This window comes from Pipistrellus kuhlii, unplaced genomic scaffold (genome assembly GCF_014108245.1).
Source record: "Pipistrellus kuhlii isolate mPipKuh1 unplaced genomic scaffold, mPipKuh1.p scaffold_m20_p_62, whole genome shotgun sequence".
Classification (NCBI taxonomy): Eukaryota; Metazoa; Chordata; class Mammalia; order Chiroptera; family Vespertilionidae; genus Pipistrellus; species Pipistrellus kuhlii.
In genome coordinates, this window is record NW_023425565.1 from 453,377 (window position 1) to 522,429 (window position 69,053).

The following is a 69,053-nucleotide window of genomic DNA, read 5'->3' on the forward strand; positions in this document are numbered from 1 at the left end:
ACACCTCCTTCCCATCACCCTCCACCCCCGCCCCCAGGTAGCCAGCGAGAGGTGGCAGGCCCCACCCCCACCCAGGTGCCTCGTAGCTGACACCTGCTGTGTTCCACGCTGCCCCTGGTGGCCAGTGCTCATCATAGCAAGCGGTTGAACTCCCGATCTCCTGGTCAAACTCCTGATTGAACAACCACCCAAGGGAATAATTTGTATATTAGGCTTTTATTACATAGGATGAATAAACAAATTGATCAATTTGACTTCATTAAAATTAAAAACTTTTGCTCTGTGGAAAAAATGAAGAGAATGAAAAGACAAATCACACTCAGAGAAAATACTTGCAGAAGATATATCTAATAAAGAAATTTTATCCAAAATATACAAAAAACTCTTAAAATCCAGAAATAAGATGTTGAACCCAATACAAAATGGGGTGAAAGAATTGAACAGAAATACACCTCACAAAAGAAGATGAAAAGAAGCCCAGCATCAGGTGTTATCATAGAATCGCAAATTACAGGATACCAGTACACACCTAGAATGGCCAAAATCCAAAACACTGGCAACACAATGTCGGTGAGGATGTGGAGCAGGAGATCCCTCTTTCATTGCTGGTGAGAATGCAAAATGATATATCTGCTTTTGGAAGACCACATGACAGCTTTTGATAAAGCAAAATCCAATCTCTGCTATGCAGTATGTATGAATGTTGCTCATTTTACTATTTCTGCTATTCAGAGTGTTTGAATTTCTTTTTAATAAACAGTAAAAGACATGGTGTAGGGTGAGATGGAAGGAGATTGGGGATTTTATTAAAAATATTTTTTATTGTTTTTTTACAGAGAGGAAGGGAGAGAGATAGTTAGAATCATCAATCAGCTGCCTCCTGCATATCTCCTACTGGGGATGTTCCCAACAACCAAAGTATGTGCCCCTGACCTGAATCAAACCTGGGACCTTTCAGTTCGCAGGCCAACTCTCTATCCACTGAGCCAAACCGGTTAGGGCTTAATGAGTCTTAATCTTTTAACATATTTGCTTTCTCTTTTTTGTTTAATTTTTAAAAAGTAAATTATGCCGAGACCGGTTTAGCTCAATGGATAGAGCGTCAGCTTGGGGACTGAAGGGTCCCGGGTTCGATTCCGGTCAAGGGCATGTACCTTGGTTGCGGGCACATCCCCAGTAGAGGGTGTGCAAGAGGCAGCTGATCGATGACTCTCTCTCATCGATGTTTCTAGCTTTCTATCTCTCTCCCTTCCTCTCTGTACAAAATCAATAAAATATATTAAAAAAAAAGTAAATTATAAATATATGATAGGTACATAACTATATCAGTATGTACCTTTAAAGTAAGGCATTTTCCTGCATAGTCCAAATACAAGGGTGGGCAAAAATAAGTTTACAGTGAAGAGTACACAAAAGTTTATTCCTATATTATTAATTATTGTTTATTTATTATTAATAATTTACTTTTGTCCACCCTTGTATTATCACACTAACCAAGGTAATGGTAATTTCCCTTAATATTTCTAATATCTGGTTCATATTCGTTCTGGCACAAATGTTGTCTCTTGTGGCTCTTTGTCTTTCTAACCCGGATCCCATCAAGTATCACACTTGGCAACGTGTTATCAGGCCCTAAAGTCTAACCCCAAATTGCTGTGGATTCAAGGAAGTCTCCAGAGTCAGGCACCTGGGGCTACTGAAGCGGAAATGCTTCAAAAATTACTTCCTTTGGGCTCAAGGTTTCATGGGAAATGTAGTCTTGAATGTGTGGACCTACGGAGCAGGCCTCCCGGAAAGGGCCTTCAGCAGTCACTCTGCGCAGGTGCTCGCCGGCCCCGCCCCCTCCCCGCCGCCTTCCGGTGCGTGCGGAAGCCGCGCCTGTGCACCTGGGAGGGCGCACGGAGCCCCTGCGGGAGCGGCAGCCCGGGTTCTGCAGGTGGGCCCCCCCTCCCGCTGGCCCGGGTGCTGCGGGGCTCGCCACCGGCTCCGCGGCGCGGGCGGGACTGAGTCCTCCTGGGGGAGGACGCCCCGTGCGGCGGGCGTGGGGACTGCAGGCGGCGCGAGGGCAGCGCACCCTCCTGAGGTTCACAGCGAACTCCTAGTTGGTGCAGTTACTCTGAGAACCGAGTAAGGTGTCATCTGCAAAACATGTTGCCAAATGCCGTGTGGTCACTGTGTAAATGGCTCCCCAGACACTTTGTTCCCTTTTCGTTTCAGTGAGCGCTGACAGCAAGCCCACAGCTCCGCGTGGACGTGCCGTGTTAAGAAGGAACAGGACTCTCCTGGGGGCGGGATGATGCACGAGCTGGCCGCGGAGAGAGGTAGGGTGCAAATATAGATTTTACCCCCTGTTTCTTGCTCTTGTAAAAATCCTCCCGACCCGAACCCAGAGTTTGGAGCACTTAGAAGGGTAGCCTGTCCCCAGCTTCCCAGAGACATGGCTGTGAAGTGAGCGGGGACAGGACCTCACCGCTGGGTAAATATCCTGGGGTTCCTGGGTTTTCTCCAGAGCCCGGGCCCGCTGGGGCTCTGTGGCTTCCTGCACTGTCCAGGCTGCCTCCGTCCCCGAAGGCCCAGTCTGGCGGTGGCGGCCAATAGAAAGATAATGCAAATATAATATACAGACGTCATTAAAAAGTTCCCGCAGCCAGTGAAAAGAAAAGGAGGTGAAGTTACTGTTACTGATCTAATTCAGTACAGTCAAAATAGGACTTTGTCCTGTGGCAGCAGCCACATTTCCGATGTAGTAGTTGCGAGCAGCTAATGGCTGCCGTACTGGTTAGTACATTTTCAGTGAATTCCAAAAGGGTCAGGTTTAGAATGTTGGAGGACGGTTTCAGATAAAGTGCATTTGTTTCGCGGGCTCAGGTCACCTTCCTCTGGAGCAAAGTAACTCTTTGAAGTCAGGAAAGAGGGAGTCCCAGAAACACAGCCATCCTGACAGACCCTTCCCCAGAACTTCAGAGCTGAGGCAGACATTTCTAGAAAGGAGCGGATGCTGGTTTGCTCCACTCGAAGCAGGTCTTGGTGCCTGTGCAGCATGAGTCAAACTGGGTGACGTTGCCACAGCCAAAAGCCGTCACAGACTGTGTGACGGGGGGAACTGGGAGCGGGGAGGCTTGTGTTGAGAGGGATGGGTGGTGTCCAGCTGCACAGGAAAAGGCCCTTCAGTGGATGGCTGGTGACGGATGTGCAGGGAAGGTGTGACCTGCCAGAGCTGATGAAATCCTGAGCGCCAGGTTTCCTTTATTCTGCCCTCACTCCAGATTCTGAGCGGCTCTATTCCCCATCCATCACCACACGTTGCATCTAGAATTATGCAGATGCTCCCTCTTTCCTGAACATAGAGATCTCAGAGCGAGCGTAGAAGGATTTTCTATATTGGCCACTTTTGAAAATCCAAAGTGATTGGTCCCCAAATGAATGATTTTTGTCACCCAGAGCAGAATCCAATAGCAGCAACACAGCACTATTTCCTCACACAGCTAAGTGCTATAACCATCTTCTCAAAAGGTCTTTTTAGAAACTGTAACCAATTTAGAGCAAAAAGTTTAAGAATAGATTTCTTACATAAAATGTCCCATCATATTTTAGAGTTTTCTGAGGAGAAGAAGCTGTAAAGACAAGAAGTTGATTAATAATCCAGCCAGAGTAGTTTTTTGACATTAGTTTTAATGAAAGTAGAGGGCTTCGCCTCTGGTGCACCTGAATTTCCTTAACAAGTCTTCTGCTTTATTTACTTTTTAAATGTTTTTTTTGTTTTGTTTTGTTTTAATTAGGAGGGAGCATAAATTGTTCATTCATTAACAAAAAGCAGTTTACTTAATGAAAAGGCAAAATTAAGCCCATGTGACCATCCCAGAGATGCAGTTTTTCATGTGCTGCTACCTCTGTGTGGTTTTTGCTGTTCCTTCTCAAGACTGTCAAAGGGACCCAGCTGGTGTAGCTCAGTGGTTGAGCATGGACCTATGAACTAGGAAGTCACGGTTCGATTCCTGGTTGGGGGGGCATATGCCCAGGTTGTGGGCTTGATCTCTGGTGGGGGAATGCAAGAGGTAGCCAGTCAATAATTCTCTCTCATCATTGATGTTTCAGTCTCTCCCTCTTCCTTCCTCTTTGAAATCAATAATAGAAAAAGAATGTCAAAGGGACATTCTCCATCGGGAGCCTTTTTCCGGCGTTATGAGCTTTTTTAGGCAGATGAATGTAGGAATTGTAAGGCAGACCAGGTTACTCATGACCCATTTCTCTTCCCTTTTCCCTAGCTAAACCTTCACAGTTTTTTACCTTCCTGCAGGAGCAGCAGAAAATGTACAAAGCTCAGGTGAGTTCAATTTTTAATAACCTATTTATTTTACAGTGGATTTTATAACGGCTTAAGTGTTTCTATGGTAGCATGGAAAAATAGAAATAGAAATGGACCAGGTGCATTCAGAGAAGATATAGAAATACAGAGGAATAGCAGAACAAAGTTGGCATGTGGATATATGCAGAAATTTATTCCTGAGGGTTCTGATATCTGTCAGAATGTCAGACAATACTTCCTTAAAGGCTGACATTGGTGAGGAGATAAAGCAGACTGATTCCCCATATTGTAAAGAAAATTGAAGATAAAAAATATCTTTGTTGTTTTCAAGTAGGCATCTTTTTTAGTTAACAACTTTCCAGTAATATAATCCTGAAATAACATAGAATATTGTCTCTAATTGTTCTTCAGTGAAAGTGGAAGACTTAATGCTATATGTAAACTCAATCAGTACTAGTTTTCAGAAACTCAGACACAGGGGTTGAATTAAGACATTTTTCTGATGGATCAATTGAATATCCTCAAAATTACTCAGCATAAATATGAATTACTTTGCGTAAATACGAACTGCATGTAAGTGGCCTTCCAGATTCTCAGGAATATGGTATACAGGGGCTTTACAGAATCTTTTTTTAATATAGTTTATTAATTTTTTACAGAGAGGAAAGAGGAGGGATACAGAGTTAGAAATATCGATGAGAGAGAAACATCATTCAGCTGCCTCCTGCACACTCCCTACTGGATATGTGCCCACAACCAATGTGCATGTTCTTGACCAGAATCGAACCCGGGACCCTTGAGTCCGCAGGCCAATGCTCTATCCACTGAGCCAAACTGGTTAGGGCTATGGAATCTTTATTGACATTTTATTCCCTAGCATTTCCTTTTAAGCTTCTTGATTGGTCATTGTTTGCCCCTGCTATTATTCACCACTTCTGGTAGCCACTAAGTTAAACAGATGCCTTTCAGTGTTTGTTTTTTGCCTTTCAATGTTTTGACAGATGCTCTGAAGATAGTCTGTTCCCACTATGTAAGCTCCAAGTTAGCTCAAATAAAGACTTCCTTGTAAGCAGGGTCTTTCAGGCAACCACCAAATACACCAGATGATGACAGTTTTCTGGGAATGAGGTGTTTTTGTTTTTAAATTTTTTCTTTAATGATTAAGATATTACATATGTGTCCTTACAGTCCCATTGCCTCCCCCTTTACACCCTCACTCATGCCCTCACCCCCGTGGTATACAAGTCCATTGGTTAGGCTTACATGCATGCATACAAGTCCTTTGGTTGATCTCTTCCCCTTATCTCCACCCTCCCCTACCTTCCTTCTGAGGTTTGATGGTCTGATCGATGCTTCTCTGTCTCTGGATCTGTTTTTGTTCATCAGTTTGTGTTGTTCATTATATTCCATATATGAGTGAGATCTTGTGATATTATCTTTTTCTGACTGGCTTATTTTGCTTAGCATAATGCTCTCCAGGTCCATCCATGGTGTTGCAAATGGTAAGAATTCCTTCTTTTTTACCACAGCATAGTATTCCATGGTGTAGATGTACCACAGTTCTATAATCCACTCATCTGCTGATGGGCACTTAGGCTGTTTCCAAATGTTAGCTATGGTAAATTGTGCTGTTATGAACATATATAGGGGTCATATATCCTTTCTGATTGGTGTTTCTAGTTTCTTGGGATATATTCCTAGAAGTGGGATCACTGGATCAATTGGGAGTTCCATTTTTAGTTTTTTGAGGAAACTCCATACTGTTCTCCACAGTGGTTGTACCAGTCTGCATTCCCACCAGCAGTGAGCAAGGGTTCCTGGCCAGCACTTGTCTTCTGTTGACTAGTTGATGATAGCCATTCTGATGCCACATTGTTGTTTTGATTTGCATCTCTAGGATTATTAGTGACTTTGAGCATGTTTTCATATGTCTCTTAGCCTTCCTTCTGCCTTCATTTGAAAAGTATCTTTTAGGTCTGTTGCCCATTTTTTGATTGGGTTGTTATCTTCCTTTTGTTAAGTTGTATGAGTTCCCTGTAAAAGTTGGAGATTAAACCATTATTGGAGATAACATTGGCAAATTCATTCTTCCAGGCAGTGGGTTTTCTTGTTTTGTTGATGGTTTCTTTGGTTGTATAAAGCTTTTTATTTTGATGTAGTCCCATTTGTCTATTTTCTCTTTTGTTTCCATTGCCCTTGGAGCTGTATCCGTGAAGAAATTTCTTGGGCATATTTTGAGATTTTGCTGCCTATGGATTCCTCTAGTATTTTTATGGTTTCCCATCTTATGTTTAAAACCTTTATCCATTTTGAGTTTATTTTTGTGTATGGTGTAAGTTGGTGGTCTAGCTCATTTTTTTTTGCAAGTATCTGTCTAATTTTCGTAGCACCATTTATTGAAGAGACTGTTTTGACTCCATTGTATATTCTTGCCTCCTTTGTCAAATATTGAGCATAGTGGTTTGGGTTGATTTCTGGGTTCTCTATTCTGTTCCATTGGTCTATATGTCTGTTTTTGTGCCAGTACCAGGTTGTTTTGAGAATAATGGCTTTGTAATAAAGCTTGATGTCTGGTATAGAGATCCCACCTACTTTGTTCTTCTTTCTCATGATTGCTGCAGCTATTCAGGGTCTTTTTTTATTCCAGATGAATTTTTGGAGAGTTCTTTCTAGGTCTGTGAAATATGCCATTGGTATTTTAATGGGGAGTGCATTGGATCTATAGATTGCTTTGGATAGTATAGACATTTTAATGATATTGATTCTACCAATCCATGAACATGGTATGTTCTTCCATCTGTTTATGTTTTCCTCTATCTCTTTTTTCAGTGTTCTGTAGTTTTCCGAGTATCACTTTTACCTCCTTAGTTAAGTTTATACCTAGGTATCTTAATATTTTTGGTGCGATGGTAAATGGTGGTTGTTTTTTTTCATTTCTCTTTCTGTGAGTTCATTATTGGTGTGTAAAAAGGCCATAGATTTCTGGGTGTTAATTTTGTATCCTGCTACATTGCCAAATTTATTGATTAGGTCTTGTAGTTTTTTTATGGAGTCTTTGGGGTATTCTATATACAGTATTATGTCATCTGTGAATAAGGACAATTTTACTTCTTCTTTTCCAATTTGATGCCCTTTATTTCTTCTTGTCTGATCAGTGTTCATGCCTCCTTTGGCAAATATTGAGCATAGTGGTTTGGGTCCACTTCAATAAATGGTGCTGGAACCTATGACTAGCATTTTCAGTACTATATCGAACAGGAGTGGTGAAAGTGGGCATCCCTGTCTTGTTCCTGTTCTGAGGGGGAATCAGTTTAGTTTTTGCCCATTGAGTATGATGTTGGCTGTAGGTTTGTCATATAAGGCATTTATTATGTTGAGATATAATCCCTCTATTCCCACTATGCTGAGCTTTTATCAAGAAAGGATGTTGGATTTTGTCAGATACTTTTTCTGCATGAATGGATATGATTATATGATTTTTTTGTCTCTCATTTTGTTTATATGATGTATCACATTTATTGATTTGCAGATATTGTACCATCCATGCATTCCTGGAATAAATCCCACTTGGTCATGGTTTATGATCTTTCTGATGTAATGCTGGATCCGATTTACTAGAATTTTGTTGAGGATTTTGGCATCTATGTTTATGAGGGATATTGACCTTTAATTCTCTTTCATTGTGTTGTCTTTTTCTGGTTTTGGGATTAGGATAATGCTGGCTTCATAGAATGAACTTGGAAATGTTCTGTCCTCTTGAATTTTTTGGAATAGTCTGAGGAGGATAGGTTTTGGGAATGAGGTTTTGATTTGATGGAAACCCAACCCCCTTATAGTTGCCAGGCTGCTGGTTGCTGGTTGGTTTTCAAACTACTGGAGAGTTGGAGAGCGAGGGCTAAATTAAAAGGACACAATATTGTTCTTACTGTGAGTTAGCCATTTTCTTTGTATATTTCCACAGATTGCCTTTGCCAACTTCTATAATTTTTGCCAGTTTTTTCATTGCTTTAAATGGAGAAGATAATTTTCTGTGATCCCTCTTCAACATTTTAACCTAAATCACTTGTTAGCTTAATTAAAAAAAAGTTCACCTGAATTATATTAAGCCAAATATTAAAGCTTAGTAAAATGAAAAAAAATTTCATTTTTATTACTAATTTTTTAGTTTTGGAAAATATAGTTAAGTTTTCTTTCTTTCTTTCTTTTTTTAACTGTTATACATTGTTTTATTAATTTATTAATTTATTTTATTATTAAATTATCTGTGTACATATTTTAACATTGCTCCCCCCGTCCCATACATACCCTCCCTCCCCAGAGTTCTGTGTCTATTGGTTGTACTTATATGCATGTATACAAGTCCTTCGGTTGATCTCTTATCTCCCCCAGATCTCCCTATCCTCCCCGCTGTAATTTGACAGTCTGCTTGTTGCTTTACTATCTTTATATCTGTCTTTTGGTTCATCAGTTTATAATGTTCTTTAATATTTTCTTTAATTAATTAATTAATTAATTAATTTTTAAAAATATATTTTATTAATTTTTTACAGAGAGGAGGAGAGAGGGATAGAGAGCTAGAAACGTCGATGAGAGAGAAACGTCGACCAGCTGCCTCTTGCACACCCCCCACTGGGGGTGTGCCCGCAACCAATGTACATGCCCTTGACCGGTATCGAACCTGGGACCTTTCAGTCCGCAGACTGACGCTCTACCACTAAGCCAAACCGGTTTCGGCTCTTTAATTTTTTTAGATTAAAATAAATTTAATGAGAAGTGTTCCTGTTCTTGTATGCATTTGTTTTACCTAGTTCCCAGCTACTAGTTCTGAGCTTCACACAGAGGAGGTATTCACTCAGTGATGAAGACATGAATGAACATGTAATTGGATTGTGTCTGTCCTCTTATCTCTTAATCTCCTTTCCCTTTTTTTCTATTTTTTAATTGTGATAAGATCCACTCTCAGCACATTTCTGTGTGTACAATTCAGTGTTAACTAGAGGCACACTGTTGTGCAGAGTTCTCTAGAGCGTAATGTTTTCAGAAGTGAAACTTATGCTCCTTGAATAGCAACTCTCTGCTTCTCACCACCTGCCCCTTTGAAGACTTGTGGAAACTTTCCATTTTTCATTTTTCAAGACTCTGCTCTCTCATGCATCTATCATTACTTTTTAAAAAGTTCTCTGGCTTTGTGGCCTATATTTTTTCTGCCAGTGCTTTTTGTTTATTGCTAGAGGCCCGGTGCATGAAATTTGTTCACTGGGGCAGGGCTGGCCTATGCCTTCTCGCATGCAGTCTGGGGCCCCTCAGGGGATGTCTGCCTGCTGCTTAGGCCTGCTCCCCGTGGGGACTGGGCCTAAGTCGGCAGTTGGACATACCTTCTTGTAGTCCGGGACTCCTTGCTCCTTCCGCCTGCCTGCTCGCTGCTCCTTGCCACTGGGTTTGCTGTTCTTTAGAGCTGCAGTGGAGGCTGGAGAGGCTCCCGCCACTGCTGCTGCACTCACCAGCCATGAGCCAGGCTTCTGTCTGACTGGTGTTCCCCCTGTGGGATCCCACTGACCACTAGGGAGCAGCTCCTGCATTGAGCGTCTGGCCCCTCGTCATGCACATTGTAGCGACGGGTTCTTCTGCTCGTTCTGCCGTAATGTTTGCTTAGACTTTTATTATATGAACTAGAGGCCCGGTGCACAAAATTCGTGCATGGGGGTTGGGGTGTTGTCCCTCAGCCCAGCCTGCACCCTCTCCAATCTGGGACTCCTTGAGGGATGTCCAACTGCAGTGAGATCTGGCCTAAATTGGCAGCCAGACATCCCTCTCACAATCCAGGACTGCTGGCTCCCAACTGCTCACCTGCCTGCCTTCCTGATTGCCCCTAACTGCTTCTACCTGCCAGTCTGATTGCCCCTAACTGCCCTCCCTGCAGGCCTAGTCCCTCCCAACTGCCCTCCCCTGCAGGCCTGGGTCCCCACAACTGCCCTCCTCTGCAGGCTTGTTCGCCCCCAACTGCACTCCCCTGCAGGCCTTGTCCCTCCCAACTGCCCTCCCCTGCTGATCTGATCATGCACAACTGCTCTCCCTTGCACACCTGATCCCTCCCAATTGCTCTCTCTTGCTAGCCATCTTGTGGTGGCCATCTTCTGTCCACACGGGGGCAGCCATCTTTGACCACATGGAGGCAGTCATCTTGTGTGTTGGGGTGATAGTCAGTTTGCATATTACTCTTTAATTAGATAGGATTATTTTTATTTGTTAATCCTCACCCGATATTTTTTCCATTAATTTTTAGAGAGAGAGTTGAAGGGAGGGAGAGGGGAAAGGAAAGGTAGGGAGGGAGAGACAGAGAGAGAGAGAGAGAGAAAATCATCAATGTGAGACACATTGATTGGTTGGTTGCCTTCCACATGAGCCCCAACCAGACCCCTGATTGGACCTGGCGATTGAACCTACAACCAAGGTACTTGCTCTTGACCAGGAATTAAATTCAAGGCCCTTCAGTGCACAGGCCTAACCATTGAGCAACACTGCAGGGCTCTGCCAGCCTCTTTTAATATTCCTCAAATGTTGTTTTTGGTACTTTTCTTTGCTCATTTCCTTCATGCTCAAGTTGCTGTTTGACTCCCGATAACTTCAGTTACTGCCTAAACTGCTATTACCTCCCAGTGTTGGTCTCCATCCTCCGCCTCCTTCCTGTGTTCTGGCACTGTGTGCGTCCTAGAGTGAGGGACGGTCCCAGCTCTGTGTTCCCAGACTCTTCAGCTGCAGCGTGAACAGATCCGTCACAGGAGAGCCTGTGGCACAGGGTTTGCTTTGTTCCCACATCAGTGTTTGGCACCAGTGTTCCCGGAGCAGCTCGTTGCTGGACTGGGCGGCTACGTCAGTGGTTACCACGTTGGTGGTTGCTTCTGCGCCGTGACTGCTTCCCTTTCCTTACAGCGGGTGCTGCTACTTCAGGCCAGATTGTGCTCTCTCACACTGGTCTCCCTGATTCCGCCTCCCTGGCAGGTTGTTCTTTGCTCTTCATGAGCTCTAGATTTATATATCTTTATACATTTATGTATTCATAAGCTCAATCATGTAGGATATCTCCACAGCTTACATGTATCTTTCTTGACTCCCACTATTTATGGTAATGATGTCCAAGGAGGGATTGAACATCCTAGAATTCTCTAGGATACCCAGGATAGTCACTTGGGATTTAGGAGAGTTGTAAGAAGTCTCTTTACACTGGATTTTTTTTTTTTTTTTTGTCTTAAAAATCTGTAATTCGGCCTGGCTTGTTTGGCCTAGTGGTTAGAGTGTTGGCCTGCGCACTGAAGGGTCATGGGTCGATTCCCGGTCAAGGGCACCTACTTGAGTTGTAGGTTCCATCCCTGGCCTTAGTCAGGGTGCATGTCAGAGGCAGCCAATCGATGTGTTTTTCTCACATTGATATTTCTCTTTCTCCCTCTCCTCCTCTCCCCCTTCTTCCCTCCCTTCCACTCTAAAAAAATCAATGGAAAAATATCCTTGGGTAAAGGTTAACAAAAATAAAACTATAATTCATAAATATAAATGAATTATGGTACATTAGAAGCTAATTGAGTAACTCCACATTAAAGACAAATGAAGTTAAAATTAGACATCCTTGGTACCTGTTTTTGAGCCTTTAGAGTAAATAGGAAAATAGTTCTCAAAGGTATTTTCTTTGCCACATAATAAAATAGTTCTCAAAGGTATTTTCTTTGCCACATAATTCAGAACTTTTTAACAAGATGCATTGCAGGGATCGGTGTCGTTCGAAGACGTGTCCGTGGAGCTCAGCAGGGAGGAGTGGCAGCGCCTGGGAGCCGGGCAGAGGGCCCTGTACAGAGAGGTGATGCTGGAGAACTACAGCCACCTCGTCTCCCTGGGTGAGCAGCCCTTCCCGGCAACTCCCCTTAGGCACATTTCCTCGCCTTTTAAATGATCAAAGCACATGGATCCTTTATAGAGATCAATGTTTTTGATTAAGAGGCCCAAGTAACTGAAACCTTTAGAGAAATAGAAGCGATGTTTGTGACATTACTTTCCCATTAAAAACTGCAAACAGGTACCTTTATGTTTCTCCTGCTGCTGTATCTTTCTCCACCTTCAGAAACTAAAAAGCCCATGGATCTGCTCTAAATATCCCTTCAATTGTTGTATGCACAGGGTATTGCGTTACCAAACCCGAGGTGATCTTAATGTTGGAGCGAGGTGGAGAGCCCTGGCCCGTAGAGGAAGAATCCCTAAGCCAGAGGTACCCAGGTGAGCACGGACAAAGGAAACTCTTTGGGTGGTTAAGCCTTTAAGGGAAAGGCTTTAGTAAATTGTTTTTGCTTTTAAACAGCTTTATTGAGATATAATTTGCATGTCATATAATTCACCCTTTAAAAGTGTACAATTAATTCAGTGGCTTTTATTATATTCATAGACAGATACATTCACCACAGTCAGTTTTCTTCCCCTCTGAGAGAAACCTCATGCCACTCAGCTATGTTACCTCCCTGCCCTCTGGCCTATCCAGTCCTAGCACACTACTCTGCTTCTGTTTCTATGAATTTGGCTATTCTGGACATTTCAAATAAATGGAGTTACACATTATGTGTTCTTTTGTTATTGTGTTTTGTTTTTTTCCACTTTGCATTACAAGGTTCATATTATAGCATATATTAATATTTCATCCTTTTTATGGAAAGAATATTTCATTGAACATACCACGTTTGTTTGCTCATTAATCAGTCAGTGGACATTTAGGATGCTATCTTTTGGCTATTATTGAGTAGTGCTAATTAATCATTCATTTACAAGGTTTTGGTTGGACATAAGCTCTTATTTATCTTGAGTTTCTAGTAGGAGTGGAATTTCTGGCTTAGATGGTAACTGTGGAACTGCCAGACTGTCTTCCAAAGTGGCTGTGCTATCTCACCTCCCAGTGACAGCACCTGAGGGTTCTGGGTCCTCCACATCTTCTCCAGCACTCACTACCTGACGTTTGATTGGAGCCACCCTAGTGAATGTGAAATGCTACACCATTGAGGTTTTGATTTGCATTTTTTTATTAGTCAACTGGGCTGGCATAACAGAATACCATAGTCTGGGTGGTTTAACACATTAAGTGCCAAGCCTGTTTTGTCTTCCTCTCCATTTAGCCCGTGATACCCATTTCACTGATATGTTGGCAGCACCAGTGACTGACCGGTCTGGATGGAAAGGATAGTGTCAGTCACCAATGACTGACGTGGCGCTTAATGTGTTAAATAATAGAAGTATATTTCTCCCAATTCTGGAGGCTGAAGGTCTTAACATCATGGTGCCAGCAGGCTAGATTTTTGGTGAGTCCTCTTTTTGGCTTGCAGGTGAGCACCTTCTCAGTGTATCCTCGTGTGGCCTTTCCTCTGCACCCATGGAGAGGGAGCTCTGATGGCTCTTCCTGTTTTTGTAAGGACACCAGTTCTGTAGAACTAGGGCCCCACCTTTATGACTTCATTTAATCTTAATTACCTCTCTAAAGGTTTTATGTCTAAACTAGAGACCCGATGCACAAAGATTTGTGCAAGAATGGGCCTTCCTTACCCTGGCTGCTGGCACCGTCTTTGCTCTGGCCAGAGCCGCCTTCCCACCTTCCCATGCTGCCATAGGCCCCGCTCCACCCTGCCCCGCCCCTGGCCACTGTATATGCAAATTAACCCACCAGCTTTGTTGGGTTGATTTGCATACTCACTCCTGATTGGCTGGTGGGTGTCACGAAGGAACAGTCAATTTGCATCTCACTCTTTTATTAGAGTAGATATAGTTACACTAGAGGCCCGGTGCACATCATTTGTGCACTTGGGGGTGGGGAGGTGGTGGTCACTCAGCCCAGCCTGTGCCCTCTCGCAGTCTGGGAGCCCTTTTATTATATACAATTGGGAGTTAAGGCTTCCAACTGTGAACTGAGATAGGGGGATGCAATCCTATGTAATAAAAGGGTAATAGGCAAATTGATCTAGCACACACTGACCACCAGGGGGCAGATGCTGAACGCAGGAGCTGCCCCGTGGTGGTCAGTGCACTCCATCGGGGAGTGCTGCTCAGCCACAAGCCGGGCTAATGGCTGGCGAGTGCAGCGGCAGCGGCAGGAGCTTCTCCCAGCGCAGCAGCAGTGCTAAGGATATCTGACCGACGGCTCTCAGACAGCTAAAGGGCACAGGCTATGCTGAGGGAACCGCCTTCCCTGCCCCCACCCCCGAGTGCATGAATATCATGCACTGGGCCTCTAGTTCGTCCATAATAGTTTTTCTGACCACTAATGATGTCAACCATCTTTTCATCTGCTTATTGCCCTTTATGTAAACTAATAAAAAATTTTAGGAATTTCAGAAGTCATAGTTTCAGTACAGTTCCTCAAGCAAAAAAGTAAAGTCATCTTTAAGTAAATATTTTCATTGAAAGTTTTTGTTGTGAAGCCATTTAAATAGATAGTGTAACATAAAGGTTGACAAAATTTCAAACATGTTTCCCAGTCACTAAATATAAATGATTGGATCATACTAATTGGCTATAAATGATATCCTTAAATAGTAAAATCCTAATATTCAAATCAACCAAACAGCGGAATGACTGGTCGCTATGACATGCACTGACCACCAGAGGATAGACATATGCTCAATGCGGGAGCTGCCCCCTGGTGGTCAGTGCGCTGCTCAGCCAGAAGCTGGGATCATGGCTGGTGAGTGCAGCGGGGCTGGAGGGAGTCTCTCCTTCCTCCCCAGCAGTGCTCAGGACCCTCGGAGGATGTCTGACTGCCGGCTTAGGCCCGCTCCTGGGGAGCCTACCAGTCCCGGGGGTGCCCTGACTGCAAGAGGGCACAGGCTGGGCTGGGGGTGCCCCACCCCCTCCCAGTGCACGAATGTCCTGCACCAGGCCTCTAGTACTTAAATAAGGACATTGGCACCTGATAAAATAACTGGGTGGTTACTGTTACTGAAGGCTTGTGGGAGCCAGGTCTCACCCCTGCTCAGTGTTAATGTGGCAACTTTGTCCTCCAACTCCCAGGGGTTATCTACAAAGGTTTAGTGGCTTACCTGAACTTCTTTTCCCACTTGGCTGTATTGGAGCTGCACCCCATTCTTCTGTTGGCATGATTTCAGAGGAGGCTAAGGCTAAACAATAACTTTGACAAAGTCCATTCTTCAATTTTCTGTGAGGACCATGCTTTTGTTGTCCTGTCTAGAAACATCAGAACTCAGATTTATTCCTGTGATTTTTTTTCTAGAAAATTTTAAAATCCACATTTTGCATTTTGTGATCCATTTAGTGATAATTTTTATAGAAAGCGTGAGGTATAATTTTTGAAAAAGCTGTTCAGTTATTTTAGCACCATATTTTGAAAAGGTTATCATTTCTCCATTGAGTAGTACTTGCATGACCTCAGAAAAACAGATGAGTGCAGTTTGCATATATATTTGTATGTATGCTTTGTATGTCTAAGATTGTATATTTCTGTGATGTCTATTTTTTTATTCATTTGCTATCATTACTATAGTAGCTAATTTTTTAAATCGAGTAGTGTGAGTTCATCAACTTTCTATATGAATTTTTAAATGAGCTTTTGATATAAAAAAGCATGCTGGCATTTCAGCTTGGATTGCATTAAATCTATAGATCAAATTAAAGACAGTCGACATGTTAATAATATATTGCATTCTAATTCATAAATGACATTTACCTCCATTTATTTAGGATTTCTTTCATCAGTAGTTTTCAGCATACAGATACCAGTTTTGGGGGTTGGTTTTTGTTTTTTTTCTGGTGTGTGTGAGTGTACTATGGTAAATTATCTTGTATATCTAATTTCAAATTCCAGTTGATCAATTATTTGTATATTATTGGCTTTTGTATATTAGCTCTGTATTTTGACTTTGCTGAAAATTCTTAGTTTGTGGAGTTTTCTAAAAGAATTTTTTGGTGATTTTTCTTGGTAGACTTTGTATCTTTCATTTTTATTCTTGCTTTATTGCATTGGTTGGAACTTCCATTACAATTTCTAGTAGAAGTAAACACTTTCTACTCAACACCTTTTTCTGCTTTTGAGAGTAAACACCTTTTTATTTTTTCTAATCTTAGTGTTAAAGTTTTCAGTCTCTATTAAGTATGATGTTAGCTATAGGCTTTTAGTAGATTCCTTTTATTAGGTTAATGGTTGAATTTTCAATTTAATGAAATATTTTATCTTAATTGATGTGGTTGTGTGTATTAATATTTTAGACAGTTAAATGATGGATTATATTGATTTTTTTTCCTATTGGCAACTTTGCATTATTGAGATGAATCCCACTTGATCCTGATTATTTATTTTTATATATAGTTGTGTTCCTTTAGCTACTTTATTTTTTTGCTATTCCTCATCAGAGGATATTTTTCATTGATTTTTTTTCTTTTCTCTTTAAAATGGAAGGGAGAGACAGAGATAGAGAAACATTATTGTGTGAGAGAGAGAGACATTGATGTTGCCTCCTGCACACTCCCTGACTGGGGCCAGGAACCAAATCTGCAGTGGTACTTGCCCTTGACTGAAATTGAACCTGTGAACCTTCAGTCTGCTGGCCTACACTCTAACCATGAGCCAAACCAGGGCTAGATACTAGTTTTTAGTATTTTTATATTTATTGTCATGAGGGATGTTGGTCTGTAGGTTTCTTTTCTTGAATTATCTTTGGTTTTGCTGTGAGGACATAGGCCTTAAAATTATTCAGGAAATCTACATATTGTAATTTCTTGAAGAGATTATGTAAAAGAGATACTGTTTCTTCTTTAAATGTTTGGTAGAATTCAGTAGTTAACACCTTCTGGTCCTGGAGCTGTGTTGTTGTTTTTTTTCTCACATATTCCCCCCCCCCCCCCCCTCCATATTCAATTTTTTAACTATATCTTTTTGGGACTTTTCTTTCTTCGTGAGTGAGTTTGGTAGTTCTTTGTTTTTAAGAAATTTGTCCTTTCATATAAATTGTTAAACTTATGGGCATAGAGTCTCTCTCAATATTCTTTTATTATCTCTTTAATGTTTGTTGTGTCTGTAGTTATATCCCCCCGTGTATTTATTTCTGATATTGACAACATGTCTTCTTGTTTTTCCTTGGTTCATTTTTATCACATAAAAAATTTCTTTTCGAAGAAGTAAGCTTTGGTTTGATTTTTCTCTGTTATTTTCAGTTTTACTCTATTTGCTAACCTTTAATATTTTCTTCTTTCTTTAGATTTAACTTTTCTTTCTATAGTTATTTTTATTCTTATCCAAAGATATGTTCATTGATTTTAGAGAGAGAGAAACATTGATTGGTTACCTCCCTTACATCCCTGATGAGGGACTAAATCTGCAACCTAGATGTGCCCAGACTGGGCATTGAAACTGCAACCTTTTGGCCTAGGGAATGACACTCCAGTCCATTGAGCCGTCCATCCGGGGCTCTTTGTGTTCTTTCTTTTTAAATATATTTTATTGATTTTTTTACAGAGAGGAAGAAAGAGGGATAGAGAGTTAGAAACATCAATCAGCTGCCTCTTGCACACCTTCTACTGGGGATGTGCCCGCAACCAAGATACATACCCTTGACCGGAAACGAACTTGGGACCCTTGAGTCTGCAGGCTGACGTTCTATCCACCAAGCCAAACAGGTTTCAGCTTTGTGTCGTTTCTTAAAGTGGAAGCTTAGGTAACTGGTTGGAGATTGTTTTTGCTAATATAAAAATTTCAAGCTATGAATTTATCACAGTGCTACTTTAGCTGCATCCCACAAATTTCTATGTTTTGAATTGTTTTTCTTTTCATTCACTTTAAAATACCTTAATTTTCTGTGAGCTGCACTTTGTCACCCATGATTTAATTAGAAGCATATTAATTTACAAATATACATTTTTTATTTCTTTTAAGATAACCTTATGTTACTAATTCCTAGTATAATTTTTTGTTTCTCTTTCTGAGATTTTATTGTTGGTGTATAAAAATGACATCAATTTTTGGGTGTTAATTTTGTTTTCTGCTACATTTTCAAATTAATTTGTTAAATCTAGTAGTTTTTTTTATGGAGCCTTTAGGGTTTTCTATATACAATATCATGTCATCTGCAAATAATAACAGTTTTACTTTCTCCTTACCAACTTGGATGCCTTTTGTTTTTTTCTTCTTGTCTGATTGCTATGGTTAGGACAAAGTAGACATCCATTGTCTCATTCCTGTTCTTAGGGGAAATGGTTTTAATTTAGCCCATTGAGTATGATGTTGGCTGTAGGTTTGTTAAATATGGCTTTTATTATGTTGAGGCATGATCCCTCTATTCCCACTTTGCTGAGAGTTTTTCCCCCCCAGAAATTTTTTTAATTGCAAGAGTAAGGACCTGGAAGAAGGAGACTGATCCATTTTGGCTAGCACTGGGAGTAATTCTGATTTTTTTAAATAATGTGGATGAGCAGAGAGAAAGTGTGTGTGTGTCTTGTGTTTCTGTCGGTGTGCATGAGTTATTAATCTTTGAAAACCTGACCAGAAACAATACAAAGCATAACAAAACATGATTATGAGCTCCTCATAATAAGAAATTTAAGATTCACAAGTGTTTTCAATGTTTCTAATTTTAGGATATTACAAAGTTGATGTCCACATTGAGGAGAACCAGGAAAAACAAGAGAAACCTCTTTGGCAAGTAATATTCATTGATGATAAACCATTGAGTAAAGAAAGGTAGATAGTTTTAGGAAAACCAATTAATCTGGATATAACTGCAGATTTCTCAGGAAAAATGCCTGTGAATGTGACTCACATAGAATGAAGTTGACACTTATTTCTGACGTAATTATTAATGATAGAAACTTTTCAAGAAAGGTTGATTACACGAATGTATGTGAAAAGTTGCAGCTTGATATCAAACATGAGAAAGCTCATCCTGAAGAGAGGTCTTAGGAGTATAAAAATATGAACGCTCTCAGTTATAAGAAAGATCATTTGAAATTTCCAACTTGGAGCAACCTTTTGAATATAATGAATTTGGAAAAGTTTTACATGATAACACTTTTGTCTGTTTTATAGTTAAGAATTCTCTAACAGGAAAGGAATAATGTAAGGATGATGTATTTGGGAAAAACTGTGATAACGCAACTCTATTTAACCACAGGAGAACTGGTCCAAGGGAGAAATGCTTTGATATTAATGAATGTGGGAGATCCTGTGACAAAGCCACTATTGTGGAATATGATAAAGTTCAGATGACTATGACACACTATGAATGTAATGAAAGTGGAAATAATTTCAACAGGAATTTACTCCTCATTCAACCTCAGAGGACTGTTACAAGAACTGTTAAAAGAACTGCTTTTGAAAGCAGTAAATGTGAGGAAAACTTGACCCAAAGATCAGCCCTTCTGGTACATCGGAAGACACAAACTGCAGATAAGGTCTGTGTTTTTAATGGATGCACAAGTACAAGGGCCTCCTCCCAGGATTTAGACCTTACAGTACATCAAAGAACTCCGACAGAAGAGAAATTTTATCACTGTGGTAAACTTCGGGAATCCTTGCTTGAAAACTCACTTTTCAGTGTAAATCAGGGAAACGATATAGGAGAGAAGTCATTTGAAAGTAATGAATACAGTGAGTTCTTTTACCGGAAAGCATACCTCATTCAGCATCAGAGGACCCACTCAGAGGAGAAAACCTGTGAATGTGAGGAGTGTGGGAAATTCTTCTGTTCAAATTCACACACTATTCATTATCCTGGAACTCATATCGGGGCCCAGCTCTATGAAGATAATGAATGTGGGAAAACTTTCTGTCAAATGTCAAACCTCAGTGAACATCTGACAGTTCACACAAAAAATAAACCTTATGATAACAATGAATGTAGGAAATCTTACAAGAAGTGTGCCCTCTTAGTACATCAGCGAACACACACAGAGATTAAACTCTATCAAAATAATGAATATGGTAAATCATTCTCCAGGGTGGCACAGATCAAAGAACACCAGAGAATTCACACAGAAGAGAAACCAAATGAATGTATTGAATGTGGGAAAACATTCTCCAAGACATCATCACATCTCAGAGTGCATAAGAGAATTCACACCGGCAAAAAACCCCATGAATGTATTGCATGTGGGAAAACTTTCCCCAACAAGACACACCTCAGTGCACATCAGAGAATTCATATAGGGGAGAAACCCTATGAATGTAATGCTTGTGGGAAAACTTTTCCCCAGAAGACACACCTCAGTAGCCATCAGAGAATTCATACAGGGGAGAAACTGTACAAATGTCGTGACTGTGGGAGATCTTTTGCCCATAATTCAACCCTTAGAGTACATCAGAGAATTCACACAGGTGAAAAACTCTATGAATGTAATGACTGTGAAAAAACTTTCACTCATAATTCAGCCCTCCAAGTACATCAAAGAATTCACACAGGAGAGAAACCCTATGAATGTAATGCATGTGGGAAAACTTTTTCCAAGATATCGCATCTCAGTACACATCAGAGAATTCACACAGGGGAGAAACCTTATGAATGTAATGAATGTGGGAAAACTTTTTCCAGAAAGATACACCTCAGTACACATCAGAGAATTCACACAGGAGAAAAACCCTATGAATGTAATGCATGTGGGAAAACTTTTTCCCGTAAGACAAATCTCAGTACCCACCAGAGAATTCACACAGGTGAGAAACCGTATGAATGTAGTGTATGTGGGAAGTCTTTTGCCCGTATATCTGGTCTGAAATCACATCAGAGAATTCACACAGGAGAGAAACCCTATGAGTGTAATGAATGTGGGACAGCTTTTGCCCACAATTCAACTCTCAGAGAACATCAGAGAATTCACACAGGGGAGAAACTGTATGAATGTAGTGCATGTGGGAAGTCTTTTGCCCGTATATCTGTTCTGAAATCACATCAGAGAATTCACACAGGGGAGAAACCCTATGAGTGTAATGAATGTGGGACAGCTTTTGCCCACAATTCAACTCTCAGAGAACATCAGAGAATTCACACAGGGGAGAAACCACATGAATGTAATGAATGTGGGAAAACTTTTGCTCGTAAGGCAGTTCTAAGAGTACATTATAACAGAAGGCACACCGGAGAGAAAAACCTTCCATGTAATGAATTTGGGAAGTTATGAAGAAACTGATACTGTATTAGAAAACACATAGTGGGGAAGGTCATGTCTCAAAGACTGGCAAGTTGTTTCCTTTAACTATTTCCTCTTCTAATAGACAAGCTTGTCTAAATTTCCCAGTCTGGTAGGTGGGGACCTGTGGCAGTGGAGACAGGGATGGGGAAGGTGGGGCCAGCACTCATACTCACAACTGCACACGTGCAGACACACACAGCGCCCACCAGCTCACAGCCTTTTCTCCCTTTCTTTTCCTCCCCCCAGCTCACCCTCTGAGCCTCTCTCAGAATGAGGAAACAACAGACAGCCCGAAGAAGCCTGGGTGGAAGGGAGGGCAGGCAGAGGGTGGAGTATCCCCCACTGGCCCCACCCCCTCCCAGCTGGGAAAGAGGAAGAGGGACACAGGGAGGCATGGAGGACTGCTGAGAAAAACAAAGAGAGACAGAGACTGGTCAAGATCAGGCTGGCAGGGCAGGGGGACAACCAGACTGGCAGCAGAGGGAAGTTGGGGGCGGGATCAGGTTGGCAGGGGAGGACAGTTAGGGGCTATCAGGTAGGCAGGCAGGTGAGTAGTTAGGAGCCAGTGGTCCCAGATTGTGAGAGAGATGTCTGACTGCCAGTTTGGGCCTTATCCCACAGGCAACCGGACATCCTCCAAGGGGTCTCCGATTGGAGAGAGTGCAAGGCTGGGCTGAGGGACCCCCTTCTCCCTCCCACCCCCCCATGCATGAATTTTATGCACTGGACCCCTAGTCATTGTATATGGAAAGCAACTTCTGTCAATGTCCTGAATAATCTGACCGCATTAGAAATGAAAGAAATCTCAGGGAAAAACTCAAAGGCCTTTACTTCCAAGTGAACTTGATTAAACATCAAATGATTAAGATTAGACTAAAATCTTGTATTTTGATAAGTACATTTCTAACACATTGAGTTTGCAACAGATAATTTTTTTTCTAAGAAAATGTATCAGTTTCAGAAATGAATAAAATTTTCACCTAGAACTGATGTACTAAAACTTGTTTTATATGTTACGTAAGTTTTATAGAAAATACTTGTGCACAAACTCACTGTGGAAATTTTAAAGATGGAAGAATAGGTTGAATTCTGTGGACAACACTAATAAATGTTTGTGACTAGTCTCTGAGTTATGTGGTACATCTGTGAGTCTCTGTAACAATAGAAGGCAGTAGCCAAACTTGGTCTGGGCCTGTTAACTTTTCTGATTGACTGTCTATGCTGCTTTGGATTCCCTGAGCTTAATGCTGTTAGATTTTGGCATGCCTGTGATCTCTGAATATTGGTCTGACCCTGTTTTTTAGGACTATAAGATTTCTCAAGGATTCTTTGTGTGTGTGGTGGATGTTGATTCTTAGGTGTTCTTTTGACCTTCATTTTATGCCATTTTAGTGTTTCATTTTGCACTGAGTAATTATAAAGCAAGTCTCAGCTTTCTTGTACACATGTAGCCTGAGTATTCTATATAGGATTTTATCCCACTCCTATGATGCTTGCTGATAATGCAGCATTGCAAACTATTATAGTTGATTTCTGCCCTGCTTGGGTAGGAGGTTTTAGAATTTGAATGAAATCAAGGCTACTTTCATGTCAGAAGTCTGCATTAATCTTAAAAAGAACTCGCTTTTTTTTGGTGGGGGGAGGCGGGGGGCAAAATATACTATAGTCTTAGCCAAGAAAATATTTGTTCAATCTGTCCTAATTTCAGGCTACATGGTTTGGTCAGCACAGAGAAGAAAGTAAATTAATTTCTCATTTTAAAAATCTGGACCACTAAAATTTTATCTCAACACTGGGCATGTTGCTTTCTGCAAGTGTGATCTGATAGATTATGTGGACAATGTCAGTTGATTCCCTGAGTAAATATTCTATTCCCTATTAATATTATGTGAGAGAAAATTATGTGTTATTATTTGTTCTTTACCATTAATTGGAAAAGCAGGTATTTCTTTGACTGGCTTGTTATCGCTTTACTTAGTGGCTTCACTGCCATAGAAAAAAGCCAGGAGATGAGGCTGATGGTACCACCTGGGCTAGCACACCAGAGACTGAGTTAGCAATCCTAGTGGCAGGAGAGTTCCAGCAACTAAGAGAATATGTTTGGCCCTGCCGATTCGATACAATGTGAGTTTGTTGCAAGGGGCCAAAAGGGAAATGAATCATGCTTGATTTTTCAGAAAACTATTGATTCCTAGAAAATTAAAGTACTTTAAATTTTAAAAAAATTAACTTCATTCTGGAATAATAGATTTAAAGAAAAATTAAAACAATAATTCCTATATACTCCTCACACAGTCCCCTTATTAACATCTTTTATTACTCTAGTACATTTCTTAGCTTCCACTGGTCTTTGACAATTTCTCATACCTTCCATATGAGAAATAGGGTTGCTGGTTTTTTTGGTGTTTTTTTATTTATTTTTTATTTTTATTAACTTGACAGTTTTGAGAAGTACTTGAGTATTTTGTAGACTCTCAATTTGGGTTTCTAGTATATTTTTATGTTTGCACTGGTGTTACCATTTTATACTTTTGAAGGAAGATCACAGAGGTTAAAAAAATGCCATTCTCATTAATAGCATATGCTGTCAATGTGAATGATCATTAACGATGCTAAACTTGATCACCTGGTTGAGGTAGTATCCCTCAACTTAAAAGCATAGCACCATGCTTACTACTTGATAAAAATTTCTTGAATAAACTAATAGTTTATCAAGTTGCATATAAAATAAGATCAAAATCCTTTTTATATATTTCATATTTTAGTGTTGGAGACAATAAAAATAGCTTAAAAACTAGAACACCTGGAGTCTTATGCTGATTTAGTTCATAATCCAACGTTTTGGTTTTAGTGTTTATTGGAATATGAATGAATCATTGCCCTTTTCTTTGTTCCCAGGATTTATCTTCAGGATTTTATTTATCTTCACATCTCATCATGGTAGTGGTGCTCAACTCTTCTGTACATCTTTAAAAACATATATTTACCTTTATTGATTTCAGAGAGGAATGGAGAGGGAGAGAGAAATACATCAATGAAGAGAGAGAACCATTGATCAACTGCCTCCTGCACACATCACCCTGGGGTGTGAGCCCGCACCTGGGCATGAGACCTAACCAGAAATCAAAATCGCCGCCTCCTGGCCCAGTCCCCGAACCACATCGCTGAGCTCTTCTATACATCAACTTTATCTTTGGAGACTGGACTTTGAGTAACGAAAGGACTGAAAGAAAGTTTGCGTTATCTGAGCCAATCAACCCAGAGGTTATTATATTGACCCAGATAATAACAGTAGATACAAAGAATGACAAGCCGTGATAACTAAGAAATCTAAGATGATAGGAGAAATAAGTCAGGCTTGAGAGTAAAATGGGAGTGTCACGGCCAGATGCCTGCATAGGGTTTTTTCTTTTAAAGCTTTGATAAATTATATGGTACTAACACAAAAAAAGAGTGGTGTCATCTAGAGTCTAGCCTGTTAGCTCAGTGGTTAGAGTGCTGGACTGTTGACTGTAGGGTTGCTGGTTTGATTCCTGGTCAGTGGCACTTTTTTTGGCTGTAGGCTCCATCCCCAGCCTGGGCATGCAGGAGACAACTAATCAATGTGTCTCTTTCACATCAATGTTTCTCTCTCTTCCCCCCTTCTCCTTCCTTCCACTCTAAAAATCAGTGGAAAAATATTGTAGGGTTAGGATTAAATAAACACAAAACAGGGGTGTGTGTGTTATCATTAGACAGAAAGTTAGGTTTGGGCCTGTCAACAATAGGCAGGTGACATAGTGAGATCCTATATAATAAAAGTATATTATGCAAATTGTACCCTCAACTGGGAGTTCATTTGGGAGTTTGACCAGGGGGCAGAGCTGGCCAGCGGAAGAGAGGAAGAGGAATACTGGGCCAGCAGCCAGCAGATGCTAGGGATCCTATCAGTGCATGAATTTAGTGCACTGGGCCTCTAGTAGCTATATAAAAGATGAGGAGCAAATGGTCACTCCCAGATAATATATTAATAGTTAAACCAGGGAAGGACTATAGAGACTAAGAATTACTAGTGAAGCAAGAACACATGGGCATATGTTGTAACACACAAACAGTGCATATTATACAAGTGTGGATGAAAATCTAATAGGAACTCTTATAAAAACAACACCTCTGGGAGAGAAATTGATTAAAGTACATGTGAAAAACAGTTCTATTAATAACATGCTTTCAAAAATAGGCATGTACCTCTTATAGAAGATAATAGCCCCACAGCACAAGTAGAATGTAGTCGAGCCTGTTGTGATAAACAGGAATAAAACTTCACTGTATGACTTCTCAGGAAACCAGAGAAGATTATTGGTGGCCAGAGTACACTGAATCCAAGAAAAGGAGAAACCAACAAGCACACTTTGAAAGCACAGGAACAAAAGAGACTACTGAATAAACAACACGAAGAAAGAACTAGATTATACACCAAGCCTTATGGGTAGTTACCTCATGAGAGAGAAAAAGGTTATGTATTGAGAAGTGGCCACGAGGCATAAAACTACAGAACTGCCATATTCCAAGGAATATGGTGCACTAATAGTGACAGTTAAATTGCAAAGAAGACTCAGGACCAAAATAGCAATACTTACAAATTTTAGTGTATTAAGGAAAAATAATGCATTGCATCATAGCCAAGGTTGCTCCTCAGCAAGGGGTTTAGATAAAAGTCAAGCACAAGCTCCCAATGTTATCCACTGTACAGACATAATTTTATCTCGTAAGAACCAACATATGCCCAGAATACCCTGTCAGCCAAAAATTGATTTACTGCCAAGGTTTCTTCTATTGTGCTAGATATGTAGGCGTATTTTCAGGCAAGCAGACTCTGAAGGTCTTAATGAGAATGGGTATAAATGATCAATTGCACTGTTATCAATAAACACTGTTGATAAGATGTTCAAACATGTCCCCAAACTTCTTGGATCCATGGTTACAAAGCATCACTAAAGTATTTCATTCTTTGACTAATGAATAGTGATGTATAGATATTTTAGGTTAGGCCTATTCCAAGTGTGCTGGACTTAATACCCCTGATTTTTTGTCCAAGCCTTTTACAATAAAACCATCACTCTTAGTTTGACAACAGTCATTTGCCTTTCAACAACATGTAATCAAATAGACAATCAAAATACACACAGATTTCAGAGTTGTAGTAACAAGTGCAGGGTTGTATAATTTAGACCACCCTATAATGTTGATACAAATAGTCTCATATTTTTACACTTTCCTTTTTGGAGGGCCTCCCAGATCTATAGCTATCTGCACTTTATGGTATACATCTGTTGAATAATAAGAATTCTAATCAGTCTGTCATTCAAGTGTAAGTATTCCTTAAGCCTATTCTATTTTATAAACACAATGTTCTATGGAATGAGAACCATAAGAGACAGCTACATTGGTATTGTTCCACATAGTCATCTTAGTTCTGATCTGTTTATAGAATAAAAAGGAGGACATAGATCCTGAAAGTGTGCTTAGATTGGCCATTGTACAGCTCCTTCATTTAGTTAAAAGTGGAGGAAATGTTGGCAGTCTTTTGTCCCAAGATACACCAGAGTCTAAGCTAAGCATATTTTTCACTTGTTCTAATGTCTATTCAGGCACCACTATTATCTTAGAACTAGAGGCCCAGTGCACAAAATTCATGAATGGGGTGGAGAGGTCCCTCAGCCCAGCCTGCACCTTCTCCAAGCTGGGACCTCCTGGGGGATGTCCAACTGCCAGTTTAGGATTGGGCCTAATCTGGCAGTCGGACATCCTCTTGCAATCTGGGACCATTGGCTCCTAACCACTCGACTGCCTGCCTGATTGCCCCTAACCACTCAGTCTGCCTGCCTGGTTGCCCCTAACTGCCCTTCCCTGCTGGCTTGGTCACCCCCAACCGCCTCTGCCTCAGCCCCCACCACCGTAGCTTTGGAAGGACGTCTGGAAGATGTCTGGTCTAATTAGCATATTATCCTTTTATTAGTATAGATGTTTGCTTTTGTAACACCCATTTATTGGCTCCCCTCCACTAAGCAACAATCTCAGGATTGCTCCCATGTACTATTAATTTTAAAATCGACCTTTCCCCTTGAAGTCACTAATGGTGGCAAGTGATGTTAGCAAGGCAAAATGACCAGGGCTTCCTCTTTGGGCCATTCCTAGCCATATAGGATTGAGTTGGTTAAGTGCAGAAAAAATATGGCTGTCCTATCCATAAGGCAACAAAACATTTGTACAGTCAGCCCAACTTGGTGATACAGGGAGATTATCCATCCCATCAATCGCTTTGGAATTCTTGTCATTAATCAAAGAAATAGACATAGTGTCTCGTTTGGTGATGTTTCTAAATTGTTAGACCTTAATTTTAGCCTTATTATCGGGACTTCCAGATCTAGTATTGAAGAAAAAAATTGTGAAGTAGGAATGACTTATATGTGAATTCTTTTTTCATCCCCTACCCTATTGACTGAATATTTGTGTCTCCCCAATCTCCGTATTTTGAAGCCCTACTCCCCAATGTGATGGTATTTGAAGTGTGGAATCTTTGAATATTCTTAATAATGAGCAATTATTAAACACTTTGAATATTCATAATAATGAGCAATTATTAAACAGACATTATACAAGGTATTGGGATTATGACCTGCCCACATGGAGCTAATAACATACTTAGAAAAATAGTACAAATATATGTGCTGTTTGTCATAATGGAAGAGATACTTCTCTTAAACTTAATAGGATGTGTTATATTTCAGTAGAGAGTTAAATTAGAAACCAGTAACAGAAAGATCTCTAGAAGTTCTTCACAAACTTGCAAACCAAGCAAAACACTCATAAGTCACTCATGGGTTGAAATAGAGCCAAACAATTAATTTTGAGCTGAATGAAAATGGAGAACTATTTCAAGTTTAGTGAAATCTCCCTCATTGAGTACTTCAAGAGAAATTTATTGTACTAATTACATTAGAGAAGATTTTGAATAACTGATCTCAGCTTCCACCTTAAAAAGAAGAGCAATACAACCAAAAAGATTCAGAATAAAAGAAAAAAATTTTCAGTGTGTTCCACATATGAGTGACATGATAAGATTCTTGACTTTTTCTGACTTCACTTAACATGACAATCTCAAGATCCATCCATGTTGTTGCAAATAGCTGAAAGCAAGTGAACAAATAAGAAAAACAAAAATTCATAGACACAGGTAACAGTATGGTGGTTACCACAGGAAAGTGGGTAGGAGGTAGTAAAGATACTGGGGGTCAAATATTTGGTGATGGAAGAAGATTTGACTTTGAATAGTGGGCACACCATGAAATATACAGATAATGTATCATAGAATTGTATACTTGAAATCTGTATAATTTTATGAACAAATATCATCCCAATACATTTAATGGAAAAAAATAAAACTAAGGATCATATCAACAAAGAAAATACCAGTGTGGAAATGAAAAAATAGAAAAGCAAAAATATTTTAAAAATTTAATTAAAGTCCTAGCCAATTTGACTAAGTGGATAAAGCATTGGCCTGAGAACTGCAGGGTCTCAGGTTCCACTCTGGTAAAGGGCACATGCTCAGGTTGTGGGCTCAATCCCCAGTAGGGGGTGTGCAGGAGTTAGCAAATCAGTGATTCTCTCTCATTGATGTTTCTATCTCTCCCTCTCCCTTCCTCTCTGAAATCAATAAAAATATATGTTAAAACAATTTAATTAAACAATCTTTGAGAAATTCATATTATTTATAAACATCCAATCAGGCTGATCAGAAAAGAGGACGTGAAAACTAGCATATCAGGAATAAGAAGTAACAGATTTTATAAGTATTTAAAAGATAAGAATTATAAACCTATTATCCCAACAGATTTGATAACTAAGATAAAGTTGACAAATTCCTAAAAAGACAAAAGTACATAATTTCACTCCATAAGACATAGTTAGAATAGCCCCACAGCGGGAGGCCCAGGCCACCTGTTGGCAAGGCAGTGAATTGGGGAAGGGGTGCTCCTGTGATCACCCCAGAGTGAGGCCCAGGCCACCCTCTGCGTGGCGATTGATGGTGGGGGAGGGGGAGCCCCGCCATCGATCACCTCAGAGAGGCCCAGGCTACCAGACTGGCAGCACTGTGGCAGGTGGGCGGAGCCAGCCAGTGATCGCCCTGCAGAGGGAGGCACAAGCCAGCCAAGTGATGGCATCCCATGCCTCTTGCCCGCAGAGGGAGTTGACTGGTGGTGGGGGCAGGGACAGCGCTGCACGGATGGCAAGCAGTGGCAGCGGCAGAGGTGAGGCCAGCTGCCGGGAGCCAGGGGAAGGAAAGCCCCAATGGGCCCTGATCACCAGTCAGGCCTAGGGCCCCTTTTTGAGGGGTCCTGAATTACGAGAGGGCACAGGCCGGGCTGAGGGACACCCTCCCACCCCATGTGCACAAACTTCACGCACCAGGCCTCTAGATATCTATCTATAAAAGCCTAAGTGACTGGATGACCGGTCGACCAATCGCTATGACATGCACTGACCAACAGGGGACAGGTGCTGAATGCACAGGGTTGGGCTCCTTCCTGTCTGGACCAGGACTGCAGGGATTGGGCTCCCTTCTGCCTGAATTGAACTTGCAGGGGTCAGGCCTGGGGGATTGGGCTCCCTTTTGTCTAGATCAGGCCTGTGGTGATCGGGCTCCCTCTTGTCTGCATCAGGCTGCAGAGATTGAGCAAAAACCATCTATCCAACATCCCCCAAGGGGTCCTGGATTGGGAGAAAGTACAGGCCAGGCTGAGGGTTATTGGTTATTGCTTATTTCATACTGTGGGTTAAATATTTTGAATGTCATCTTATATCTGTATCTACCATGACATTAAGCTTTGAGACAATGTAGAACTAATTACTTGTTTTTCAGAAAGCTTTAGATAATGAAACCATGCCTAATGCTGTTGGTAACAAAGTCATGTTATTACCCCATATGCTGGGGCTTATTACCCCAAAAAGTCAGGGAGGAGGGCACAATCTATCCTGTCTGTGAGACCTGGCTCTTATAAAAGGACTAGAGGCCCAGTGCGTGAAATTCGTGAACTGGGATGGAGGGGTCCGTCAGCCCAGCCGCCCCCTGTCACAGTCAGGGAGCCCTTAGGGGATGTCCTACTGACGGCTGAAGCTGCAGTTTGGCCTCCCTCTGTGGGAGGTGACCAGGATGATCAGGGGAAGGTGCTTCTCCCATCACCCCGCTGCTGCTGCCACTGCCAGCCACCGCAGCAGCCAAAGTGTTTTCATCAACACGAACTCCAGTCCCTTCACCACGAAAAAATGACAACTTTCTTCAGGCATTTCAAGATGTGTCTTTCATAGGATATGACTTTTTTTTTTTCCCCCTCACCTGAGGATATGTTTCCATTGATTTTTATTGAGTGTGGAAGAGAGAGGGAAAGACAGAGAGAAACATCAATGTGAGCAGGACACTTTGATTCTTTGCCTCATGCATGAGCCCTGACCTGGTCCCCAGCCAGGGAGGAGCCTACAAACTAGGTGCATACCCTTAGTCAGAATCAAACCTGGACCCTGCAGTTGGCAGGCCAAGGCTCTATCCACTGAGCCAAAATGGCTAAGGCAGGATATGACATTTCATTTTTAAAAAATATACGTTTTATTGATTTTTTTTACAGAGAGGAAGGGAGAGAGATAGTTAGAAACATCGAAGAGAGAGAAACATCGATCAACTGTCTCCTGTATACTTCCCACTGGGGATGTGCCTGCAGCCAAGGCACATGCCTTTGACTGGAATTGAACCTGGGACCTCTCAGTCTGCAAGCCAATGCTCTATCCACTTAGCCAAACCAGCTAGGGCATGGATATAATATTTCTTAGCCCCTTCAGCAGCGAACCTTCATTTTTTCCTCCAGGAGTGAGGTAGGAAAACCCTACATCACCTTCTTGGTTTCTTATTACCCAAGTTACCAACATCACTGCGCGTGGCGGCATACAGGGAGCCTAGCCAAAGAGCAGTCAGAAAGGGTGTTTCTTCTGCAGCTCATGTGCAGAGGCCCCTGTGTGTGTCTGCTGGGAGTAGGCCCCCTCCCCTGTGTGTGTCCAGTGGGGTGGGGCCTTTCTCCAAGCTGCACCTGTGGTGACTGTTAAGGCTTGTAGCCAGTCGTGACTATAAAAGCATCCCAGACAAATTTACATATTACCTTTTAATATATATAAAGACGAAATTTTTTCTTTTAGAATATATTTTTATTGATTTCAGAAAAGAAAGGAGAGGGGATAGAAACATCAATGATCTTCCATTCTGTTTTTAGAACTCTGTATATTTTTTATTTTAGACAATGTATTCTTTATTTCTAGTTGATCCCTTTTTATTTCTATTTGATCCCTTTTCATATCCTCATAGGTCTCATTTATTTTATCGGCCTTTTTTAGGAAATTCTTGAAAAACCTTATAAGCGTGGTTTTGAACTCTGTCCTCCATTTCTTTTGCTTGTGATCTGTTTCCTTGTCTTGGCATTTTCGCTGCTTCACTGAGTTGCTAGGGTGGCTTTGTGTGCTAAGGTGTCTTATATGGTTCAGTCTCCCACCTGAGGTGGACACTCTTGGTGTCCCCTTTTGTGGACTGTGTGTCCAGCCTTGTTGTAGTTAAGTCTTGATTGTTGTTGGTATCCCTGGGAGGAACTGACCTCCAGGCCAATTGACTGTGAAGATCAGCTGTGTCTGTGCCGGGAGACAGCCTTATTCGACTAGACTTGGAAAATTGCAAAAGCCTATGCGTTCAGTTTGGATGGGGCAGAGTTTCAGGGTGGAGCCTACAGCCTTGGCTTCCTGTCAGCTCCACCCTAGGAGGTTCCTGAGTCTCAGTGTTCCTCAGTGTACTTCGGTACTCGCTGCAAGCACCTCTGAGAGAAAGGTGCCCTCGAGGGTCGCCCACTACCAGACAGTCTAGGCTCTCCTCCAATGAGCCTGGAACTGGGGTTCAGTGCAGTTGGAAGTGGGGTTGGAAGTGGAGTTCAGAGCAGTCTGGAGCTTTTGTCTCCTTCCCGCTAGGGCAATCTAGCAGCAGTCAACAGTCAGTCCTCTGCATGAAATGTGTGCGCCTCCAGGACTGCTTTTTGCCGTTCCCCTGAGTTTCCACCTTTCAGCCCAGACTCCCTCGTATGGGCCTGGGTCCCCAGGGTCTCGCCCAGAACTAGGTTCAGTGCAGTCGGAACTGGGGTTTAGCACAGTCCAGAGCTTTTATCTCCTTCCTGCTAGGGAACACAAGCCAGTCACTCAGCCTCTCCTCCTCTCTGTCTTCTTCCTCTCCCTGTGTATACCGTGTCTCTGTACCTTAGGCTTTTACAGCTCCTCTGATTTTCCTTCTGGTTTTCTCTTTCCTTCTAGTTGTAGAATTTCCAGTCAGTCAACTTTCCTGTAGTTCTGGATAATGTCCATTTTGTATTTTAGTTGTATTTTTTTTTTTAAATTGTTGTGTGAGGCTGCAATTAGGTGTTTACCTATGCCGCCATCTTGGTGTGTGTGTGTGTTTTTTTTTCTCACATGAAGCTTTAATCTTAAAAAAACAACAACAAAAACCTAAATGTAGGAAGTCAAGACTGTTAAGTATTAATTAATGTCTGTATCCTTTATCATAAACAGTATATCATTAAGTATCCAACTATTTTTGAATCTGCAAGTCAGATCCTGTCAAGTAATCTGCAATGTATGATACATAAACCTCTTAAAAATTTTAAAGATAAAGTGTCAATATATTTAACCTTCCAAATGTCCTCAGGAAGAATTATCAGCAGCATCCTTCAGTAATAACACACAGTTGGTTATCCAGTTATCCCAAGTGAATAGCTTTGCATGCTGTGGGATAACAATGAAAGACCGAGATCTGTAAAAATGGTACCTTCGAGCTGGAGCATCCTTTCTTCACATGAAGACTGGACTTAACCAGAAGGAAAAGAATCATCTTTCATTATTTCATCAGCTAGTTGATGTTTTTATAGTATTTTAAATGCCTGATTTCAGTTTAACAATAGCAATACCAATATTTATTTTGAAAGGTAATTCTACCTTCAAGTAGAGGTTATTAACAATTTCCAACATGATCTATAGCAGGGGTCTTCAAACTTTTTAAAGTGGGGGCCAGATCACGGTCCCTCAGAGAGCTGGAGGGCCGGACTATATGAATATGAACTACTAATTCCTACTGTAACACTTCGGCTGCGCTCACTGCCCAAAAAACCTGGCGGGCCTGATCAGACTCCTCTGCGGGCCGCATGTGGCCCGCGGGCCGTAGTTTGAAGACCCCCGATCTATAGGAATAATTTGCAGCTCTGAACCAAACATTTCCAGTAGTCTGTGCAGGATTTATTTCTTTTCCGTCATTGGTAATAATTGCACTGTGGCTGCAGGTATTTTAAATTCTCCTGCTACAGACTTAAAGACAGCTGTGAACTTAAAGGCTGGTGTAATTTCAGGAACACTGAGTTCTTTACAAGGCCACGGTGGGATGTCAGCATGATCTTAAAGGAAACCTTGGCCTTGGACAAGGTGGAGCCGCGTGCGCAGAGATGCCACCTTCCCCTGGCCGTGCTGCTTGGTGGGAAGGGTCCCTCCACGCTTTCGCACTTTCGCAGGAGTCTTAGGGGAACGCCCCATGGAAGTATTTCCCAGATGTGGTCTCCAAGCCGCATGCTCAGTGTGACAAGTCGGCAGCCACACCTCGGGAGACCCTTGTTGTCACTGTGGAAACCCTGTGGAAACCGGAGGCAGAACCGCACTGGCGCTGCCCGCTCTCAGGAGGCCCTTCCCGCCCTCCCCTCAGCTCCATGGTGGCCTAGGAATGGGGGCGATGGGTGGAGCGGGGTCCCCTGCCAGGGAAGCACCGCCTTTGGGCGGCAGCTTGGTGCAGAGGACACTTTGAGGCAGGCTGAGGAGCAATCTGGCCCAGGAGCAACAGCCTGATGCCCTTGGACTAGCCCTGTGGAAAGCGAGCCCCCTCGCCATCTCTGAGCCCAGGTACCCAGCCAGGCCCGCCCTTCCCTCCTCTTCTCTCCCTTCTGGGATGCACACCCTCCATATTCCCCCACCCACCAAGAGCCTCCCCGCAGAGCTCCTGACCATGGGACTTTTTAAAAGATGATGTACTCTTATATATTACCTATAAAGGCACAATGTTTATTATAATCCCCAGCTCAATGATGTTTGTGATAATATTTCCAAGCCACACAAATTTATTGATTAATAAAAAGGAAATGCTTCAGAGTTTCCAAAATGGCAGCAGATCAAGTGGAAGTCAAACTGAGGTGCTCCCAGGACCAGACTGGAATTATAACTAAAACAGAAAAACCATCCTGAATAATCAGTTGAAGGTAGATTAAAAATGTCAGCTTAGTAAGTGGATGCTGCAGAGACATGCTCCCAGGAACAAACTGGAATTACAACTAAAATACAGAAAAACTTCCTGAATAATCAACAGAAAACTCACAGGAGAGAACCCTAATGCCCGAAGACCAAAAGTGGAGACCACATAGAGACTGGTAATAACCTTAATACCTGTTTCCCCAAAAATAAGACAGTGTCTTATATTAATTTTTTCTCCCAAAGTTGCGCTAGGTCTTATTTTCAGGGGATGTCTTATCTTTCCACGTGCTAGGTCTTATTTTCAGAGGATGTCTTATTTTCAGGGAAACATGGTACTGAAGACCAGATGCAGTGGATCCTGATAACCAAGGGTGGAAAGTGGAGACCACATAGAATCCTTTTCTTAGCTAATACAGAGCCTGCGGCTAGGAAGGGTGGAGGCACGAAAGGGCTGGCAGGCTCCAACATACAGCAGCTGAAGGTCTGGAGGAATATCTCAGCTGTGGGGGTTGCCTATTGAGAACTCGGATCTAAACCCCAAGCTAGAGTCCTCAGCCCAGAGCTCCAAAACTGAGAAAGGAGCCCACATAACATCTGGCTGTGAAAAGCAGCAGGGTTGCTCTCTGCAAGAAAGAGATGGCTGCAAATGCAGGCACTTTCTTAAAGAGCCAATACATAAAATCTTGTGTGCAGTCATTCACCTTGGGCTCTGGCAGAGGTAGAGCAGAATGGACTAGAGCTGTGTGAGCAGAAGCCAGGGTTGGGGATTCTGGGGTTAAAGCTCAGAAGGCAGACAGCCAGTTTCCTGTGCTGAATCATTCCCTCATACTACATAAGACATCTTTCTCAGGCAGACCTTTACCATCCAGGCATCCAGCCCCAGCAGAGGGAACCACAAGTTATGGATTGCTGACAGCTCCAAATGGGGTGCTAAGGGCTAGTAATGAAACAGCACCTGATACTTTCCTGCACTAGAGATTGGGAGTCATAGCAGATCTACCTAATACATAGATGTGGAATAAGAAATTTATCAGACATAGAGTTCAGAGTAATGATGGCAAGGATGCTCAATAGCATGAGAAAAGATATAGTAACTATGAAGAATGACATAGCACTAATAACAGATTGGAAGAAATATACAGAAGATTAGGGAAAGCTAAGGATTAGATCAGTGAATTAGAAGATAGGGTAGAAAAAATTATTCAATCAGAGAACCAAAAAGAAAAAAAACCCCACCACAATTAAAAAACAGGAGGGCAGCTTAAGGGTGCTGTGGGACAACATGAAACATAACAATATTTGTATCCTAGGAGTTCCAGTAGGAGAAGAAAGTGAGCAAGGGATCGAGAATGTGTTTGAAGAAATGGTGGCAGAAAACTTCCCTAACCTGGTAAAGGAAAAAGTTACACAACTCCAGGAGACACAGAGAGTTCCAAACAAGAAGAACCCAAACAGGCCCACACCAAGGCACATAATGAGCAAAATGCCAAAAATTAAAGACAGAGAGAGAATCTTAAAGGCAGTAAGAGAAAAGAAATTTGTCACCTCCCATAAAATTGACACCTGATGTCTCATCAGAAACTCTACAAACCAGAGTGGAATGGCATGAAGTATTCAAGGTAATGAAAAGCAAAGATCTGAAACCAAGATGACTATACAGCAAGGCTATCATTCAAAATAAATGGTGAAATAAAGAGCTTCCCAGAAAAAAAAAGGCTAAAGGAATTTATCACCACTAAGAAAGCACTGCAAGAAATGCTAAAGGGACTAATGTAATGAAAAGAAGAAATATAGAGAAACATAGGCATAAGTTTAAAATGAAAATGACAACATAGAAGTGCCTGTCAATAATAACCTTAAATGTAAGTAGATTAAATGCTCCAATCAAAAGGTATAGAGTAGCTGAATGGATACAAAAACATGACCCAAATATATGCTGTCTACAAGAGTCCCACCTCAGAACAAAAGACTCAGACAGGATGAGAGTGAAGGGATGGAAATGGAAACAAAAAAACAAAAACAAAAACAAAACCAACTGGGTATCAATACTCATATCTGACAAAATAGACTTCAAAATGAAGGCTGTTACAAGAGATAATAAAGGTCACTACATAATACTAAGAGGATTGATCCAACAAGAGGATATGCCCTGATAGGCATATATGCACCCAAAAAAGGAGCACCTAAATATACAAAAAAACTTCTGGAGGATTTTAAGGGAGAGATCAATAATAATACAGTCATAGTAGGGAATTTTAATACCCTGCTGACTTCACTGGATAGATCTTCCAGACAAAAAACTAACAAGGCAACAGTGACTCTAAATAACACACTGGATTAGGTGGGTTTAATTGACATTTATAGAACATTTCACCCCAAAGGTGCAGAATATACATTCTTCTCAAGTGCACATGGGTCATTCACAAAGATAGGCCACATGTTAGGACACAAAACAAGTCTCTACAAGTTCAAGAATCATTTATCAGCCAGCGTGGTTCAATGGTTGAGCGTGGAACTGTGACCTGGAGGATCAGGGGCTCTGATTGGAGGAGGGAATTTTAAATTCCATGTGTCTATAGGTCACATCTCTAAGTAGCTACCTCCACACCTTACCAAATCTCAAGGGCTTTACTTCTAAATGTGGTGCCTGTTATCCAATTCAATTGCTTAGCTCTTAGGTCACTGTGACCCCTAGTCAGGTCTCTAACAGGCTCAGTTCACTATAAAACTAAGCTAGACCACTGCCATGGCTGAGTTGTGTCCCCTCCCAGATTCCTTATGTTAAGTTCTAACTCACAGGACTTCAGAATGTGACTGTATTTGGAAGCAGGGCCTTGAAAGAGGTAATGAGGGTAAAATGAGGTTATATAGGTAGACTCTAATCCAATATGACTGGTGCTCCTATAGGAGATAAGGAGACAGATGTGCACACACTGAGGAGCATCCAGGTGAGGACATGGTGAGAAGGTGGCCATCTGCAAGCAAAGGACAGAGGCTTCAAAGAAAATGAACCTGCTGGCACCTTGATCTGGAGCAAGCCTCCAGAACGATGGGAAAATAGATCTTACTTGTTTAAGCCCTCGGTCTGTGGTATTTTGTTATGGCAGCCCTAGTAAACCAATCTGACCACTCTGGGTGGGTGGGGGAATGGGGGAATCTTGTGCTTTGTTATTCCAGGAGGAGGATTTTAACATGATGACTTCTACCTTAGAGTATAGAAGGCAGTGATGGGCTTTACTGTGGAGTATAAGAGCTGTGTCCTGTGAAGTGAAGCTAGTTGATAGGCACCTCTCAGCTGCACGTGTGTGTCCATCTGGGCTGCCGGGAGCAGGAGTGGGAGGGAGTGCCTGCATCCAGACTAGCTGCTTGCTGGGTTGCCCTGGGCCAGGCAGTAAGGGCCACAGCTTGGGCACCAGGATGGCAACAGCCACACAAGCCTAGGGAGACACACAAAGTGGTGAAAGAATATTACTAGCCAGGTCCAGAGGCATAATTTTCTCCCCTCACTGCTTTTTGTGAAAAATTCTCCCAAGTACAGATCTTTGTCCCAAAATGTGCTATTGGCTGCTTCCCCTACTAGGAAGTTAGTAGGAAAGATGTTTTCTAGCATCTCTGTTGGATAAATTTTCCTGGTTTCTAAGTCACTCAGAAAAGAATGCATCCTCCCACACTTCTCCTTCACCAGTGTCCCCTGACAGCTCACCACCCAGGTAACCAAGTGCTTGAATGCGAGTGACTACTCTGTGTCTTCGCCCTGGTCTCCCAGGGAAACGTGGTCACCTCTCAGCATGCAAGTGTCTCGGGAGAAGCCTGCACGGTGCTGGCTATTCTCAATTCTGGGAACACTGCCCTCTGGTTTCTCTAAACTAGGGGTGTCGAACTCAATCAGAGAAGGGGCCAAAATCTAAAATCCAGCCTAAATCGCGGGCCGAATGGTTTACTGAACAGTCATAAACTGTCATTGTGATGGAAACGCAGCGGAGTGCAGTGATGACAGCGCGGTGCGGGCCACATTGCAAGGCCTGGCGGGACGGATTTGGCCCGCGGGCCTTGTGTTTGACACATGTGCTCTAAACTGTCATCTCCACACAAACTGTTCGGACAAACTTCATTGTAATGATTTGGGTTTTAATTCTTAATTTGTTTCTGTTCCTAAGCTTGTGTGACTTTTTAACCAAAACATGAAAAACATTTTCAAAAAAGTAAGATGACCCTCAGATATAACATGCCAAGTTTTAATCTAGTAAGTCCTTAAGACTGATATTTACCCAAAAAACAAGTTTTCTTGTTTGCTGTGAAGTAACAGAGATTCAATATAAAAATAAGTTTACACAGTGAAAATACTAAAAAGTATTTCCAAATGTTGTATCTTCACAGTTGAATTTTTTTAATTTTTAAACTTCTTTTATTAATACAAAATACATAAACTAATTTTTGAGGGGACTTGTTCTGTTCCAAGATATATTCACATTAGCAAGATTTTATTTAAAGAAAAATGTTAGCAGATATATGCCATTTTGTATCTTCCCCCCCAACTACAGGTTTACAGTGTCATTAATGACATTATCAGGTATTTTTTTTATGTGACCTAGATATGGGTTTATTAAAAGCTATATATTACCATAAACACTATACTTAGTAATAAACTGAAGTGTTTTAGTAGAAATGTTGTAGAAGAAAGTTTACTTATGCTTAAAGATATAATGACATCTTCTGATAAGCTGTTAAGAAATATGTCATATGTTTCTAAAAGAAAGAAAAATAATTATATTAAAATAATAGCATTTTTGAAGAACTTTAATTTATTATATTTTAATATTATACATTTTAATTTTTCATCACAAAAGAAAAGCATTTTAACGAATAAAAGTAACATATACTAGCCCTGACCAGTAGAGGGTGTGCAGGAGGCAGCTGATCGGTGTTTCTCTCTCATCAATGTTTCCATCTCTCTCTCTCCCTCCCTCTCTGTAAAAAAAATCAATAAAATATTAAAAAAAGAAAAAAAAAAAAAAGAAAGAAAACCAGCTCAGAAAAAAAGATGCACACAGACTGAGGGTGAATGGATGGAAAAAAGTTTGCCAGGCAAATGGAAATGAAAAAAAAGCTGGGGTAGCAATACTTATATCTGACAAATTAGACCTCAAAGTGAAGGACCTAAAAAGAGATAAGGAAAGCCACTTCATAATACTAAAGGGAACAATCCAACAAGAATAAATAACTCTTGTAAACATATATGCACCCAATACAGGAACACCCAAATATATTTAAAATAAAAAATAACAACACAAAACTCCTGGAGGATATCAAGGAAGAGATTAACAGCAATACAATCATAGTAGGAGATTTTATTACCCTATTATCACCATTGGACAAATCCTCTAAACAAAAAACCAGCAAAGAAACATTAATTCTAAATGACTCACTAGATCAGATAAAATTAAATAACATCTTCAGAACATTTCATCCCAAAGCCACAGAATATACATTCTTCTCAAGTGCACATGGGTCATTTTCAAAGATAGACCATATGTTGGGACATAGGCAAAGTCTCTCCAAATTCAAGAAGATAGAAATCATATCAAGCACTATCTCAGATCACAATGGCATAAAACTGGAAATCAACTACAATAAAAATAATCCAAAGAAATAAAACGCATGGAGACTAAACACCATGCTATATTAAACAATGACTAGGTTACCAGAGAGATCAAGGAAGAAATAAAAAACATCATGGAAACAAATGACAATGAAAACAGAACAATCCAAAATCTATGGGACACAGTGAAAGCAGTCATGAGAGGGAAGTTCATAGCTCTACAAGTCTACTGGAAAAAGAAAAAAACAAAAAAAAACCCAAGAGTCGAAACTGGTTTGGCTCAGGTCTGCGGACTGAAAGGTCCCAGGTTCGATTCTGGTCAAGGGCATGTACATTGGTTGCGGGCACATCCGACATTTCTAGCTCTCTATCCCTCTCTCCTCCTCTCTGTAAAAAATCAATAAAATATACAAAAACAAAAACAAAAAAAACACACACACAAAAAAACAAGAAACAATGGTAATAAATCACCTAACCCTACAACTCAAAGAGTTAGAGCAACAAGAAAAGCCCAGTGTAATCAGAAGTTAGGAAATAATTAAGAACAGATCAGAGATAAACAACATACAGACCAAAGAAACAATACAAAAGATCAACAAAACCAAGAGCTGGTTCTTTGAAAGGATAAACAAGATTGATGAACCTCTAGCCAGGCTCACCAAGAAACAAAGAGAGAGGACCCAAATAAACAAAATCAGAAATTAAAGAGGTGAAATAACAACAGACCCCGCCGAAATACAAAGGGCTGTTACAAAATACTACGAACAACTCTATTCCAGTGTTTTTCAACCTTTTTTGGGCAAAGGCACACTTGTTTCATGAAAAAAATCACGAGGCACACCACCATTAGAAAATGTTAAAAAATTTAACTCTGTGCCTATATTGACTATATATAAAGTAATTCTCTTGAATAGGAATCAAATAAACACAAAGAAAGTATTTTATAATTACTTTATTATGAAATATTAAGTAAACAAAATAGTGAAAAATTATAAAATTCTTGTCTTGTCTGCACCTACGGCACACCAGGCAACATGTGTGCCGCGGAACAGCGGTTGAAAAACGCTGCTCTATTCCAACAAACTGGACAACCTGGAGGAAATGGACAGATTGCTGAAAATTATAACCTTCCAAAACTCAATCAGAAAAAATCCAAATAGCTAAATAGGCCAGTAACTATGGAAGAAATGAAGCAGTCATCAAAAAGCTTCCAGCAAACAAAAGCCCAGGGCCAGATGGCTTTACAGGAGACTTTTACCAAACATTCAAGGAAGAACTAAAACTTATCCCCTTCAGACTATTCCAAAAAATTCAAGAGGAAGGAATACTTTCAAGCTCCTTATATGAAGCCAGCATCACCCTAATATCAAAACCAGATAAACACAACACAATAAAAGAGTACAGGCAAATATCCCTCATAAACATAGATGCCAAAATCCTCAACAAAATTCTAGCAAATCGACTCCAGCAGTATATCATAAAGATCATACACCATGACCAAGTAGGATTTATCCCAGGAATGCAAGGATGGTACAATATTCTCAAATCAATAAACGTGACACCTCACATAAACAGACTAAGAGATAAAAATCACATAGTCATATCAATTGATGCAGAAAAAGCATTTGACAAAATCCAACACCCCTTCTTGATAAAAACTCTCAACAAGGTGGGAATAGAAGGATCATACCTCAACATAATAAAAGCTATATATGATGAACCCACAGCAAACATCATATTGAATGGGAAAAAACTAAAACCATTTCCCCTAAGAACAGGAACAAGACAGGGATGCTCACTCTCTCCACCCTGTTTGACATAGTACTGGAAGTATTAGCCATTGCAATTAGACAAGAAGAAATAAAAGGCATCCAAATTGGAAAAGAAGAAGTAAAGTTATCCCTATTTGCAGATGACATGATATTGTACATAAAAAAAACCAAAAGACTCTATAAAAATTAATAGACTTAATAAATGAATTCTGTAATGTAGCAGGATACAAAATTAACGCCAAAAAATCTAAGGCCTTTCTATACACCAATTGTGAACTTACAGAAAGAGAGACTAAAAAAGCAATCCCATTTACCATTGCACCAAAAAGATTAAGATACATAGGAATAAACTTAACTAGGGAGATAAAAGACCTATACACGGAAAACTACAGGAAACTGAAAAAAGAGATAGAGGAAGACATAAACAGTTGGAAGAACAAACCATGTTCACGGATTGGTAGAATCAACATCATTAAAATGTCCATACTACCCAAAGCAATCTATAGATTCAATGCATTCCCAATTAAAATACCAATGGCATATTTCACAGACCTAGAAAGAACTCTCCACAAATTCATCTGGAATACAAAAGACCCTGAATAGCCACAGCAATCCTGAGAATGAAGAACAAAGTAGAAAGGATCTTAATACCAGATTTCAAGTTGTATTACAAAGCAACTGTTCTCAAAACAGCATGGCACTGGCACAAGAACAGACATATAGATCAATGGAGTAGAATAGAGAATCTAGATTATCAACCCAAATCACTATGCTCAGTTAATATTTGACATAGGAGGCATGAACACACAATGGTGTCAAAACAGTCTCTTCAATAAATGGTGTTGGGAAAATTGGACAGATACATGCAAAAGAATGAAACTAGATCATCAACTTACACCATACACAAAACAAACCCTCAAAAAAACAAAAACAAAACTCAAAATGGATACAAGACTTAAACATAAGATGGGAAACCATAAAAATTCTAGAGGAATCCACAGGCAGCAAAATCTCAGACATATGCCAAAAGAATTTCTTCACTGATTCTGCCCCTCGGGCAATGGAAGCTAAAAAGAAAATAAACAAATGGGACTACATCAAAATAAAAAGCTTTTTTCAAAGCAATAGAAACTATCAACAAAACAAGAAATCCCACTGTATGGGAGAACATATTTGCAAATATTATCACTGATAAAGGTTTAATCTCCAACATCTACAGGCAGTTCATACAATTTAATAAAAGGAAGATAAATGATCCAATAAAGAAATGGGCATCAGACCTAAATAGAATCTTTTCAAAAGAAGACAGGCCAAGAGACACATGAAATCATGCTCAAAGGCACTAATTATCTGAGAGATGCAAATCAAAACGACAATGCGGTTCCATCTCACACCAGCCATAATGGCTACCATCAACAAATCAACAAACGACAAGTGTTGTTGAGGATGTGGAGAAAAAGGAACACTTGTGCACCACTGGTGGGAATGAAGACTGGTGCAGTCACTGTGGAGAACAGTATGGAGTTATCTCAAAAAACTAAAAATGGAACTCCCATTTGACCCAGCTTTCCTACTCCTAGGAATATATCCTAAGAAACTGGAAACACCAATAAGAAAGGATATATGCACCCCTATGTTCATAGCAGCACAATTTACAATAAGCTAAGATTTGAAAACAATCTAGGTGCCCATCACCAGATGACTGGATCAGAAAACTATGGTACATCTACACAATGGAATACTATGCTGCCATAAAAAAGAAGGAATTCTTACCATTTGCAGCAACCTGGATGGAATTGGAGAATATCATGCTAAGTGAAATAAGCCAGTCAATGAAATAAAAATACCACATGATCTCATTCATTTATGAATAATAAAGAAAATTATAAACTGTTGAACAAATAGATACAGAGACAGTAAAGCATGAAACAGAATGTCAAATTATAGCGGGAAAATTAGGAAGAGGTGGGGGAAATAAGAGATCAACTGAAAGACTTGTGTGCATGCATATAAGCATAACCAATGGACGCAAAACTCTGGGGGTAGGGCATGTATGGGAGTGGGGTGCAGGGAGCAATGGTAAGATATGTACACATATAATACCTTAATAAAAAATGAAAAAAAATAATACAGATGACCATAGAGTTGGGAAATAATATATTTTTTATTAAATAGATTGGGGTGATATTGGTGAAGATGAACATATAGATTTTAGGTGGGTTTCTATGTTATAAGTTTTGTATATTACACTTCGTGCCCACCACCCAGAGTCAAATGTTCTCATGTCACCTAAGTTAGGACCTCCTTTTATCCCCACCCTCTTCCTTCTAGCAACTATCATACTATTGTTTATGTTCATGAGTTTCAGTTAAAAAAAAAAAAAAAAATATATATATATATATATATATATATATATATATATATGATATTTTATTGTTTTTTTACAGAGTGAAAGAGAGAGGGATAGAGAGTTAGAAACATCGATGAGAGAGAACATCGGTCAGCTGCTTCCTGCACACCTCCTATTGGGGATGTGCCCGCAACCACAGTACATGCCCTTGACTGGAATCAAACCTGGGACCTTTGAGTCGTAGGCTAATGCTCTATCCACTGAGCCAAACCGGTTAGGTCGAGTTTCAGTTTTATATCTCTAATATGAGTGAAATCATACGTTTTCTAAGCTTTTTCTGACTTAGTTCACTTAGCATAATGTCCTCAAAGTCCATCCATGTTGTTGCACATGGCGGTATTTTATCCCTTCGTATAACTGAGTAGTATTCATTTTGTATATGTACCACATCTTCTTTATCCAGTCCTCTAGTGAGGGACACTTTGGTTGTTTTGATCTTAGCCACTGTGAATAATGCTGCAATGAACATAAGGCTGCATATATCTTTGCCAATACATGCTTTCAAGTTTTTTGGGGTATATATTCCAGAAATGAGATTTCTGGATTGTATGGTAGCTCTATTCTTAATTTTTTGAAGACTCACCAGACTGTTTTCCATAGTGGTTGTACCAGTCTGCATTCTCACCAACAGTGAATGGGAGACAGCCCTCTCATAATCAGGACTGCTGGCTCCCAACTGCTTGCCTGCTTGCCTGACTGGCTGCCTGCCCCTAATCGCTTCTGCCTGCCAGCCTGATCACCCCATAACCATTTCCCTTCCAGCGTGATTGACATCTATCTGCTCCCCTGCCAGCCCAGTTGCCTCTAACTGCCCTCCCCTGCAGGCCTGGTCACCTCCAACTGCCCTTCCCTGCTGACCTGGTCACCACTAACTGCCCCACCCTGCCAGAATGGTCACCCCTAAACTGCCCTCCCCTACTGGCCTAGTCAACCCTAACTGCCCGCCCTTACAGCTTGGTCACCCCTAACTGCCCTCCATGCTGACCTAGTCACCCCTAAATGCCCTCCCGTGCAGGCCTGGTTCCCCCTACTTCCCTCCCCTGCAGGCCTGGTTCCCCCCAATTTTGCTCCCCTGCAGGCCTGGATCCCCCCAACTGCCCTCCTCTGCTGGCCTGAACACCCACAACTGCCCTCCCCTGCAAGTAATCTTGTGGTGGCCATCTTGCGCCCACATGGGCGGCCATCTTTGACTACATGGGGTGGCCATCTTGTGTGTTGATGTGATGATCAATTTGCATATTACCTTTTTATTATATAGGATAGGGTAATATTAAAGCCACTGAAAGTAAGTTATCTGTGTTACAAAATTTGCCAAAGAAAATGCCTTGGATAATAATAATTGGCTTTAAAATCTCAAAGTTGTTAAAACATAAATGAATAGATTTAACTAAAATGAAGGATTTATAATAAAGCTTTTCAGTAATATTTATAAATATATTAATAATGAAAGGCCAGCCACTCCACAGGAGACTGATTGCACTCTGTTAGAGGAAAGGGTCAGTTGCCTTCTCCCTGTACAAGCACAGAAGTTGCAGCAGTAACCTTAGAGGTTATCTCTAAAGAAGAATGTTGCAGTTTTAAATCCAAATGGCTATAGGCTTGCTCACCCACCCTCTTTTCCCCAGCCTCATATGCGTAAACAGAGTTTTCCAAAATCTTTGGTAATTTAGAACTTTAGAACATTGCTGAATTAAATAATAAAAATTATTAAATATCTAGGTATTTTAAAGTGACAAAATACTGAAATATTAATCTCAGTTTGCCAAATATGAAAAACCTAGAGGACAGATTTGAATCTCTTAATTTAATGTCTTTTATTTTTATTTGAAATATATCTTTAATAGTAAATATATATTACTAATCTGAGAAATGCCAAGTATTTAACTTGACTAACAGTTAAAAGTTCTGGGAAAAATTATTGTATATGATTATAATAACAAAATGCATAAAGTATAGAAATTCATTTTTGAGAAAAATCTTATATTTTCTCTGGCGAAATTAGTAGTTCAAAATATAATGTAGTCATGTGTACTATATGTAGTAGAATTTCAACCGAGGATATATTTTATTGGCCTGACTAAAAAGAGAATTATATGGTCTGAACCAAATTTTTCATATTAAAACCGGTTTAAATTTAATTGATATATTTTAGATTACTAAAAGTGTATAATATAATCTTTGGGTTATGTATATTTGACAGTCTTTCCCAGTTAAATTTCAAGAATTTAACTGTGAGATAGCTTTGGGACATTTTGGGGGCCCTGGAATGATTCAAGGATTTATTCTCTCTCTTTAAAAAAAAAAATCAATCTTTATTGTTCATATTATTACAAAGGTTCCTCATTTCTTCCCCCCTCCACCAGGTTCCCACCCCACCCGCCGCTCCCTCCCCATCCCCCATTGTCCTCATCCATAGGTGCACAGTTTATGTTCAGTCTCTTCCTCCCTCCCTTTCCCCGATAGTAAATCCCTTTTCAGATAGTAAATCAGTTACTTAGCATTTTCTCATATCCATAATACCTCCACATGCCCAATGATACACTTCACACAAAAGACATTTCCAAATAGGTCAACCAGCCTCATCCAGGCCCCACCCAAGGCACTCACAGATCAACACCCCAGCGCTATACTAACTCAACACATCCAGATCTAAGCCTTCATCACTTGACTCAGCAGACCCTCAAGTTCCCACAAAAGTTTCCAGCCATGTCTGAGAGACAGCTGTGGGGCAGGGGCAGGTGAGGAGCGAGCTGTTCCGGGCCTGGCTGCTCCAGGCCTGGCCTGTTGCTCTGGTTCATTCCACAACCAGCTGCTCCGGGTCTGGTCACTGCCGCTCCCGACCTAGTTGCTCTGGACTTGGCAGCTGCTGCTCCAGGCCTGGCCGCTCCCAGCCTGGCAGCCACTGCTCCGGGCCTGGCTGTACCCGACCCGGCTGCTCTGGGCCTGGCCGCTCCCAGCCTGGCAGCCGTTGCTCCGGGCCTGGCCGCTCCCAGCCTAGCAGCTACTGCTCCGGGCCTGGCCGCACCAGACCCAGCTGCTCCGGGCCTGGCCGCTCCCAGCCTGGCAGCCATTGCTCCGGCCTGGCCGCTCCCAGCCTGGCAGCCACTGCTCCGGGCCTGGCCACACCAGACCCGGCTGCTCCGGGCCTGGCCGCTCCCAGCCTGGCAACCGCTGCTCTGGGCCTGGTTGCACCCGACCTGGCTGCTCTGGGCCTGGCCGCTCCCAGCCTGGCAGCCACTGCTCCGGGCCTGGCCGCACCAGACCTGGCTGCTCCGGACCTGGCCGCTACCAGCCTGGCAGCCACTGCTCCGGACTTGGCTACTGCTGTTCTGGGCCTGGTTGCTCCCAACCCAGCTGCTCTGGGCCCGGCTTCTCCAGGCCCGGCCACTCCGGGTCTGGGTGTTCCTGGACTGGCCACCCTGGGCTTGGCTGCCTCCGCCTCAGGCCTGGCTGCCACTGTCCCAGGTCTGGCTGCTCCAGTGCTGGCTGTTGATGCTCTGGTTCTGGCTGATGCTGCTCTGGGGCCTGGCCGCTGCTGCTCCGGGCCCGGCTGCCACTGCCTTGTGCCTGGCCACCCTAGGCCTGGCTGCCGCTGTTCCAACATTCTGTCCTTTTTTTAAAAAAACAAAACAAAACAAAACAAAATGCATTTATGTTGCAATGTTGGCTGGTGAGTTGAGTTCTGACTTAGTCTTTGATTTTTCAAGATCTTCTTTGTATTCTTTCTTAAGTAATTTTACTATCTTTTGCTCTCACTTGATTTCTTCACATTGAGAACTTCTTTGGTTTCTTCCTCCTTGTCCTGGGAGCTTAGCAGGTTGGCCTGTGGCACCCCTTTGTTCTCTGCGGGCTCCTGTGCTGCTTCAGCCTGTTGCCGGGGTCAGCGCCGCCTAGGAAGCAGCCCCCGGCCTTGGTTCCGTTGCCCGCGCTCAGCCGTCGAAGGCTCAGGGGCACCCCCCACCCCTGGGGGCCCCGTCGCCCGGCTCCTTGCTGGTGCCCGGCTGGCCGGTGTCCGGCAGGGGCTCCTGCTCCTTGTCGCGTTCCTCCAGTCTGGAGCTTTTTTTTCTCCTTCCCGCTAGGGGAGTCTAGGATTAGAGTCAACAGACTGTCCTCTGCGCGCAGTGTGTGCGACTCTGGGGGCTCCACTTTTCGCCGCTCCCCTGGGATTCCGCCTCACAGCCCCGTCTCCCCCTGCCTGAGCCTGGGTCCCCGGGGTCTGGCCTAGGACTGGGGTTCAGAGCAGTCGAAGCTGGGGCCCAACACGGCTGGGGCTCCTGTTTCCTTCCCTCCAGTGCAATCCCGCATCAGAGTCAACATTCCTTCCCTTGCAAGCAATGTGCGCGACTCCGGGGGCTCGGCCTTTCACTGCTCTCCCAGGACTCCACCTCACAGCCCCGTCTCCCTCTGCTTGAGCTTGGGTCCCCAGGGATTGGCCTAGAGCTGGGGTTCAGAGCAGTCCTGACTGAGGCTCAGCGTCACAGAGGCTTTGTTTCTTCCAGCTAGGGTAATCCAGCATCAGAGTCAACATTCAGTCCTCTGTGCGCAATGTGCGCGCGACTCTGGGGGCCCTGCTTTTCGCTGCTCCCCTGGGATTCCGCCTCACAGCCCCATCTCTCCCTGCCGGAGTCTGGGTCCCCAGGGTCTGGCCCATAACTGGGGCTCAGTGCTGCCGGTTCGGGGGTTCAGCCCAGGCAGGGGGTTTTATTTCCTTCCTGCTAGGGAACGCCAGGCAGCACCCAGCCCTCTCCTCCTCTCCGGCTGCGACCTCTCCGTGCGCATGTGCGTGTGGGCGTGCAGCATGTCTCCGTACCTTAGGCTTTTTTTCAGCTTCTCTGATTTTCCTTCTGGTTTTCTCTTTCCTTCTTGTTGTAGAATTTTCAGTCAGTCGACTACCTGTAGCTCTGGGCGATGTCCACTCTACATTTTAGTTGTATTCCATTGAAATTGTTGTGTGCTGCTGCGGTTAGATGTCTACCTGAGCAGCTATCTTGGATCCTCTCCTCTTATTCTCTTTTTAAAAGAAATATTTTTGAACTAAATTAGGCTGATCTAAAATAGTTGATATCATGTGGGAAGCTTTATTAAATAAAAATTAATAACTGTATTCTATTTATATACATATATTTTATTATATTTTTAAATATATTTTTTATTGATTTTTACATAGAGGGAGAGGGTTAGTTAGAAACATTGATGAGAGAGAAATATTGATCAGCTGCCTCCTGCACACCACCTACTGGGGATGTGCCCTCAACCAAGGTACACACCCTTGACTGGAAATGAACCTGGGAGCTTTCAGTCCACAGGCTGACGCTCCATCCACTGAGCCTCTAAGCTTTGCAGGACAAGTTTGCTAAGTACTCATTAGCTTTCCACAATATAATCAAGGTCTTATATAAACTCAGTGTATGAGAAGCCAATATTTTATGAGCAATTGGTTCTAGTAAAGTCCAAAGTAAAATTTGCATACATATGCAAATGAGCACTAGTAAAAAAATGCTGTTTAAAAGTAAAATATAATTTAATAAAAATGAGAAATTTAAAAATCTCTTTCACTATTTACAAAATAAACTAAAAGTTATTATTCAAGCATTAAATCTCACCATTAATGAGACACCGTAAGTAAAAAGAGTTACTTTTACTTGAAATGTATGTAAAATGCATTGCAGTATTGGCCAGCACACCTCTCTTCTACTGTTTTTGTGAAAAGCAACCAAGTTTATTGCTCTGTTTAAAAGAAAGTAAAGGTTTTTAAAAGAAACTCATTATATGTGGCTTAGAGATTGCTCTGCTAAGAAATACAGAGGAAGATGCTCTTCAAATACTTAGGAACTATAATAAAAAATCCAATGTATTAGGTCTCAAAAGGTAGAAATATGCAAAGATTGCCTTAAATTATTTCAGAAATTATTATAGGATATTAATTGATTAAGACCTTATCTAAAAATTTCTATGGGAGAAATGAACAATTTATTCAATATATTTAGGGGTGATTCTAATCTTTCCTTGCCCTGAACATTAACAGATGAAGGTAGGAAACAGTTATTAGGAATTGAGCAGGCAATATCCTCAGGCTAAGTAGCATGGAAACAGCCTGAATTGCCTTTATTAGTACAGACTAATCCTACTGTAAATAGTCCTACTGGAGTCATGTTCCAAAATAAAAATTCTTCTATTGTTATTGGTGGGCTCACCTAGGGCATCAATCCTCTAAATAAAACTGTGGTTATATATATATAGAACTCATGGCTCAGTTAATATCTCAACTCAGAAAGCACTGCAGGCAGCTTAGAGGAGAAGAACCCCAATGCATCTATCTTTCCCTCACTGGGAAGCTATTAGAAGTGTTATTTCAGACTGATTTGAATTGGCAAATTAAGGGGAATTTAGTTTTCACCTATTATACAAAAAAAAAAAAATTACAATCTTTATATTACATCCCTACTATTATACCCAAAAATACTAGGCAGGAACATATTCCTGGAGCATTAAGTGTTTTTACTGATGGTTCATCTAATGGTAAACCTGCTTATCATGCAATGAATTCAGAATAAGTCATCCAGACCAGTCATACTTCCGTGCAAATAATTAAATTAGAAGCTATCAAGACTGCACTACAGAATTTCCAAAAGCCTCTTAATATTGTTTCTGATTCTGCCTATGCTTCTGGCCTGGTAAATATAATTGAGACTTCTTGATTAAAATGGCTCAGTGACCAAAGTCTATTTATACTATTTAAGCAGGTGTCATTTCCAGCAATTTTGTAAAAAGTGGAGAATTCAGTACATTATGGGAATACTATACAATTCCCAAGGACAGCCAATTATAGAAAACCAACATCAGTGGCTAAAATCCCAACTTGAAAAACAAAAAGGGGGAATAGTGGAGAAACCTCCTGTAAGTAAACTACACCAAGCCTTAATTACTTTAAATTTTTTCACTTGTAATGCTGATGGCAACACACCCACGGAATTACACTGGTGTCAGCTGAAGTCAAAAGAAAATGGTCTGGCTAAATGGAAAGATCCCATGTCTGGCTTATGGAAGGGCCCTGGACTCTTGTTAACCTTTGGTCAAGGAGACACTTGTGTATTTCCAGAAAACTCCTCCAAGCCTGTGTGGATTCCTACAAGGCCTCAACCTGTACCTATGGCTGCAGACAATCCACTACTCCAGCCACAGATAGCAGTAGTCCCAAGCAGCATGCTGAAGATAAGGAATGGAAGGAGAAAGAGACAGAGGAGAAACAGTCCAGAGATGACCTGGGGATGGTGAAGAAGCCTTGCCATGCTAGCAGTCATCTGTGGTGCAATGGTGCAGGTTGCCGTGGACAAAGCCAAAGAAGGTCGGACCTGCATTGTCACTGCCCATTATTTTGTCCACCATTCAGAACATGAATATCACTGCTGTCATATCACAGGGGACAGTGATTGGAAAGGGGAAGTCAAAGAACTGATGGCCCGGGAAGGAGACTACTAAAAACTAATTCCTTAAATGCCTGACAGCCATTTAAAAGGACATGAAAGAACTTAATCCTTTTCATTGGACCTTCCTACATTTTCTTTTCATTCTTGCTCTTATATTTATTTCTAGTTTGCAGATGCTAATGAAAAGTCTTAAAAGGACTCAAGCCCTGTACCTGGCATAAGCTTTTTAGATTTATTAAGAAAACAAAAAGTGGGAAACGCCAGAGGCTAAAACCAACAGAGGTAGCATATAAAGGCAAAAAGACCCATTGGAAGGCCATTGGACTTTGATATTCAGAAAGGCTGAGAATCAGAATAATGTTGCCCTGCTGTGGGCTCAATGGCTGAAGGCAATTCCCTAATATGCCTGTATGCATTCTTAAAGGGCAAATGTGTGTTCAAAATAAAAGCTGACAGGTCCAGGGCTTCAGTGAGCTTCTCCACTAGAGAGGGGTTTCCACCTGGCCCCATGCTTTCTACATTCATATTTCATGTCTAGTGTTTTAATTTGTGTGTGGCCCCTTCTGTAGATCCTGAACCCTAGACGAGCTCTGACCATGCCCAGCCATTCTAGCATTTTGCATTAATTGCACCTGGTTGGGGTTTTCAGTGCTGATTCAAGATACCAAGGTACTCCTGTCCCTCACCCAGAAAACTCAGAGCCATGCCTTCCCATTTCAGAACCAAAGCAAAATTTTTTTCAACAAACAACCCAAGAACACCTACCTTGTAACAAGTCTACATTATACTGCATGTTTATTTAAATGCACTGGTGGGGTCCCTTCGCCTGGCCTGTGTCCTCTTGCAATCTGGGACTCCTCAGAGGATGTTGGAGGTGGGGTGCACAGATTCAGCCTGATCCCTGAAGGCCAAGCCAAGGGACCTCCGTGGTGCACAAATCCTCTCCCCACATTCCTTCTGAGATTCATCAGTTGGTTCCATGTTTCCATGCCTGTACAGTGAGTGTCTGCCCCCTGGTGGTCAGTGCATGTCATAGCTACCAGTCGACCTGTTGCACAGTCACTGAGGCATATATATATATATATATATATATATATATATATATATATATATATATATATAACATTTTAAAATATAAAACTATGCATGGCTCCATTCTGGCAATAACCTACTATATGATCAGTACAACACAGTCATTTTATTGGAGCTAGGTTATGAAGAAGACAGTGAGAGTTACTAGGAATCTGCTTATACTCAGACAAGCAGTTATTGGGGCATTTAACAAATGAGGGGTACATTCTGTTGGCAGGAGGATCCACCACTGAAGAGAAAAGACCAGAAGGAGACTCACTATAATAAATTCTTGGGAGGGATTAAGAGAGGCAGGAGCAGCTGTGGGGTCAGCTGGTGGCTACACTCATCATGTGGTTCCCTCTGGTGCTTTGCAGATCAACATGGCATAGAGCAAAGAGGGTCATGTCATCCTATCTGTGACATGTGATTCATCTCAGTGCCAGAATCATCCTGAACCTTCAGATAACAAAGAAGAGCATGTCTAAAGCATTCAGAAATGTCAGTCATATATGTCCTCAGAGTGGGACTTCCCATCTCTCCGGGTGTCAGCCCCTAGCCATCCTCAGGGACAAAGCCTCTTCACCTCCATCCCTGTCACATCACTGACCCCTAAAGTCCTTCTTATCCAAAAGGATTGAGCTTTCCATGGAGATAAGTGGGTTAAGAACTAGTGACATCACTGACCAGCCTGATACGCAACACAACTCACCATCTGGACCCCATGTGAAAGCTGTCCTTGCCCACTCACCTTAACCCAGAACACCAGTAACTTAGCTCAGTAACACCAGTACCTGCCCAGCTGATTCTTAGGGAATTTGCCAATGGTAACACTTCACCATCTGACCTCCTGTCCAGGAATCCCCCTCCTCCATCTTTCTGACTGCAGCCTGTCAGGCCAGCAGTACACCTGTGAAGGTTCTGTTCTGCACGGCTATCTGTCTACCAGGCACACCCATCTAGGGCCCCTGATGCCAGGACCATACAAATGCTAAAGAATAAAGAAATGTTCACCTGCCTAAAGGACAGACACCCCAATCCATCTGTAGGAAGAGGGGCCAGAAATCACCAACACCTATGGGATTCTTAGGCCCTAAAGAATGGATCAGCCTGATTAAGAGCAATGCAATGATGCAGAATGACCAGGGTCCATGCACACATAGGAGGGCCCACAGCCCCAGATGCCTCACTTGCAATTCATGGAGAGCCTCCCAAGCATATGCCCACAGATACCTGAATATTATTGCTTCAGACACACATGCATCCAGACATACACATACACAAGTGGGGTGCTGGTGAATGCTGACCACTCTCAGGAGGATGCAGGAAAGACATCATTTGTGGTGAGTACCTGGTACAAATATTCCAGCATGACTAATTTCAAGCTACCCACCTGATGAACAGAGCCCCAGAGAAATATGCAACATCAACTATCCCAAGCTAGTGTGAGCCAGTTCCAGTGCACCCCATCCCCTGTCATATGATTATGTGTGTACAAGGCACTAACACCTGGAGTAGAAAGCTCCACTCCCACCCAGATATATAAACAGAAATTTACATATATGAACACATGTTCATTTCTACCCTTACTATCCCTGAATATACAGATAGATCACTTCTTAGTACCTAAATTGTTATTAACAAAACTCTAATCATCCTGAATATTCACATTCTACCCCTACAATTATATACACACACAACATGGGCCGGTATACAAACATGGGCAACCAACATACTACCCAGATATACACACTGAATACTGAATACTTCAGACTCTAAAAATATCATATACACAACTGTCTTGTGTGTCACCTAAAAAAGATCCATATGAAACCCTACAGCCCTAAAATGCACATACTCCATGATTCCAGAACACACACACAAACACACACACCCTGGACAGCCTCTTTGTTTGCAAACACGCAAAGTGAATACTCACATTCCCTAGAATAGACAGCCCATCCACAAACTCCAGGAACTTATATACATTCACAGTCACAAACAACTACTTATCAAATACATATAAGTCCACCTTACACACACTGAGAAGGACACATACAAGCACCACCACCAAATTCTGCAAGCATTACATTCTGGAACAGATGCAAAGAAGATCCTAAGCCTGCTTTCCATGGAGATAAGTGGGTTATTTTACAAATCCCAAATACACAGACCTCAAACCACTCATGAATATACACCCCATATGCTCAGACAGAAACATGCAAAACACAAAAGCACTGACAATCCTATAACTTCACTAATGTGCATACACAATTCTCACACACCGATGGAAACACACACACACACTCCCAATACCTGGATGTATACACCCCTCAAACACTATGCATTATGCCGCCTCCCCAGAATATAACCTCATCACCTCCCCTCTGCAGTATGTAAGAAAAGCACACTGTACACATGTTTTCTCCAGCATCACTGAATATACAGACCACTGCATGCTAACTTCTAGCAAATACATATGCAATACTTTAGTATTCTCCAAAGAAATATACTTTAAATACACCTAAGAGCCCCTGAACATACTGGTAATTCAAGCACCTGGTGATAGATATAAGCACATACCAGTATACATGGACAAGGCATGCAGAAGTATCTCCAGCAAATCAGATATGAAATAACTTCCAAATTACCTAATGAGTCAGCTCTCAAATCAACAAATACTAACCAATAACCTTATCACTCACCTCCCATACATAGTAGACACAATCCTCCCACTCCCTTCTATAAGCATAGAAACCCCTCTCCCCGTCAAATACACACATACCCGGTACCCAAAATATGTCCGCCTTAGGAGTCCCTTCTGAAAAATACAAACACGTAGCTCCAGCAAATATCCTTCCCCAGGGCCATGGCCCTGGAATACACAGGAATACACATGTCAACTCCACACACATAGTCTCCACAAGCCCGAAATAGACCCACGAACACCCAGTGCACTGCAAATATGCAAACCCACCTCCCTATACTTATGTCCAAATATACTTCATGCTACACCACCTGCGTACACAGAACCCCACACTCCCAAATTCCCACAGAATTAACTCTTCCATCTTACAGAATACAGCCACACACACACCACACCGAATCGCACTAACACTACTGCACATTCGCATATAGACCTACCAGTCCTAAACATAGTCACAGACCTGCACTGAAACAGGCAAAGATCACAAAAAGAAATACACATAACATTACAACATGCCCCGAATACACAATACAATTTACATTCCCCAAATACAAAACACAGATCATACACCCAAGCTAATGAACGCCTGCACTTGTCCTAACATTGCCCTATGCAAATGCCTATAATCCTTCCAAATCTGCTAGTAGAAAAATCCCGGAATTCAAAGGGGGAAAAACAAAACGGGTAACATTTCAGCAAACACCAAATTACAAACACATTACCACCCACTGCTTGAGTATTCATGCACTACATCTCAACACCCTCCAAATACAGCACTCAACCCTACACACTCACAGAAACAAAGGCATGACCTTCCCGTGATCACAGACAGAGCGAGCGCACACATTTGAATCCACATCTCAGATTCCCTCCACCAAGCGAACAGGCACAGACCCCAGGCCTGCCCCCTACCCCAGGCTTCACACCCCCAGTCTTCACACACCCCAGGCCTAGCACACCCAGGCCTCACACACCCAGGCCTGCCCCCAACCCCAGGCCTCGGGGCAGAGGCATTATGTGGTCACAAGGCCGCTGCCCTCAGGGCGGGGTGCGGGGGAAGGAAGCCTCGGGCTGAGGGGCTCCAAGGGGAAGGAGCCCCAGGACCTGTGGGGAGGGGAGGCTCCGCCATGTCCGCTCATTTCCAATGAGGGCAGCTTCCTGCTGACCCGGAGGCGCCTTCAGATCCGGAAGAACTGCCGGGAGCTGCGTGTCCAGAAAGCGGGGACACAGAGGAGCCGGGCGGACAGCTCACGGGCATCACTGGACCCCGTGGAGGCCCCGCACACTGACCGCCCGCCCAGCACCGCTAGTCAGAGCCCATTCCCCTGTGAGCACCACCGGAAGTGAGGGGTGGGGAACACAGACCTGGGGGCAAACAGCAGAGAAGAGGGGGACACCTGAGGGGTGCGGAGGCCGCGCGCCCCTTCCCTCCTGTTCACCTAACGGACTCTAGAGGCCGCCATGCCAGGCCCCACGTGCAGCCTGGGAGGCGGTTGGGGACGCTCCCTGCTGTTAGCGCATGCGCGCCTATGGAAGCAACCGCCTTGGCGCATGCGCCTATGGAAGCAACCGCCTTAGCGCATGCGCCTATGGGAGCCAACCGCCGCAACGGACGCTGGGAGCAGTTGTAGGACAGAGCCCCGCCCCCAGTGGGCATGCTCCTGTGTCCTGGCGCGAGGCACCCTGGGAAGAGGCACCAAGGCTGTCCTTGCAGCAGAGGAAGAGGACCCTGACCCTGTCCCTCCTGTATTTATTCAGTATGTGGAGATTTTTCAATAAAAGCTGCTTCACAGATGTTTCTTTTGCAAGGTTGTTGTTCAAACATTGGTCAAAATATGGCAGTCTGCACCAGTTTCCCATGACATGGCAGGTAGCATGGGAATAATGTCAGCCTACATTTTTGTATTATATTGCAGAATTTCAATAGTCAATAAAACATACTTATAGTAGCAGGATCAACTTATTCACTTAAGTTTGTCATACTTTCCAAAGAAACTGAAATTATACAATAATCTTTCTGGCCATTTGCAAGAGGGGCAAGAGGCAGGAGAAAGACACATCACTACATTTTCCATTTTGCACAAGTTGTGATCCATGCAAAGGCATTATTTGTTTAAAACATTACATTAAAGTCATTCAAAGAGCAAAAAGTTAGACATTGAACAACCTAATACAATGAGAAACAAAAGTGGTGATTTCTGGTCTTGCCCTGTAGGCTGCAGGCCTTGCCCTGATGGACTGGAGCAAAGGGAATGGGTTGTAAGGCTGGGCCTGCTGCATCTGCAGGGATCCCAGCACTGGGCAGAGCTTGGGGGCACAGGACAGCTTCCTCAGGAATGAAATCCAGCATGCTGCCTCTGTGGGGTCAATCCTAATTTCAAACCCTGGGATCCCTGAGCCATAGGTTCCCATTATTTCTTCAGGCAACATGTTCTAAATTTTGTTCAGAAATTGTAGCCTGTGTTGAAATAAACCAAGACCAGATAGGAAGCAGGTTGAGGGACCCAGAACTAGGGTGATGGGTCAAGAACGAAGATAAAGGACACATCAATAACCGGGTGCCTAGAAATTAACCTTGGGGTCATTACTGTTAGTGTGTCTTTAAATTTATGACTTTAAATTTGAACGGAACTGTTGGTTCTTGCCTACCTATCAGAGCCCTCCATGGAATGCCCCCACCACCCCAGCCAACCAGTCCTCTGCCCCTCCCCCGCTGCAGAAGGTCAGGAGCCCCACATTCTACCGTTTAAATCCCAACCTTCCCTCCACTGGATGGTGAGCAGCTGTTGGAGCAGGTCACTCTCTGGATCCTCGGCTTGACTTTTCTCGTTGTGGAGGCTTCTAGGCAGCGGTAGTCCCTGAATGAGCCCGCGGGGATGGCTTCAGTAGGAGGTAGGACTATAGATTGGAGGGGGTGTGTTTTAAACACTGAGCTGTCCCTCAAACTTGGGATTGAAATGTGACTCTGGGGAAACACGGTTTGACTGAAGTAGGAGAGAGCACTGGACCTCCAAGCACCTGTCACCCGGGGAGGCTGGGAGCCAGTGGGAACCTGTGATGGCACTGGCCGGGAGGGCTTCTCAGAGGGGGTCAGGGTGGCTCAGGGACATACCTGAGTGTGGAGGGGGACAGGGTGGCACAGGGTGGTCATGGAAAAGCCCAGTCCTGTGTGCTGTTCTGGGGCTCCTGGAACTGGCCCCACGGCATCTTTCTAAGAGATTGAGCTGAGTGCACTAGAGTCAATGGGGGCAGTGGGAGGGTGGTCATAGCAAGAAAGCGGTCCAGTGGGGCTGTGTGTTCAAGTCCACAATGAAATGTCCTCCTGAGGGCTGCCTGGAAGGTCCTCCACCTGCTGTAGCCCAGAGCTTCTCCCCTGCATCCAGCCCAGGGAGCTGCTTGTTGGCTGGGATTCCACACGGGCAGGGCGGCTGGGAAACTTCCACCAAGACAGGGCCCGCTTCCCTGAGCTGTCCCCAATTGTTCCCTCCGTGCCACCCAGGTCTGCAGCCCGACTCCCTCTTGTCCTGCACACCCTCTGCCCTGCCTTTACCTTTGAGTTGACTGTTTTGCTGACAGTCCACATCCCTACTTCAGGGACAGAAAACAGATGTGGAGCGTGGGTTGTGTTCCGTGGAACGTCTGCAAAGGGGGGGTTCTTTTTTAAAGGGGGAAGGGGAGCACAGCAGCAGGAGGACCATGTCTGTGTCAGTGTGGACGGGCAAGGCCGCCTGTCCTGAGTAATGAGGGCGCGGCTTGAGGTTTGTTCTCCTGGACGAGGTCTGCTCTAGTTCCTCTGAGTGGGGATGTGTTCAGACACCTCTGTTCCACTATCACGGCTCACACCTGCTTCCTACTGTCTTCACTTCCCACTGTTGGGAGCTGGAGAGGAAGGACCTCACCCAGTCTGCAGTCTCATGACACACCTAACAGGACAGTAGCTATGGAAGTTTGTGGAAACCCCTACCACCAGCCCCACTGTGTCCCATTCTGTGGCCCTCCTCTGACTCTCTGCAGCCATTGCTGGCAGTGAATGACAGAGCTCCTGAGGGTGGCCATCAGCCTGAGCCTGGGCCCAGTGGCAGGACCTGGCCATGTTAAGTATTCACTGTTGGTTCTGACACACGTGCATGCTGGGCGGAGTGTGGAGGGTTAGATCAGGGTTCCTGTGCCTTCTTGTGCAGAGACATCACTCGAGTGTTTCTGTGTTGTTGTGCAAGCCCAGGACAGAAAGGGGGCGGTTTGTACTGAGGAAGAGGAGGACTGAGGAGCAGATGGGCCCTAATGTGTTAGACACGGCTGTTCTCAGAGGCCCTTTGGGTGCCTAGAACTTACCTCGGAGATGTGAGTTCCAAGGTCACTACCGCTCAGGGCCAGGCCTCTGAGGCTGGCAGGGTCGGTGCCGGGGAGTCCTTAGGGAGGCTCTCAGGGCAGCGCTGGCTGGGCTGGTGCTTCTCGCAGACAGGGGTCAGGGAGCCTTGGTGAAAGGGGAGCAAGCTCTCCAGTGGAATAATTCCCAACTGGAGGTCAGAGTGTGAGCATGACCTGAGGACATTTGCCACCTCCCCAGTTTGCCCATCCAAAGGGCCCTCCCTGGTGAGACTCACTGCCCTGGTTCCCCAGCGGCTAAAGGGGCCCAGAGCGCCTCAGTGCTGTTTGCTGGGCCTCCTCCTCCATTCCCCCTTTCCTTTGTCTCCACAGCATCTGCAGCGCTGGGAGCGGATGTGAGCCTGAAGCCCGGTGCCTCCCTGACTACTTTCATGGCCCAGCCCTGTCCCCCACCCTCTACTGGCCCCGCACACCGGCCCCCTGGGGAGCAGCACCTGCCGCCCCCCAGGACCCCGTCATTCCCTCCTGGCCGCCCCCTGGTGCTGCCGGCTTGGCCCAGGACACCTATGGTGGCAGGAGATGCTGGTCAAGGCCCTGTTGGGACTGGGGCTTACAACATCATGGCCCAGGTCAGCTCAGAAGGGAGGCGACCACAGCCCTCCCAGACTCAGACCATTGTCCTGACCCAGGCCCCCCTCTACGGGAGCGCTCCAGGTGCCGCCTGTGGGGGTGCTGTGTGTCCTGCACCCCTATTCTTGGAAGCCACTGTGGTGGAGAACATTATGCCCATCTCGGTTTTTGGGGGCACCCAAGCCGGCGATGGAGGCTGGTGTCCCAGCCTTCCTCCTCAAGATCCACCACCAGCTGCCCAGCTGATCCCCATCGTCCCCCGAGTGGACCCCGGAAGGGGACCACACGGGGCTGCCAGGGAGGGTGGCCTGGCCGCCTCCCAGTCCAAGGCCTCGCTGGACGCCTCTGACCCCAAGAGTGTGTACGAGGACTTCCGTCGTTGGCGGCGCTTCAAGGCCCTGGCCCGGGGGCACCTTCCCCAGAGTCCTGATGTGGACGCTCTTTGCTGCTTCCTCATGTGAGTGCACTGGGCAGGGCAGGGGCGCCCCTGGAGCTTTCCCATCACAGAGGGGGTGGGAGGGCCCTGCAGGCGGGCTGATGCTGGGAAGCTGGCGGGAAGGCCTGAGGGTGGGGTCCCAGCTTGGGTGCCAGTGCAGGGTCACCTCCAGGCCTGGTTCAGGGGCTGGTGTGTAGTGAGGCCCTGACAGCAGCAGCTGGAAGGCCTGTCATTGCACACAGATGCCTCCTCCCTCACCTGCGGGTGCTCAGCCCTGCCAAGTGAGGGTGGGACGGGCTCCACTGAGCTGGGGTGGCCAGGAGGGCGGAGGCCAGGCTGGGCGGTGACTGAACCTCACACATTACAGGCCAGAGCTCCGGCCCCTGTCCCGCCTGAAGCCCACCATGACGCTGGAGGAGGGAATAGGGCGAGCCATGCAGGAATGGCAGCGCAAGAGCCACTGTGACCGGAGGGTCTATTTTGAGATGGCAGAAAAGTGAGTCAGGGTCCTGGGTCCCCACACCGGGGGAGGGGGCTGACTGCGGGGCAGGGTCCAGCTGTGAGGTCTCATCAGAGAGGAGGGGGTGGGAGGGTGTCACTCAGCACTGGGTCCCCGCAGCCCATAGGCACTTCCTTCTGGGAAAGCCTCTCCCTCAGCTTCAGACCATGGGTGCTCCTGTCCCACCTCCCGGGAGCTCCCCCTCCTCTGAGGCTGACCTGTCCTGGGCGGGACATGAAGGCTCAGGACAGGCTGGGGAGGGCTTGCCCGCCCAGGGGGCCAGACCCCAGCCAGAGGGGCTGTGCAGCAATGTGCTCAGCAGCCTCCTGCCTCCCCTGGGTCCGGGCCCTTACAGCCCCAAGGCCCTTGCTCTCCATCCTCCACCCGCTGCTGCTTGTGCGGGCTCCTGGCGGCCTCCTTTTCAGCACAGCCTGTGCCCTCACCCCAGGTTCATGGTGTTTGAGGCAGAGGAGCAGATGCAGGCTCAGAAGTTGCAGTTGGAGAAGGGGGCGCAGACCCAGCCTCCTGCCCCACCGAGACCTGGTCCTAGGAGGCTCCCAGCCCCAGTGGTGGGCGCGCAGCCAGGTACGCCAGCACGTTCCCACAGGAGCCCTGGCCCCAGGCAACAGGGCCCAGCGCAGGCCCCTGTCCCCCCACATGGCCTTCTCCTCAGGGGGCTTTGGGCTTGAAGGGAAACAGCCCTGAGAGCCGGGCCTCAGCGCCCTGTGTCCCCATGGGGTCTGGACCGGGTCCCCTTTCTCAACCCCTAGCCCCACTCCTTGCTAAGGGCCCACATGAAGTCTGCTGAGAAGCGGGCTGGCTGCGGTGGCTCCCCATGTCCTCACTCTTGGGTGCTCCTCTCTGGCCTCCCCTCACACAGTCACACCCGTGTTAATGCCCCAACACTGCCCTCCGCATCGCGTGCCCTGCAGGTGGGAGCTTTGTCCCCTCACGCTCCTCCTCTTCCCTCTGCCCAGCGCCCACTCCCAGGAAGGCTGTACCCAGCGTCCAGCGCGCCCACACCGTCCAGCCGCCCTGGGAAACCGAGTCACATGACGGGATCCCCCCTGAGGCCGAGCAGGAGGACATGGACCTCACGGAGGCGCTGCCCATGGGGGCGCCCGGCGGAGGGTGGGCAGAGGAAGTGAAGGAGTGGCTGCAGGATGAGGGTCTCCTGAGCTACCTGGACCAGCTGTGCTCCCAGGAAGACTTTGTCACCCAGGTGGGCTGGCCCATAGCTCTGAGCCTACAAGGTCCCAGAGGGTGGTGCTGCTGCCCCCAGACCCGGGTTCCCCCAGGCTGATGGGATGGGTCTCTGCTCTTTGTTCCTGAGCTGGGCGCCTGAGAGTGTGTATGTCTGTGTCTGCATGTGTGTGCTTCGTGTGGGTGTGGTGTGTGGTATCTGTATTCATGTGTGTGCCCTTATGTGTGTATGTGCATGTATGTGTTTACCTGGGTATACATGTGTGTTTCTCTATGTGTGTTTATGTGTGTGTACCTGATGACCGTGATGGAGGGGAACACCCACCTGTGCAGGAGGACGGGGGTGGGGGGGGTCTTGGCTTTCCCACTTGTCCTCCAGCCCTGCTGCCTCCCAGTTCCCTCCCTGCCAAGGGGCTCATGGCCGCTTCCTCTGTCCCAGGTGGAGGAGGTCATTGACCCCCAGTTCCTGAAGCAGCTGAATTCCCCAGACGCCCAGCTGGACCCCTTGGCCCTCGCTGAGGAGTTGGAGCAGGAAGAAGGGCTCACTGCTGCCCAGGTGAGCCAGGGCAGGGTGCGACCTTAGGGCGATGGGGGGACCCCAAGTGACCATAGGACCCAGGGACCCGGGGGAGTTAGAGGGGGACAGGCCCTGGTGAGTCAGGGAGGGAGGGAACAAGGTAGATCATGGGCCTGGGGAGGAGCCAGGGGAGGGAGCACCCCAGAACCAGGATATACAGCCTGTCCACGCCACCCCTGCCTGCAGGCAGCACATGCTGAGGGGCCAGCCTGGGTGGGAGCTGAGCGGGAGGACAAGGAGGAGAGAGCTCCAGAGAGGAGGGGGATGGGGGCCCAGAAGGGGAGAACAAAGCTGGGAATATGGCACAGGGGACGGAGGAGAGCCTCTTGACTGTCGTGGATTCGAGTCACGGTGTCACCTCCCCTCCCCCCAGTGCCATTGCCCATCGCCCGCTCCTCCTCCTCTCACACGTGTGCAGCGCCAGTCACTGTCCCTTCTCCCTCCAGCTGGCAGAGAGGCGACTCCTGGCCTCCGAGGAGGGGGGCGAGCAGGCACCCCCAAGTCTCAGTGCTCCCCTGTGGGACTCACGTCCTTCTGAGCCTGCGAGCAGCCAAGATGCCCGGAAGCGTCACCAGGGCCCCCAGCTGGGGGTCAGTGGCACAGCCTGCCCGCCAGAGACTGGCTTCCAGGACCCTCAGAGGCGCGGCCCAGCAGACGCCCCCCGCTCCCGGCCCCCGGCTGGTGCTGTCTCTTCGGGGCCTGAGGAGCAGCCACCGCTCCGGGCTGGATGCCCCCCCGCTGCTGCCCAGGGCCACCGGCCTGCAGACTCTGCACAGGCACCCAGGGCCTCCTGCGTCCCCGGAGAGGCCTCTGTGGTCAGGGAGACGCTGGGGCCAGCGGCCAGGCCCCGTGAGGACGAGGAGGACCTCCCCAGCCTGGCCTTCCTCTGGGCCTCCCCCCGCCGCCTGCTGCCCTGCGCGCTCTCTCTGAGCCCTGGCCCTGCCTCGGGCCCGGCCTGCCCTGGAGGCCGGGGGCCCCGGGGCGCTGCCCAGGCCGGGTCCCTGCAGAGAGGAGGCCTCAGCCGAGCTTCCCCTGCAGCTTGCCAGCCTCAGAAGCGCGCTCTGGGGGGCGGCCCCGCCCATGCGGAGAAGACCCGCCGCCCAGGGGCCGACCTCGGGGTCTGGGGGAGGCCAGCACTGGCTCTGGGGCCGGTTCCGGCCTCACAGCCTCACAAGAGAAAGCGTGAGCCCTCTGACCCAGGGAGGTGGAGGAAGCGGCACTGCAGCCAGAATGGAGCAGAGGGGAGTGCCCCCCACTGCCCGCGCCCCGAGGGGCCCAGACCTGATGGGACCTGGCTGTCCCCCAGAGGAGCCACGGGCTCCTTCTCATGGCAGGGCTGATCCTGCTGGTCCCCTGACCTGGGAGGATGGAGGCAGGAGGGAGGGCAGGACCCTTGGAGGGAGGACTGGGGTTGTTAGGAGGGAGGGCAGGACCCTTAGGGGGGTGGGTCTGGGGTGGGGTAGGAGGGAGGGCAGGACCCTTAGGGGGTGTGGGCCTAGGATGGGGATAGGAGGAAGGAGAGGACCATTTCGGGGTGGGTTAGGGTGGGGGTAGGGCTAGCACCTGTGGGGCATTGTGGGTCAGATATGAATAAAGATATTTTTGTTTGAAAATGCTCTGGGCTGCTGTGTCCATACTCGGGTCTGCGCTGCTCCTTGGAGGGGACCTGAGAGGAAGGGAGGATGCGGGAGGTCCTGGGCGCTCTGCACCCACAGGGACCCTCAGTGCTTCCTCCTGATTGACAGGGACCTCCTCCCACTGCTCCTGGGAGCACACAGCTCTCTCATCCCCGGGGACCCTTCCCGTCATTCTTCTCCCAAGGCCAGACTGAGGCCTGATCGGAGAGGGACAGGCTGGGCCTCAGGGGCAGGCTGTCCCTCTGGGCCTCCTGCAGGAGGAGCACCCTGTCTCACTGGGTGACTGAGAGTGAGGGTTGGGGGGAGGCTGGAACAGGGGTGACAGGAAGTAATGGCGACACACCTGTTAAAGGTGGGTACATGGGAATGAAATGGCGGGAGGATACCAAGTCCCTTGGTAAGGTGAGCAGATGTCCTGCTTTTGGTAGGACAGTCCCGATTTTTAAGAATTTGTCCTGCGTCCCTCAGCGTTTTAAAAAAGTCCTGATTTTTGGAAAGAATCCTCTGTTCACCTTACCCTTGGGGGATTTCTGTGTGGGACAGTCTTGTCCAGCTGGGGGAGGCGGACTCATCTGCTGTGGCTTGGGGCCTGGGCTCAGGGACAATTGGGTTTCAAAGACCCAGGACTGCTGTCCCTTCCCTCCAGCCATGGCTGGGCTCTGTGTGATAGATGCTGACGCAGAGTTACATCCGCGTGGGAACAGGTCCTCCTCACACCCCTGGGCCCTTTCACCAGCGCCACCCGCAGGGGCGGTAGGACCTGGGTGCGTGTGGCCCAGGGCTGGTGGGAGCTGTGATCCAGGCTGAGGGAGGGGCCCCAGTCACCTCTGTGAGCACTGCTACAGACCCCACAGACAAAGCGGGGCCCGAACCCCGGATGTAAGAGTGAGACGAGCCACAGTGAGGGCAGGAGCAGAGCCAGGAGGAGACCCCTGTCTGCAGAACTGCCTGTCCCAGCTCTGCTCCCACGTGGCCCCGCCCCGGCCCTCACCCCCTGCCTCAGGCCAATGCCTCTTTCCCAATTCAAGTTCTTATTCATTCCAAGGATCAGGCTGGGTGGGAAGGCTGAGGCTCTGGGCAGGGCCCTGCCCACCCAGCAAGCAGAGCTGTGGCCGGGGCGGAGGCCCCGCAGCAGCCATGGGAGGGCTGAAGCCCTGCAGTTCCAAAGGAGGCCTGGCCCTCTGCTGCCCACACAGCTCAGGGGAGAATGGCCTCATGTCAGGGCCTTCACCTCCCACAGAATCGCAGGTCAGCCCTGAGCTCCTCCTCCACTGCCTTCCCTTGTCCCGTGGGGCGGGCACACCCACTCTCCGGCCTCTGGGCACTTTGTGAAGGAGACTTCTCACCTGGGCCCATCTTTCCCGGCCACTGCCCCTCCCTGCCCAGCTGGGCCTCAACACAGAGAAAGGAGCTCAGCGGTTGTGCCAGACTCTGCGTGTGCCGTGGGCTGGTCCAGAAGCTGCCAGCCCTCCCGGGTCAGCACCCTCCCCATGGGCACCGGATGTGTCCCTGCCTGGGTGGCCGGCCCTGGATGCCAATGTGAGGCTGAGGGACACACCCTGGACCCTTGTTCCCTGGTGCGAATTAGTCCTGGGAGTTCCCTGCTTTCAGGGTCTCAGTGGTGAAACAGGTTACCCCCCCTCCCCAGGTTGTCAGGAACACTGAGTGTTTGAAGGGAACACACTTGCTCACCTGTGTGCCTTGTCACCACCATCAGGTTCACACCTGGCCCCGGGTGTCTCTGAGCCTGTCCCCAGTCACCTGCTGTTTCTGCCTTTGAGTCATTGTTTGGATGAACAGTTCCCAGCGGGAGGCAGAGCCTGTGCTGCCCCCAACTCGGAGCCCTGGGAACCCCAAAATCTCCCTGGAGCCTGTACAGAGGGTCTGACTGGAGGCCCATCAACTGCTTCAATCGTGGGGGAGGCCAAGTCCACGGCTACGTGGAATCCTGGAGAGACTGGCACATTAGCGTCTGTAAATGCTAAGCTGGGAGCAATGACAAGAAAAGGGAAGAAGTGTTTCCTATTTCCCTGCAGCCAACCCTCTGTATCACAGGAAACAAACTTGACAGGACCCCCTGAAGGGCGGTGCGTCAGGCAGGGAGCAGGAGGGGCTCCTAGTGACTGAAGTGGAATCTGTGGAAAGGGCTGCGCCCTCCCTTCACTTCTCCGGGGAAAGCACGTTGCTCAAAGGAGAAGGGGCTCCCTGTGTCCCCGTGTGCTCAGCGCTTCCTTGTAGCCTCCCAGGGTGATATTGTAATATTACCTCCTCCCTCAGAGAGCCTGGGAGCGAGGTCCTTTCCCCGTTTTTCTGTGGGGAAAGTGGGGTTGGGGAGGTCAGGGGACTGAGGGCAGGTCACACAGCAGGAAGTGGGACAGCCTGGGAGGCACCAGGCAGGCTTGCTGCAGAGACTTCCTGCTCCTCCAGGAGGAATAAATCTGCTGGAGGAAGCCCTGGCACCCTGGGGAAGTCCCAGCGACACAGGAGCAAGACCGTCACCACCCTCGGGGCCTGGGGTGGCATCTCATTGCCGATGGAGATTGTGTTTCCCTGATGTTGAGCATCTTGTATGCTTCTGGCCATGTGTGCCTCTTCTTTGGAGCAACTTGTCCACTCTGTTTGCCAACGTTTAGTTTGTTTGGCTTTTATTATTGCAATGTAAGAGTTCAGTGGTTGGCAAACTCATTAGTCAACAGAGCTAAATATCAACAATACAAGGATCGAAATTTCTTTTGAGAGCCAAATTTTTCAATCTTAAATTTCCTCTAAAGCCACTTCTTCAAAATAGACTCCCCAGGCCATGGTATTTTGTGGAAGATTCACACACAAGGTCCAAAGTGTCGCATGTCGCTGGAAGGTTGTCTTTCCAGAGATAAGGTGTCCACAAAAATTTCCCATTTTGTGGGTTGTTTTTTACTTTCTTGATAGTGTCTTTTGAATGAAAAAAGTCTTTACTTTTGAGGAAGCTGAATTTATTTTGCTCTTTTGTTGTCTTTGCTTTTGGTGTCATAGCATAGAGTTTAGACATTTATATAACTTACAAAGTGATTCCCCTGGGAAGTCTTACATTCACCAGACACCATATTTAGTTATTACAATTCTAGAGACCTAATGGATGAAATTCATGCAAGAGTAGGCCTTCATTTCCTACGAAAACCAGTTTGGCTCAGTGTATAGAGCGTCAGCCTGCAGACTGAAGGGTCCTAGGTTTGATTCCAGTCAAGGACGTGTACCTTGGTTGCGGGCACATCCCCAGTAGGGGGTGTGCAGGAAGCAGCTGATTGATATTTCTCTCTCATCAATGTTTCTAGCTCTCTAACTCTTTCCCTTCCTCTGTAAAAAATCAATAAAATATATATATAAAAAAATCTTTCCCCTTGCTTGTAAATGATCGGAAATTGTTACAAAAAAAAAAAAAAAGAGTAGGCCTCCCCCCCCCCCCCCCCCCCCCCGCCCCCGACTGCTGGCACTGGCTTTCCTCTGGCACCTGGGACCCGGGCTTCCCTCACAGCCCCAGCTTCATTCGAAAGGACGTCCAGTCTAATTAGCTTATTATGCTTTTATTATTATAGAATACAGGTCTGGTGCATGAAATTCATGGAGGGGGGTGGGGGGGGTTGTCCTTTAGCCCAGCCTGCACCCTCTCCAATCTGGGATCCCTTAAGGAATGCCCAACTGTCAGTCGGACAGCCCTTTCACAATCCAAGACTGCTGGCTCCCAACTGCTTGCCTGCCTTCCTAATCGCTTCTGCCTGCCTGCCTGATCACCCCCTAACCGCTTTCCTGTAAGCCTGATTGCCACTAACTGCCCTCCCCTGCAGGTCTGGTTACCCCTAACTGCCCTCTCCTGCAGGCCTGGTCACCCTTAACAGCCCACCCTGCAGGCCTGGCGCCTCCCCCCCCCCCCCCCCGCCCCCAACTTCTTTTGCCTGTAGGCCTGGGATCCCCTCCA

At 44.9% G+C, this 69,053-nt stretch overlaps 2 protein-coding genes across 2 annotated transcripts; both read left to right on the plus strand.

The window, feature by feature from the left end:
- The first annotated feature begins 1,820 nt into the window (after positions 1-1,820).
- LOC118708709 (zinc finger protein 2 homolog) lies at positions 1,821-21,741 on the plus strand. Its single transcript, XM_036420133.2, has 8 exons — positions 1,821-1,936; positions 2,218-2,321; positions 4,266-4,324; positions 9,115-9,150; positions 12,066-12,192; positions 12,473-12,568; positions 18,914-18,974; positions 19,447-21,741. Exons 2-8 carry the CDS (start codon positions 2,294-2,296, stop codon positions 21,446-21,448), a joined length of 2,409 nt encoding a protein of 802 aa, XP_036276026.1. The 5' UTR covers positions 1,821-1,936; positions 2,218-2,293; the 3' UTR covers positions 21,449-21,741.
- Positions 21,742-57,312: 35,571 nt separating this feature from the next.
- Positions 57,313-64,823, plus strand: LOC118708711 (NUT family member 2G-like). The gene is made up of 7 exons (XM_045575045.1): positions 57,313-57,550; positions 60,492-61,206; positions 61,553-61,681; positions 62,133-62,269; positions 62,662-62,906; positions 63,327-63,443; positions 63,911-64,823. The coding sequence occupies exons 1-7, from the start codon at positions 57,313-57,315 to the stop codon at positions 64,802-64,804; spliced, it is 2,475 nt and encodes an 824-aa protein (XP_045431001.1). The 3' UTR covers positions 64,805-64,823.
- The last annotated feature ends 4,230 nt before the right edge of the window (positions 64,824-69,053 follow it).

Bases quoted from the DNA above. Each gene is read 5' to 3' on its own strand.
- LOC118708709 (XM_036420133.2), top strand. From the start codon at position 2,294: ATGATGCACGAGCTGGCCGCGGAGAGAG. The intron at 4,325-9,114 runs GTGAGTTCAATT...TGTTTTACCTAG, and splicing joins AGAAAATGTACAAAGCTCAG to TTCCCAGCTACTAGTTCTGA. The intron at 12,193-12,472 runs GTGAGCAGCCCT...TTGTATGCACAG, and splicing joins CAGCCACCTCGTCTCCCTGG to GGTATTGCGTTACCAAACCC.
- LOC118708711 (XM_045575045.1), top strand. From the start codon at position 57,313: ATGCGCGCCTATGGAAGCAACCGCCTTGGCGCATGCGCCTATGGAAGC. The intron at 57,551-60,491 runs GTATGTGGAGAT...TTGTCTCCACAG, and splicing joins GTCCCTCCTGTATTTATTCA to CATCTGCAGCGCTGGGAGCG. The intron at 63,444-63,910 runs GTGAGCCAGGGC...TTCTCCCTCCAG, and splicing joins AAGGGCTCACTGCTGCCCAG to CTGGCAGAGAGGCGACTCCT.